The sequence below is a fragment of the Orussus abietinus genome, unplaced genomic scaffold (assembly GCF_000612105.2).
Source record: "Orussus abietinus isolate OABI.00-Male unplaced genomic scaffold, Oabi_2.0 scaffold274, whole genome shotgun sequence".
Taxonomy (NCBI): Eukaryota; Metazoa; Arthropoda; class Insecta; order Hymenoptera; family Orussidae; genus Orussus; species Orussus abietinus.
In genome coordinates this window covers 1-72,089 of record NW_019394421.1, presented here as the reverse complement: position 1 = coordinate 72,089, position 72,089 = coordinate 1, and the positions used below count along the sequence as shown (strand labels likewise).

At 42.8% G+C, this 72,089-nt stretch overlaps 2 protein-coding genes across 3 annotated transcripts; both read left to right on the top strand.

Annotated features, from left to right (window-relative positions):
• The first annotated feature begins 31,437 nt into the window (after positions 1 to 31,437).
• LOC105698802 (Down syndrome cell adhesion molecule-like protein Dscam2) lies at positions 31,438 to 64,772 on the top strand. Its single transcript, XM_023432254.1, has 32 exons — positions 31,438 to 31,447; positions 33,261 to 33,447; positions 37,134 to 37,276; positions 47,163 to 47,327; positions 54,125 to 54,271; positions 54,616 to 54,756; positions 54,984 to 55,174; positions 55,259 to 55,499; positions 55,817 to 55,970; positions 56,153 to 56,304; positions 56,402 to 56,671; positions 56,755 to 56,900; positions 56,984 to 57,419; positions 57,542 to 57,835; positions 57,912 to 58,142; positions 58,224 to 58,379; positions 58,455 to 58,525; positions 58,609 to 58,852; positions 58,933 to 59,079; positions 59,194 to 59,355; positions 59,409 to 59,625; positions 59,710 to 59,798; positions 59,880 to 60,059; positions 60,165 to 60,353; positions 60,742 to 60,927; positions 61,015 to 61,462; positions 61,644 to 61,867; positions 61,949 to 62,117; positions 62,311 to 62,474; positions 62,626 to 62,728; positions 63,459 to 63,629; positions 64,077 to 64,772. The coding sequence occupies exons 1-32, from the start codon at positions 31,438 to 31,440 to the stop codon at positions 64,126 to 64,128; spliced, it is 5,880 nt and encodes a 1,959-aa protein (XP_023288022.1). The 3' UTR covers positions 64,129 to 64,772.
• A 2,503-nt stretch (positions 64,773 to 67,275) lies between these two features.
• Positions 67,276 to 70,296, top strand: LOC105703720 (casein kinase II subunit beta). 2 transcript variants are annotated; one of them, XM_012432316.2, is made up of 5 exons: positions 67,276 to 67,423; positions 67,858 to 67,933; positions 68,178 to 68,280; positions 68,372 to 68,753; positions 68,891 to 70,296. In XM_012432316.2, the coding sequence occupies exons 2-5, from the start codon at positions 67,862 to 67,864 to the stop codon at positions 68,997 to 68,999; spliced, it is 666 nt and encodes a 221-aa protein (XP_012287739.1). In that variant the 5' UTR covers positions 67,276 to 67,423; positions 67,858 to 67,861; the 3' UTR covers positions 69,000 to 70,296. The 2 variants fall into 2 exon arrangements, with proteins under 2 accessions (XP_012287739.1, XP_012287730.1); XM_012432307.1 differs by lacking the exon at positions 67,276 to 67,423 and adding an exon at positions 67,430 to 67,570.
• The last annotated feature ends 1,793 nt before the right edge of the window (positions 70,297 to 72,089 follow it).

Sequence of the window (72,089 nt, the reverse complement as noted above, 5' to 3'; positions counted from 1 at the left end):
GTACACGAATTCCCGGCGCGAAATCATTCTTGAGCAAATTACATTTCTTTTTTCCAGTTCGATTTGGCGAGGCGCAAAAACCTGTCAGGCCATGTACCTATTCGCGGTACCGTACCTATGTTACATACATCCGTGGAGTACATAAGGGATTGGTGGAACTCGGCAGGGTGGACGATTCCCGTTCCGTCCACGTTAACGAGATCCTCCCTGTCCTCTGTATCCTCCTTCTACCCTTGTCACTCTTCTGCATCAGCTCTACCAGAACTCGTTCGTTTCTCTCGTATTCCCGCATTTTGGAGGTTCGAGAACACAGAATTCCATTCCGGCACCGTCGTGCGAAGTGGAGCGTTTTTCCCCGAAGTGCCAAAAGTATCGATTCCTTTTCTTTACCCCTTTGTAGAAGGCCCCTCACCCGCCCCGCTTCCGCCATTGGTGGACCCGGCCGTTCGGTTTCTTTCGATGGAGCAGCCTTCGTGGAAGGTTTTCGCCGAAACGTCGCCATAATCCTTTCTTTGGCTTCCTTTTGCGAGGGACGTAGATATCTTTTCCGAGCTGAGACGGGAAGCGATTTCGGTTTTGCTGAGGTTTGCGATTCTAGTATACGTCGCATGTAGCTGTGAGGTTTTGCAGCTTTTTAACGTTGTCTATATAATCCGTAACTATGTCGCTCATTAAAAGACGTCTTTTGTCTGTACGGTTAAAAATCGTTTTCTGACATTAAACGTGGTGTATGAGTACAAGCCAAATAATTTAATTCGCTTCAAGGGACGATCGTGGAGGTTTAGTAAACTTCATTTAATTTTCACTTCGCGTATAACCACATTGATTCTGCAACTTTATATTCTACAATTTTAAATAATTGCAGAAGCAGAATTATTATAGACGCTGAATTTTCAAACGTTTCCAGAGTGGTTAGAGAATTTAATTTGAGGGTTTTAATTTTGATGATCCGTGTACATATATATGTACATGTTTTACCAATTTTGGGAATTTTTTACTTGACTCCAATTTGACCACTCCGAATTATCGATACGACCTGCTGATACAAATCTTCGACTGAACCTCGCTTTGATGTTTTCGACATACTTTGGGTCAGATGTCTCTGCAGATTTTGGACCAAAACTGATTTGGGTTGCTGGATGGAGTTCCGGTCGAATTATTCTTGGACATTTCGTCTGCTGGAGGAGAAACTCGGTCGAAAGTAGATTGTTTGCATCGGTGGTAGTACACGCGCATAGATAAGAGATGGTGTTTTAATAAATAATACGGAATCCAAATGGGTTGCGAATTCACCGAGCACTTCGTTCAAATACGCTGGCGGAGCGCGTTTATTATTTAAACATAAACCTGTTTCTGCCATTCCCTAATCCCGTACTTTTCATTTACAATGACTTTTACTTACAGTAAAATATTTATCCCGCTTATTGCGAAATGACATAAAATCTCGTAAAATTTGTTTCAGGAATACGCATTTCTCCAAGATTTTGAGTGAAAAATTATTTGTAAACCTGGAATTAAAGTGATGTGCCATATGACATTTCATGCATTAATTAATATACGTTTATACACATACATACTGCTTTCAGAACTTTTATATTGCTCAGAGTGTAGCCAATAGAAATAAATTAGTACCATAAATTACACGTTCAATGTCTTCTAATAAATTGTGAAGTTTAATGCAAACCTAATTAATGATCAAATGCGATCCATTTATAATGTACCGTTGGCACCCTGAACTATTCGATAATTAAATTACGCAGTTAATACCGATCGCCTCCACGTGTGAATAAAATATTCATTCTTCAATCCAGCTGCGTTGAACGTACTAATTGATTTCCAGTGAAACCAGGACGACCAGAAAAATATTTTTGAAAATTGTTACAGAAAATAAAGTTTAGCTACCATTGCCCCTAATAAAACGCAGTGCCAAAGGTGCTTCATAACTAGTTTGAAACAGCGACCATCAACCTCGTCAGAGGTGAGTGATAAAAATGAAAAATCGTTATATAAAAATTATGACCCTGCTCATTGTGTGCGTAAAAAGCATCGCAAAGCATAGGAAAAATACACCAAAAAGCCAATTTATTATACGTTGCTCGGTAGAACGATGAGGAGGAAATGTCGCGATGAAACGAAGCCTTGACGTGAGCCAAGAAAAGAAGAACCGTGTTAAAACTTTCGGGAAAGAAGCGACGGTCGGCGAACGAGACAAAGCATGGTCTGGCCAGGTCACGACCGCCATGATGTCGTTATTCTTTTTTTGCACATATTTCCTGGACCATTTTTGTTTGTATTTCGCGGTGATCGCAGAACGGAAACGGATGTCCGCGCCGTGAAAAATGGCTGCCGTCGCGCTTCCGGAACGGAGTACCCCCGCCCCGCAACCTCTCTTTACCGTCCTCCCTCGCTCTCAATTTCGTCTCTTCCCTTCCCTCCCTATTTCGCTTCTTCCTCTCCGCCCTCAACCGTTTCTCGTCCGGTTTGCTAGCGATATCAAAATGCGCCCTCTCTGCCGACCAACCTCTAAAATTTGAAACACCTTCGGGCGATTTCCCAAGAAACCTCAACCTTCTCTCTTTGATCCCTTTAGTAGCGAAATATATAATTTTGCAATAAGTAATTTGTTATTCAAATGAGTTCATTACGATATTCATAATATTCGAGTTTTAGTAGGATCATTTGTGTAGTATTTGTGTCATGAAGGGGATGATGAAATTTCGTTTATGTTTCTGTAGAAGTTAGTATACGTTAAAATCTTGTTACTCAATAATTAGTGTTAAACGAATGTAAGCAAATTAAGCAAAGGGATTTCAGTTATTAAACCTTTTTAAACATTCCGTAATGTAATAACTAAGCTGTAGGTAGGAGGACTTTGGACCCTGATCATTGATACCACAATTGAAAGATCTAATATTATAACGATGTAAACAATGCAGTTTCATTATCTCATCAATTAGAATAATTAAAATATTGAATAACGGTGTGAACAGACGTGCGCTCTTGAAGGTATTCGGACGAAAAATATGATATACCTACCAATACCGCCAGCAGCAACTCCTTTTTGTGTGTAGTAATTCACATCCGATATTCGCACAATCAAAATACTGTCCAATATTTGATGGACTGTATATACGTACCCCATAATGTTATTTGAAATTTAAAGCAAATCGATAATCCACAAAAATTATTCGACCACATCATTATCCCGTCATCCTACCCCTGACATGCTCCAATCAACCCTACTTTACGATGCAAATTCGTTGCGTTAACTTTATTCCACATGTATTATCATAAGATTTTGCAAACTTCTTTCTCTCCTTCGAAAATTTCTCTCCAGGAAGGACGTTCCCCTCGAGTTCACGACTGGACGAGACGTCGGAAGGCGAAACAACGTGGCGTCGGAAATGAGTTCGCAATCTAAAATGCAGTGATAATGAGCACCGTACAAACACACTTAGCGACACTCGTGAGCAGCAACCCCAAAGACACGGGTCCAATCTACCGCTAGCACTTATTCCGTACCTTCTTCAACTCCGACTCGGCTCGTCGCATCTCTATCTCGAGCCCTTCGCATCCTCGAAAGCGTATTTCGGCAAGGGTGCGATACCCTTCCTCGAAATGACCCTACTCTCCCAAGCGAGAAAGGTAAATGGCCGCTTTCTGATGATCATGCACGATTCTGTTGCAGGAAAGCTTCGAGGATGCGCTGAGTCGAGCTACGATCCTGGATCTCGGGGATGGATCCAACCTCGTTGCTGATCCTCCTTACGGGTAAGTCAATGCAACGTGACCAACGTCATGCACCGTATCACGACCGGCATGCACTCGAGCGTAAACGGTATGGATAGCTAAACCTAGAATATATTCCGATTTAGAGATCGAGAGTTTACATCCTTCATTGACTTTTCGAGATACAGACCGAGATACGATCGAGACAGCTTAGTAAAAGAAATTGTAAGGCGTAATTTAGGGCTCGACCATTTACGCCTTTTTTCGCCCCTAAGGTGTAGATATCAAGGTGTCTAGTTAATCAATGGTATGACCGAGGAGTGATCAGGAAACTCCGTGAAAGAGACGTCAAAGTATACCTTTCCAATTCGAGTGCGGTCAACCAAATACGTCTGAAGGGGTAATTTGGCAAAAGAGGTTAGAAAGAAATCCGTTATATAAGGTGGAGGAAGGTTCCAAAGGATATAAAATTCGAAGATCCGGGGTGGGCTCGACCCAGCATAGAGCGTCTCCTCGTTTCACCGGCGTCAAATGAATTCGTTTCCGTCGACGTCGACGTCGCGCCCTTCGGGGCGGGGCTTGACGGGCAAGGCGGCCGCCGAAGCGAGGTGAGGCGAGAAAGGGGAGGCGGAATGGACAGTTGCCAACGACAATAGAGAATTGGCAGCGATCGAGGTGCGACTCGGCCGGGATTCAAGAGCTTCCCAGGACGTCGACTCACCTCTCCGGCACACCGGGCCGGAGTTACGCTGCGAAGCGCCCTCGACCGCCGAGTCCACCCCGTCATCGTATGTACTCTTATACCTCTACGTACGTCTAACCGTGTACATGCTGTACACGGATGTATGAGGGTTACGGGTGGAGGTGGCTGCGGCGAAGGAGGAGCGAGACGGAGAGGTACAAAAAAAAAGAAAGGCACGGTTTGGTTTGGCAGCGGGCGTCGAACTCGGCACATCGTCGAGCCGATGACGAGTAATCGATCACGAGCACTCTGCCAGCAATCGGTAGAAACTCGCATTCCCGAAATACAGATTCTCGAAGAAAATCTCGCGGCAACGTTCGTACCCCGCTGTTTGGTGTTAATTTAGATATCTCCAGTAATTTTAGCAATTTCTTCCTAAAGGCTAATGAAAGGAATTGACGTATCGCTATTATTTTATAAGATCTGGTATTGAAAGTAACTACTAAAACATGCAACTTATTGTTACGATGTATGATATATCTTTGCGTTCGATTTACACCTTTGACTGGATTTCCGTATTAATTATGATGGGGAAAGAATATGGGAGGTCATTCCTAGTTCATAACAGGTGGTAATGAATGCAGCACATTGAATCTAGTGCATTCATAATATAAAATCCTACGAGTTTTCATTACTTATAAACTTTCAAATTAAACGAACTTTTAGTCAAATCATCCGACGACAACACGTATATATGTCAATGCATTTCGCGAGATTAACGATTCTTAGTTGATCTCGACGGATCGAGAGCCTCATCCTCGCCATGGCCGCGCGCGTCAGCTGATCGTCAAATGGGTCTTCGACTTCGCTTTGATGGAGTAGAGGGAAGAATAGAGTATCGGAAGAAGTCACAAGTTGAGGGGCACTGTCGGGAGATATCAGCGGGAGCGTTCGTAATGCTTTCGTGAAAAATACAGACAGAGACCCTCCCCTGTCGCCCTCCTGTCCTCCCCCTGGCCGTCCCTGTATCGATTTCTGGCCGATGGAGTATCGCGATACTCTCTCTCCCTCTCTCGCTCTCTCCCTCCGTCCCGCTTTTCCTCTTTCTCTCTTGTCCTATCCGTCCATCTATCCGTCTCTTCCTCTCTTCCCCTCTCCCCTCCGGCTCGAAGTTCCCATACTCCTGGCTGTCGTTTCGACGGTACGTAAAACCAGTGCCCTCCGGACCGAGTGGACAGTCCTATCTCGAATGCTGATTTTTTTTTTTTCACGTCCTTTTGTATAATCTACAAAATCGTATCCTCCGCTCCTATTCCTCACCCTTTTACCTTACCCTGCAGCTAGTCAGAAGACCCAATTTCGACGAGGACGCTGCACGATTTGTCTCTTCCCGATGGCACATATATTCTCGATCAATCCTGCAATCAATTTCGGTGCAACAACAGGAAATCGTGCTGTATCGAAAAGTATTTTTGAATTTTAAAGCGTAATGGGGTGTTTTTTGTTTTTCCCTTGTTACCCTACGTCATTCTTCCTCATCTTACCTGGTACTCCATCATTTAAAAAGTTATCATACACCAACAATGTGAAGCGCAGATTCCCCCATTCCGAGCTCGGCACATAAAGGCACGCCGACTATGTAAACAGAACTCGGATTTAAACACGTTGAATGCAGAAGCAAGCTTTTGTACAATTTCCTCGGAGGTTTAGGGGCTCGTTTCTTCTTTGCATCCCTGTGAATCGATGTTACCGGTTGTACCCTGACAATCTCTCATATAAAAAGTTTCATAACTTTTCTCTATTATAACCGCACAAATGACAACTTCTTATTAAAGGTAACAACGCGATATTGTCTTGTCAGCATTATCTTGAATATTATTTTTGATTACTTTCCATAAGTAATCTCCATTTTCACAACTCTGTGACACGTAAGCCGATCGTAATAAAGTTCATAACTCGTTCTGCCAGAGTATTAAACATCTCGTCGGTAGAATAAATTATGGCAGCCACTGTTAAGCCAACTAATCAAATTAAACAACACCGCACGAATAACTTTGTTACGCGTTAATTTGCTTGCTGCACCGGTTCATCGCAATTAAAATGTTTATCAATATTAAAGGAGGATACAGCTGTAATTGCAACGAGGAATGTATTAGCCAAAGGGGATCAGTGTTGGAATATTAAACACTAAAATTGATAATACGAAGGACAAACGAGCAATTCCTGCATACGTTTCGTGTGAAGATGCACAACGAAGGTACATACGCAAGAATACAATGAAAATTGTAATACGACGTTCAATCGTCTGTATCCGAACATTTCCCGCTAACGAATCCGCTGACAGATTCGAAATACACATTAAATCTCGTTAAATCTGATCACTTTCCGATACTTCGCTCGGTTCGATCGACAACAATTTCTCTACTTACATTAACAATCAAGCGAACTAGCCCGATTCCATTTACATGAATTTATAATTAAAACGGTTTACATATTCTTCCGTAACGATTTAACATCCCTTTAATAAATCCTGGCTACGCCCTTCTGCCCATATTCCATCTGTACATCTCCGTCCTAAGCGAATTTGAAAAATCGTTTAAAAATGACAAATCTGGTCAAGCCTTCTTGGTTGTTTGGTACACGTGGAGGATGCTTTTTATCTGGAGAAATCACGGGACCTCTCGAAGTTTTATCGAGTACCCGTCAACCGTCCGCGGCACGTAGCAATTACGTCTGCGCTTATGTGCGAAGGGACAAGGGGGCTCGGGGCACCGGGGAATCCGGCTTGGCACGCCGGCGTTTCGATTCGCATTTTCATCGCGACTTATCCATCATACGTCGCTTCCCCGTCTAATCCATCACGGCGCGATTTCCCCGCAGCGTGTGTGGCCCGGTCGGAGGGCTGAGAGAGGCGCATGCGCACGGACGAACGTCATCCCCACCAGTAGGCACCACCACACGCCACCACCCGCCACACGCTCCAACACGCGTCACCACCCGCGCGTCCGCACGACCGGCCCGTCTCGCTTTCAGGAACAGAGCCGAACATTACGTCTTCGTGAACCTTTGTGCCGAGTCGATATCAATCTTTCCGCGCGGTTTTACAAGGGAAACGTATCTCGGCTCGAATGACTTTCGCGGATTCGCCCTCCGCCTCTCGCCATCCCTCTGATCACGGCCTTCTCGGGTTCCCTTTACACGCTTTCCCGCGCTAAAAAGATGAAATCCGAGTCGGCGGAATGGCGAAGGAGTGGGCAGGAAAGCTCGTGAAACTTTGGCAAACTATTTTCTTCCGTGGCTTTTGATTCCTCGCTCGGGTCTTTTCGAGGTAGGGGAAGGACGAATAAGGAAAGCACTGGAGCTTTCTTTTCCTCTGGAGAGCTTTGGGACGAAATGACATGAATTCCTCGTGGTCCTGCGTGGAACACGGATATTCGGCTTGAACGAATACCGTATCTTTCGACGCTGGTACTTCTTACTGTATTTTTTTCGGGCGATGTACAGGGTCTGGGAATTTCGCGGAGCGTGCGGGGGAGAAACGTAAGCTCGTAGCAGCGCTTTGACGTTTAGGGAACTACTTTTCCTCGTTCTAAGTTACAGATATTGCATTTTTCAAAGTTTCGGGAAACGAGGAAACGAGTGAAAGAGAGTGGGGGAGGGGGGAGGGGGGAGAAGGGGCTTTTATTTCTCTACAGAGCTTTGAGATGAGATGATACGAATTTTTCGTGGTTTTATGCGGAGTAAGTATTTTACTTTGAACTACTTCCGTAATTCTCTGTGCTCCCTTTCCTCCCCCGTCACGTTCCGGGAACTCATTTCAATTCAAACGTTAGAGGAGAAGGAAATTATAAACTGACGGAATCTCGAAAATATTGAAACTATGCTCGACTGCCTCGCTTAACCGGGTCGTGTTTGCTTCAAGACACTATTTTTATAGGTTCTGCTGCTATCTGCTTAAATGACTTTACTCATTCCTTAAAAGGGAATTATAAAATCCTAAAAACTTATGCAGATATTTACAATTTCAATTCGATTATGTCAGACGCTCAGAAATGCCCAAATTTTGTTCGCAGCATAGCGAATTATGTTATTACAAAAGTTATAAATCGTTTAAGTATTTATATTACATCTTTTATTATTTAATTAACCGTTCTTTTACCTGGTATGCATACACCGCGTAAATAATTAGAATTCCTCTGCACTGAACCCGAGCACCGTATCCGATAACGACGGATTCCCGGATTTGTATCTATCGAGATCGTTTAGCCAGGTCGAAACTCCTAAATGCAGCCTTAAATTTCACCGAGCCGTTCCAGAATTGTTCCGTATAAGCCAATTGTGATAAAACGAGATTTACTTGGGGCGACGACCGCAACTTTTGCGGGCATTCCCGAGGCGCGAATCAAACGCGACCGATGCACATTCGCCGAGTTACGAGCGTCGTCGTTCGCGAAACTCGGCGCGATAACGCAATAACGTTCGATTATTGGTAGTCACGGTGCAGAGCCGTGCAGTCGCTCGTATATCAAAGCTCGCGCATTCGAGCTTGACACCCCCTGCATCCCTCACGCCGCACCCCGAGCTTGCAGCTTCCGCGACTCGCGCGTCTCCAATGCGCGAACCCTGTAAAAGCCAGCGGTGACCGGCCGCGCCCCTCGCCGCTCTTCCACCCCTTTTGTCGGGAATCCATCTTCCCTCCATCCATCCGTCCTTCTAACCAGTGCCCGTAAGATCGCCAAACCGAGCTTCTCCGATTTCTACGACCTCCAAATTCGATATTTTATCCAGCCCGAGTGAACTTTTCGGAACAGCCTTTGCCGTGAAATTTCTCCAATCTTTCATATGGGGTACTTCTCGCACACTTTTCCCTGTGCTTTTAGAAAAATGTGCACCGTCAGCTCCACAAGCTTTTATGACTCCGGTTGCGGCGTAGGATTGATAGAAGCAACATCGCCTGGAAATTTAATATATGGGTTTGGAAAGGCATTTACATTTTATTGGTGGGCGAGTTTCGGGCAGTAATTCTGTGTGGGGTAGCCGAGGCTATAGGATTCGATGACGTGGTCGTACGTTTTCTGAGCGGACCGCACCCAGAATCGCGTGAAAGGATAGAAAAAGAATTTGTTAAAACAACGAAGTATGAAATAAATTTAAGATAAGTGAAAAAATTGGCAGAACCAAATGAGAAGAGGTATTTCAATCCCACGTTCCTCCTCGTATCCCACATTCTCTTGATTCGGATTTACATAAGGACGCTCAGCAATGTTTATAAAAACGCGTAATCCACATATCGGGGTAAGCCGGCTTTCATACAGATTACAACTCCCATGAAGAGTTATGTATCGCCGACGCAAGTGTCTCGAGTTTCGGACACGGCAACCGAAAACGGGGCTGGTGATTTATCACTCATAATTAATGGTCAGTTCGCGGAGAATGTCGCGCGTGGCTCTATCTCGCTCTCTCACCCTCTGTTTCGTGTTCTGGATGGGCGTGTACGGGGATTCATCCCGAACCTGTCCATCGAAACAAAGAAGCGCGTTAAAGCTCTCTTTCCAACTTACCACGACTTTCCTGCGGACGACTCTATCTTTCTCTTTCGCACCCACGTGTATTCTTTTTAATCACTTTCTTCCCTTCCTCTTCTCCAGGCAAACACGCAACGGGCTTCCACTGTGTATCCATTAATTCATTTCGTACCAATCCATTTAGACGAAGGAGAGCTCGTTAAAGCGTTTTTTAAAACTTGTTTGCAGTCCCCTCGTCCGACCTTCCCGTTTTCGTTGCTCCCTCAGGAGCGAAGTCAGCTCCATAATGAGACGACGTTCGATCCGAACTCATCGTTGGACGGCTCTATCGAGGATTGTCGATACAGCGCCAACGGGGAAACCTATCCACCAGTGTGTAATAAACTGTTATCAATTTCGCCCTCTCGCTCCCCCTTTAGCCGTATCTGCGTCTCTCGAAGCGATCATGGTGGAGAGGTGAAATGGGTCAGTCCTGTCCACTGGAGCCGCTTTGAAAGCTCTATTCCGTTGTTTGCCGGGTCGAGAGGTTCGTGTCCAGGAATTTCCCTGGAATTCATCGATAGCTTTCTCTCCCTCTCTTCGCCCGATTGTTTCTCCCCCTTTTCACCCGGAATTTCGCCCTCTGCGTGTCCCCTGCGGGGCCAATGTTGCCCTTGTAACGTATGATTCTTTAAGGTCACGTCCCTTTATTGACCTTATTTTGCCAATTATCGACGCATCACCCTCGACTCGTGCCTCCTCCCCTTGGGGTATAATAAAATCCTCTTTCCATAATCTCTTCAGCGCCACTCGAATTTTTTCCCCTCTCCCACGAGTTTTCCCGGAAAGTCGGTCCGAAATCCTCGTGCTTTCCGCGTTTCTCGGTTGTTACATCTTATACTTGAAATATAGTTTCCTCTCGCCAATTTTACCTGGGAACTTTATATTATGCTTCGTTCGGAGAAATTTCATGTTTTTTAACTTAGCCTTTATCGACTCGGGAGGTATTGATAAAAGAATGATGTATTAACTAATGTGATCCGTATCCGGTGAAAATAAAATAACGCTTCACTGAAATAAATGTGGGGCAAATAATTTAAAAATTAAATTACGCACGCCATTTAAATGTTAAATCTTTTACAAAACCTAACTTAATCCATGCCTTTTTTCGTTATAATATCGCAATACCAATTATCGATTTTAACGGCTTTAATATCCGGAGTTATAATACCCGAGCTCTTCCGCGTACACATTTCTGGACAGCGTTCAATTTCTTTTTCATATCGGCGAACCGGTATGTTCCCGACACAGTAGAAATGGGTAATACTACTATTTCTTTGTCATGGTTTATTGCCGACCAGCCTTCTCCCTTGAACAATTTTCTAAAAATACCGTTATGTCTTCGTATGGTCTTACCGTGCGAATTCAAGATCTAAACTAATTTAAACTCACGCAAATATAAGCAGAATTGTTCATGGAGGAACACCTTCTCATTGCGGAATTATTTCCGAATTTATCTAAATTCCTCAGTCTTCAGCCTGAGTACGCCTGTTTGGGTCGTTGCGACGTAAGGGCCGTTATGTCAAGACCACAATATAATCGGCTTACACCATCACAGCCTGACTAACCTATGGAACGGACTAGACAGGAATGATCCTCGAAAGCCCGAATATTCAGCCCAGGACCTATGGTCCTACGGCCTCCTACAAGTACCCTGCCAGCCATCGATGGTTATCTCGCGGACCTACTGCCCTCTCCGGCCGCGCGGCGTACTAGCTGCGGGAACTGCCCGGAATTTCAATCGCCCAAGGAGCAGAGCCCGCCGAGCCGAGTTGTGGCGTGCTATGACGTGCCGTAACGTGCCGTGAAATGCCGTGAAATGCCGTGAAATGCCGTGAAATGCCGTGAAATGCCGTGAAATGCCGTGAAATGCCGTGAAATGCCGTGAAATGCCGTGAAATGCCGTGAAATGCCGTGAAATGCCGTGAAATGCCGTAAAATGCCGTGAAATGCCGTGAAATGCCGTGGCGTGTCGTGACGTGTCGTGGCGTGCCGTGGCGGGCCGTAACGGGCCCCGAGGCGACGCCTCGGCAGGCCATGGCACGCCATGGCACGCCACGGCACGCCACGACATGCCTCAGCACGCCACGGCACGGCACGGCATGCCACGGCACGTTACGGCACGTCACGGCACGCCACAGCATGTCAGGGCACGTCACGGCACGTTAGGGCACGTTACGGCACGCCACGGCACGTTACGCCACGGCTCGGCCCGGCTGGCTCAGCTCCTTGGGTGATTCAAATTCCGCTCTGCTCCTGTCGCCAGTACGCGGTGCGGCCGTAGAGGGCAGTAGGTCCGTGGAGTAACCATCGAAGAATGGCAGTGCACCAGAAGGCATGCTGCCCAAAAGGGTTTGTCGCTAATTCCTCCACCAGTATTCCTACAAGCGATTACTTGCTCTATTGGTTTCCCTTAAATTTTAAACAAGAATCTGATCTTATTTAACAGTTCATAATCAATTAAGTAAATGATAAATGATTGTTCATTATCAATTCTATGAAATAAGGAATTTAAGTTAATCTAATATGCTTAATTTTCTTATGAAGATGCAATTATGTGGGAGAGGAGAAAAAGGATAAAATGAAAACTTTAATCAACCGTTTAAATTCGAGTAAACTCGGTTCCTAACATTTCGAATATTTTATGTACGGTTCATGGCTTTTAGCTATTTACTCTCTTTTTTTTTTCCCACCTCAGGAATGCATATTTGATGGGAAAAATACCTACCACTAAGGACGGCGCATTCTGGTCCACATCACGCATACCGATTTACCTCGATCCGAAGTCAGGGCTGTACCTATACGTTCGCCATCCGCGACATCATCCTCGTCGAAGCGTAAACTCGTTTAATCCAGCGTGATAGGAAGGAAAGGAAATCGTAAAAATCAATAAGTCGTCGACATAGCTGGATAGTTCACACGATTTTTTTAAATATCAACCCACAGAGCAAGGGACATTTTCTTCTCGCGGATATCACATATGACACGGTCATGTGTAATTATACGAAATGCAAACTGCGATTTTTCTGTAAAGAGTTATTTCTATAATGTTAAGACTTTTAAGAATGTGCGTATTAAGAAGTATACAAAATACAACCGCAAAGGTACCGTGCAGAGGTAAACATTAGGTTTAAATTATACGTAAACACGGTGATATGAGTAGGGACATTTTGATAAGAAACTTTCTCCGGAGCTGCCATCCATCTAACTTACCACGAGTTCATGAGCATTTTTCGCTCCGTCGAAGGTCGGACCTCGTGGACGCCGGATCCCTCGAGACACCCGCTATAAAAGGAGGAAGGGTTACGCGCACGACGCGAAGCAGGAGACACTCGGTCGACGGGCGCCCCGGGGCCGACACCCGGAAGAATGGAACGACGACGAGAGGAGTGCCAAGGCGAGAGAGGGTTTTTATTTAATTAGCGAGATGTAGCTTGGGCTCAAAGCCCCCCAAGAGTTCTGGCCGGGGGCTTAAAAGAAATGGCATCCGTACCGCGGCCGTTTTCGAGAGGCCGCGTCACGCGCTTCCCTCCTTGTCGGCTCGCTCGGTATGAAGTACGGGATAGGAGATGCCGAGTGTGAAACATACGGAGTACGAAGTATGAAGGACGAAGCACAGTGTACCCAGAAGTAGAAGCGAGACTACGACCAATTTTCCCATTCTTTTCTGACTCCTAGCTGAACTTCGATCACTCTATGTATTGTTTTCTTCTTAATAATTTCATTACCGTTGTACTTTCTTCGGACGTGTATTTCTTCGTTCGTACATTTACGATTAACCCATATTGACCATTCAAAGCCGAGAGGAGCCGTTTCTGGATATGATATACAGATGTCACTTGTGGATTTGGAAACCGTTTCCTCTACGTCGACTCGAGAAGATACCACACATAGAAAAAGAATTCCTAGTCATAACAAGGCATTTTACTTACAGCAACAAATGCGAGCTCTCGAAAATGGGCCAACAAAAGTTCCGTCCTGGAAACCTTTTTGTTATATGGAAAACGAAAAACCGATTGCTTCCTTGGGACAACACAAATTTTATTCGTAATTGCAATACTTTTTTCTAGCAACAACAAATTGTATATTATATATATAACTTTTTATACATTGGACTGGATCGTTTCCTACTATGAAACTGGGAAACTTTCATGATGATTATATATTTCATGTACTAGATATCGACGCTGTCGAAAACGTACGGCTTTGGCACGCGTGTCTGAAAAGACGCGTAAAGTGCTTCCCTCCTTTTTGCCGTCAGACCATGAAATATGGAATAACCGTGCGCGTCGCCACCGCGACCGATTTCACCACATCCTCTCAACCGTCTGTATCCATTTTCGTCTATTCATCTATCTTAAGGAGCCTCGCCTCCTTGTCTACTGCTCTTTATACTTTTTCCCTAGTTTTCGTTCTCGTCAGTCATGGCACGGCTTTCTTTTCTCTCTCCAACGCACGAGAATAGTAAATGATTATCATACTGATATGCCACAAGATTATCCCTTTCCCTTCGGTTGTAAAAATCAATTCTTTCGGGTAAAACGTCGCACTTATGCTCGGAAAGTGACACGAGGAAATAGGCATTCAAAGCGAGGTGGTGCCATATTTTTTCCATAATTTTCTTGCTTCCTGCTATATCAATTTCGTGAAATCACAGACAGAATTACCCTCACATGAGAAGTGGTTCGAGTGCAATTAACTATCATAGAGCTGTAAGCAGAGATCAACGTTTCCCTTTGAAGTCCCATCATTAGAGATTAGTGCAACCAAATGAAAAGTTGGTAATTATATGTTCATTCGCAGAAAAAATCGCCACCTCGTCAAAGGGAGGGATCATCGTGCTTCTTTGAATTTCTGTCAGCTGGAATCAATGCCATTAAATGAAATATGATATCGCGGCCGGTTTGAAAGACTACACAAAGTTCTTCCTTTTTACCCTTGGACCACGCACGCAGAGTATCCGTAGACGGTAGACACGACCGATTTCACCACATCCTCTCATCCGGCCATATCCATTTCCAACCATCCGTCTATCCTGTGGCACTTCATCTCCCTATCTGTCGGTACTACCTCTCCCCTTTCTCTCATTTCTCTCTTTTCTAGTCGCGGCGCAGCTCGGTACTTTGTCGGCATACCGCGTAGGGAATGGGGACCTACCACGGGTGGACACAGAAAGGGTTGTCTCTTTCACCTGACTCCCTTTACTAGAAATCAATTTCATTAAATAAAATGCAGTAGCCTTAGACGACTAGCAACGCGGGGTGGATTTCAAGTGAAGTATCACGGGAGTACGGAACAAAATTATCTCTCTTCGGTGACTTTACCAGAATATAGTGTTGGATGAAAAGTTATCTACGCGAATCGTGGTACTGCAACATAATCTTATAAATTTGTTAAGCACTGGCTCATAAGATATAGAAGCTATTCGCTGGTAATGCGTTAAGTGGAATATTCACGATGACTTGGTAAGCTCCATTCTGCGATTAAATATCAAGTACTTATAGATTAAACGATGTGAATAATGTACCTAACACTAATTTACATTACTATTTTCATTTCTTTTGCGATGTCGAAGCAATTATCTTTAAAATGTGGTCTCACGATGCCCTAATATATGGTTTATAGTCGTATTTTTTGTTTCATCTTGAGTGCCTTGTCGGGTTTGATAACCCTTTTAAGGGACGTGGGGTTTATTATTTAGCGCGTCACCCTCTTCGGGGTCGAGGTACTCGGCTTGTTTACCTTCACGTGGCTAACGAAGCGACAAGGTTCGGTACGGTTTATAGCCCTTTTCAACAAATCTAACAAGTGTTATTTCAAGTGCGCTTAATTGCCACTTAATACTCCTAATCGAGGAAATGAGCAGGCGAGAAGGGTATACCGTTGTAATAACTATTATGTGCCAATTACCTACAGAAAGTGCCGCAATCGTTTCGCCTCACTCTCCCTTAAAGATCCATATGTTCATGTTTATGTTTACATTTCTCTATCTAAATCGCATAAAACAGTTCAAATGATCGTTTTAATGGATCTTATCATTTTCTCACGTCCGTGTCGATAGAAAAAGGTAAATAATTAAAATAATCTCCACATTCCGTTCATTTGTTTATATTAATTTCGAATTTTGTTATACTTTACTCGTTCTCTGATCTTTAAGGCCAGCATTATCTTGGCCCGATTCGTATTTTTTGTGATTGAACCAAAAACTAGTAGGATGCACGATTTCCGTGTAACCTCTAACTTCTTTGTTCACAGTTTCAAATCCAAAAACCGATCCGCTCTCAAGTTATGAGATGAACGGACAGACAAACAAACAAACAAACAATTACACATTAGTAGTTGCATACGTACCTGTTCTTATAATTCAAGGAACATTCACCTCAGAAATTCGTCTACTTCCTCTTATGTTTTAGAATACAGACGACAATCTCTCCTTTCACAACCAATCATGAAAAAATAATAATCTCGATAACCGAATGTATCCGGTTATTGAAATACTCGCGAAGCCTTCCTTCCCCGTCTTTATCCTTGCCTCTCCACTCTTCAAATCTCATTTTGACTCCTAAAGAGATTTCGGGATTATTCTTTGAAGCTAAGCTGGAACACGGAGATTGTCCCTTATCCTGTGGATTCTGCGGTCCGATGCTCTGGATAATGCTTCGAGTAAGGACGGCCGAACCCGATGCCAAGGACTATGGAACAACGTTTTCAAAGACACCTCGACATCCCGCATGTCCCATTATAGAAATACCCGCCATAAATGCGAAAGAATGACAACCCGAGTATTCCGGTATCAGATCGGGCACGACGTACCTACGCTCCAAGGCGTAATTCTCAATAAAACTGACAAAGGCAATAAACGTTTACCGGCATTATTGCCGTAACAATAGCAGATTTGCGTTGCAAGCCAGTGGGCGACCGGTGGCGGCTGATATTACCCATAACAAACCGAGTTATTTCTCTTCGGGCCGTTCATGAGACATCCGCGAGAGCAATCAGCCATTCCCATTCAACCGTCCCGCGAGTCGGCGAAGTGCCCCGCGCGTTATTAAAATAACCGCCTCGCCTTCTTTCTGCGGCCTTATCTAAAACCCTCGATCGGTTAGATGGGATTCACCTCCGAGAAGCTTCCCGAGCGGGGAGGCGTCTTTGGCACGGTCCAGCTCTGGCGACCCTCGCGTGGGGTGTCCACCGAGGGTTGGGCAGCGGCACGGCAAAGACGTCTAACGACTTGTATACATACTCGGGGGAGAGGCGAAGATAGGGGCAGCGTAGAGCAGCGCGATCGAGCATAAATGCTCCAGCCGCGGCGCCGAGTAAATACGAGATACCGCGGGTCGGAGGTCGGAGGCGGAAACGAGCGAAGTAAGCGCGGGGGTGGGTTTAGCGGTGCCGCGCGGCCAGGCCCGCGCGGCGGGGAGAAAGAACAAAGAGGAACTGCAATAAAAAACTTATTAAAGGGTCTTGGCCGCGAGTCCCGGCAAATATTTGACCGGTCTCTAGAGTCCGGTCCTCCGGACCGTTATGAGAGAACTAACCTCCCACCCTTGGCACTCCCTCCCTTTTACGACTTTATACCATCCGATTTGTCCTCTTCCTCCTTCTCCGTGGGGGGAGGAAGACGGACCGCGGTCCTCTCTTTCCTTCGCTTTTCACCTTTCCCCTGTGTCTACGGGGTCGTTTAAACGATTCGCGGACGATTCTCAAACCCCGCCGACCGATTCAACTCCCGGCCCGAGGACGCGAGGTTCAGTCGCCGAGGACGCGCCGCCCCGCGAAAGGCGTCGCGGCGACTCCGGCATCCAATCGGATGGGCCCGCCGCACACCTTTCACGTCGATTCGGCCACTCGCCCCTGATTGGACTAGTTTTGCCCCCGGGAGATTGCCTCGTTCCCGACCGGACGATCGAGTTCTCGCCTCTTCGCGCCTTTCCAGCACTCCGGACACAGTTTCTCTGCCTTTAGGAACTCGTACGTTTGGTTCCAGCTTTTATTTCCTTCCTGCCCTGTGTGCGCGTATTTCTGCGCCTCTCCATATGTCGCAGTTATACGCGTCTTCGATTCTATAATGGTTCTTCGTCTTGTTTTCTCCCGGATCGTCTGTGACGGTATCAATTTGCCCCGTTCTATTACGACGCGTACGCATTATTGTCTCTTTTGTTTCTCGCGTTCATTTTCTCCTTTTTTATTCGGGTGATATATTTCAGTGGGATACAGGCGAAAGATCATTTGGACTCACGTGATCGTCATCCTCTCTTTACTCGGACGGCAACTTCCCCCTCGTAAAAATGATCTTCTTTCCGCCCTCGATTCACCATATACTATTCTAATTTCTGGAAGAGATATATGATCTTCAAATGGATTTCGTCGGATCTTTTCATTCTACCATCTACGTCATTCACCCGATACCTATGCATTGTGCACTATGAACATGCATGACAAATGGAGTCGATCATTCTTCGTCGAACGTTCGGTGTGAATCTCTTCCCTTAAAGAAAGGAACGCTGACAGAAAGTTATAAACATTCTCACAGAGTAACTTCTCATAGCTATAAATCAGATATCGTGCTTTACTTCGGAAATATACAAATACCTATAGGATTAAGTTGCTGTAACTTGCCGAATAGCTCTGGTCCAGGACCAGTGCTTATCACCAGGGACTTCCCCTAAGCAGTTAGACCGTTAATATCGATCTTGCACAGGATCAATTGATATCATTATAGGTTGACGTGACCGACTAAAGGCCAGGTATCGCAGTTTCTCTCGGTGATGCCCCACCATCGATCTCACCGTCCCTGGAGTTTAAACAATTCCAACGTACATAAGCGTTATATTTGTTTTACGATTCGTAAAAATGCGCCCGGTTAAAACGGATGCGCCGAAGTTCGTTTCATCCCCGCTATTACATTTTTCTGTCCGGTTCGCAACGTGGAAGGCCGTGACGGGTGGCACCACTCGTTCGTTTCTCGTCGATCGTACCGACCGATATCCTCTTCGAGGGCAGAGCCAACAATTGCGTTTTCCATTGGCGATTCCGGATCCTCAATCGCGCGGAGTAAGGATATCGGTATTGTTTTGGGACGCATTGTTTCGCGCTACCCGCCACGGCGTGCTCATTGTTTCGAGTGGCATTGTTTAATAAATGCGCACTATTGTCCGCGGTTTATCGGCGGAGTAGTGGAGCGGAGAGAGTCCTTCGTTTCCTCCCTCGATTCCTTCGTTACCCTCGCCCGTCCTCCGGTCAATCCGACATGTGGAACGTTCCGGAGGACGCGATAGGAATTTCAATCTACCTCTCGATTCTTCCCCGCAACGTATCCGGCTCCACTAATCGAAAAAGGCACTAGAAACTGTCGCGAGTGATATGAAGCGTCTCCCCACCGGAAACTCCACGGACTGCAAATCATCGAAATAAAGCGCGTACTGTACGCGAATCGATAAGCTTTAGATACGTATGGCAAATCGATTGACGTATATTATACGTGAACGGTAACCTATGTCGCATGGAACACCTTAGCTGCGGTCGATCGATCAGTTAATTAATACGTACAAAGTGTACCGTACACGTGTATTTTGTCACGGAGTATATCTTTTGAAAAGAAAATGGATTTTCACCCTGTCCTGCCATTAGTATAAGTTCGAATGGTGTAAAAATCTAGTTTGAAGTGAAAAGTCCGCAATAGAAATAAGTCTATGATTGCAAAGTAGCGAGTATGGCATGCGGTTCGTTATTCATTATTATTTACTGCTGTAGCAACAGCAAGAGGCTGACAAAAGATTCCTTTATGGATTTAATTTGCACCCGCATACCAGCCATTCAATTTTTTTCAAATACTTAATTTTCTAGTCAAAGAGGGAATCGCTTGCGAACATCGCGGCACTTGTAAAAGAATATAAAACGATAATGCCGATTCGAACGTTCCTCCTTTCTCTTTTCTTCCCTAACGTTGAAGGTTCATTCAACGAAATTCATTTCGTTTCACCTTCATTCCTTCTTAGCGTCTTTCAAGATGCTTTAGCCTGGGGCGCTGCTTAAGATTCCAAGAAACGAGATTTATCGAATTCGATGCGATTCGAGAAATACGATGCTGAAATACGGGAAAAGGAAACCGAGACGACGGAAACAGGAAAATAATTTTCACAGGTATCGTCGAAATTTCCTGCTTTATTTAAATTATTAAATTGGATACTGCATCTAAAGAAAAAAAAACAAATATCACAATTAATTTTTAGTTCCACAATGAAGGACCTTCCGTAAAAATTGCGTTCGTGCCTAAGAAAGAACAATACTATCAATATATGATATATAATATCGGTAGTAAATCCTTATTGATATTGCTTACATCTTCGTTCCTTCACACTTGTTTCCTCGAGAAATTCATTCCTAATGCGAGACACATCCTAGTTCCTTCCCCAAGTCCACGGCACTCGCCACAAAAAGACGAAAAGGATAAAAACAACTCATAAAAAGTGAAAAAGAACGTAAAGCGTTAATGCCGCTGGCATTTCCTCCCCTGTACCTTACCCTCTACTTGGGAGAAGCCAAGATCTCATCGAACGAATTTCATTTCATCCCAACCAGATCTCGGTGCGCGCTTTCCGTAGCGCTAAGCGACCCTACTCCCAAACCTCTGGAACGAAATTTCTCGACTTTCCCCAACGACTCTCCCAGCAAAAAAAATCGGTGAAAACAGAAATTGAAAAAGAACGAAGCACCCAGAAACTGCAGAGAAAACGAGAAAGACCCAAAGAATCCGCGGAAAGAACTTCCGCGTCCTGTGCCGCGATCCTTGGCGAACCGTCTTTATGGACGAGAGTTTCTTGCGCCTTTAGCGGGTTTCTCTAATTCATCGAAGAGGTCCGATCTTCTCCCTAACCGTTCGTTCCGGTCCGAGGACTTCGCTCGGAAGCGGAAAAGGGACAAAGTTGCCGTTTCCACGAGAAGGATCTCGGAGACGGCCCCTTTGCCCGGACCCTCCGACGACCTCTGCCTCTCTTCTGGATTTCTCTTTCGGGTTCACCATTCGTCCTTCCTCTTCCCTCCTCGGCAACTGCGATAATTTTATTTTCGGCCCTCCGCCTCATCGCGAACTCGCCGGGGCACCCGCGGGCCTCCCTCCGCGAGGGCGAAAACGATGGAAGGAAGGCTCGTGGGTGGACGAGTGCGAGGGTGAGGCCGACGTCGAGGCCGAGGACCCGGCAGGCGGTCTCGAGTGTCTTGTCAATATGTATAGTGTCATCGATGTCTCTCCACCGGACGACTATCCTTCCCGCATCGGCGCATATATATGCGGGAGTTCGCCGGCGCACATTATGTACCGCTCGCGTCTGGTGCACATAAGAGCAAGAGCGCTGCATCCCCGAGCTCGCGGGGCTTTGAGATTATCGCTCTTCGTCTCGCCCCTCAGGACCCTCTTCCCGCAACTCGGTTACCGCTAAATAATTAACGCGATATTCCACCACGAAGCTAGGATTGACCTTCTCTCGCCTCCCGCAATCGATGGACCGCGAAACTTCATCGGATAGCCACCCGTAAGATCGACGATCCCGCCAAGTACTTTGGACTTTGCGGAAGTTTGCCCTCTCGCGAATTCGAATTCTTTTGCATTGCCTGCACGTCTCTAAGGGTGCACGTTTGTAGGGAACGAGCCATGCCGATGTACGCCGTTTGTATGCACGATTCCTGATCGAGGAAGAGCCATACGGAGGGAAGACTCTTTCGTCCGCGTCACGTGGAAATGCGTTGTAAATGTTACTCGTGCTCTTAGCATTGTCTATGTACATGAAGAAGTATGGAAGGGCCTAGGTATTTTTCTCTGTAAGTGGATTTCGCTGTTGGTGAGGTCGACGGTAAGGGTAGATAATACCTACTTCTCGGTACTGCGTATGTGGGCAGAACGTTTATCCGGCTATTTTAAGTTTTACGTATAATTTCTGCGTTTGCACGCTTTAATGTTGTCTCGTCCATTTAATCGTAAGAAATTAATTTACATAGTTCAGTAAATATAGATATTTTTGTCTATCCGTTAATGTCGATGTTTTAAATAGCGAAGATTCTGGACATGAACCGAGTAAGCGTTATGTCGAGAATTGTACCACCCATAATGATGAATAATTTGTTATACGTGCGTCATTACGTCCCTCGTAGATAATTTTCAAACGGTATTTATTCGTCCCGTGAGGTGGATCCCTTAAACTGAAATTCCCTTGCATAATCTTGCCGACGTAAGTTTCGCTTTAAGATATTCAGAAGTTTCGTCAACTATAATCTTCGATATAAGTAAACAGAGGTTGAACAAAAGTTCCTATCTCGCATTCTAAACCGTTATTACAGCGAATCCATGAAATTCGCGATGAATTTGCATTGTTACTTTGAACAACTCCCCACCCACGTTTGCTTTCTTTATAGTCTGTCTGGGAATAAGTACCGTAGTATGTATAATTAAAAACAACACGCTTCAATGGAGGCATAAAGTACCTCCTTTTAAGTCACTCGTAAACTGTAATGTCCATTAGCGGTTCCGTTCTTTGATCGGGTTTAATGAACGGATGAAAGACTCGTGCCGAGCCGAATGGACCACAGCAGGTAATAATCGCCACACTTCGTGGCATGTTTGATAATTACAACTGCCAAGCTAATTGTAAATTATTTCCCTTAGAACTAGATACTTTATATATCTACATTCCTGTTTGACGAGTACCTTTTTCACATTTAATTCGAAACTTGTTCGAAGCTAACCCCGACCACCATACGATTGCTAATACTTTGTAGAGGGAGGAGCTATCAATACCTAATCGCAGCCGTGAACGTGACTAATGTTTTATTGAAACTGTCGAAATTGCGACACATAATCCATCCAGTACAAATTAACGTGATTAATAAATCTCGATCTAATAACGGATTCTGGATTAGTCTACTATTTTTGCGTTTCATGGGCGTCATTAATTTCTAATGAAACGTCACTCCGTTCCCAACCACAAGCACTGGATTTCTATAATATCATGCTATGTACATATTACAATTTACAAAACCGAGAAAAATAATTTAAATTACAGTTTCAATGTCGGTCGAATCCCTAGACACTTCGTGTTCGCACTTAACCAAAGGAACATTCTTGATCTATAATTGAAGTCATTGGAGAGTGACTTTAGATCGTGGGGGTGATTAAGGAAATTTTCAGCTGTAGGTATTTATTCATAATTTTCTAGGACACTCCCTCCGTCTCGTCATCTTTCCTGTACTCATAGTGTACCAAGTTGCAAAAAACATACGAAAAAGGTGGCACAAGGTCGCTGAAAGGGTGCAGGAACCCCCGAAGACTCGCACTCGTCGTGCCCGCTGAGAACCTCTGCCCTGTCGGTTTCCCCGACGCATTCACGACAGAAATAAATGCGGAGTGAAAAGGACTTGGGTTCTTTTCATGGAAGAATATAATTGCCCGAAAAATAAAGGATTGCAAAGTCTGTTTGCTCGCGCCTCTTTTTCCGTTTCTCCCTGTCCATCTCTATCGTGGAGTTTCTCTCCCTCGCCAGGGCCACGACTCGTGGAAAGGTCACTCGAAACACGGGTCAACGAATTCGCAATTACGATCTTTTACGTTGGCTTGGCTGCCTACTCTTTCGCGACTTAGAAGCCAAGCGCGGTTTTCCTCCGCAACGTAATCGTTTCCTTTCCGCCGCGTCTTACGTACCGAGTGTCGGTTGCGAGACTTGGGTTAGACTTAACGATTAAACCAGAGAATCAAAGAAATGACTCTTCTTGGGGTAGTCGGTCGAACCAGTACAAGAGGTTCACTAAACTGATAAAGAATTCATTGATAAGGAGATTAACGAAATGCGACTCTCACATACCTTTAAGCCATAAATCGGCATGCACTCGTAGGGTGAAAAAAGGGAAAAATCGATAAGCGCAGTTTTAAAAGGTGGAATTATTTTTATCGAATATTAAAATGATATCAAATTATGATGCAATGCGGGGATGTATGTAAACTAATTTACATGAGCCTCTCTAAAACTCCGACGGTGGCAACAGTTTCCGAAGTATGCCTACCAATCACTCAAGACATTTAGTAACCAATCAAGGAATCTGATTATTTTCCTTCGTAGTTAGTCATATCCAAGATAGGAAAGTTTAAACTATCGATAAACTGGCACTTATCGATGTATATACGACTTGGCGGAGTTCGTTGTCACGAATTGCCGAAACGCGTAATGCTGAATTTCCGAAACTATCGAACTTCACGATCTGCCCCTAATTCGATTGCTATCAAGTTCTGTAGTCAGATACTAATTTAGTAGAGATACTAATTTTGTGAATAAATTTTGACGAGTACGGAATTTGAATTACTGTAGAAGTTGTATTTGATGACATCTACCAAATATGGATTCCCTATTACTCGAAACCCCAATAAGTATCGGGTTTCGATATTTATCGAAGCATCGATAATTACCGAGCCAACTTAATAATTACTGGACGTCGAGCGCTTCAATATTTCTCGAAATATCAGCAGACACAAATTTTCCATAATTATCGGCAATTACTGCAGTAAATCGTGGAGAAAAAAATGATTATTAATTTATTAACTAAAAAACGTGTAAAAATGTTCAGTAAAGAGTTGACGGAGGCAAGAAGAGATTAAAAAATTGTTCCATGACCTAACATTATCACGACAGTGTCAAAATGCAGACTGATACGTTGAGCAACGTTTTTTAATCCATAATACATAGTTCAATATTAATTAATTATTCATACTATTTTATTATTTGCAATGGATTTATTTAAGTAACACTAATCAAGGAATTACGTTCTCTCACGTTGACGTTACTACACCTTTTTTTGAGAACTCGAAAGTTAAGCGCGACTCTCCTCTGGGACGCAAGCATTTCCTCTTCCCTAGGCACGAGACGTGTCCGAGACTCGAGAGCAAGACAAGAACCTAGAAAACCACTTGTCTGAAGTTCTCACTCTAAGCCGATACCGAGGAACTACACTTTTTCAATTTTGCGCAAAACTGAACACTTCTTAAGAACCTTTATCTTACGGACGGGGCAAATGTTTCAAAGAATAATATTTATTTTTAATTATTATACGTGCGCGACGTATCACCTTCGGGATTTACAAGCCATGTATTATGAACTTTCACTTTTTTGGGCATATTTGCATCGGATTAATGACAAGGGTGTGTACCTTGAAGCAATAACCTTAATTTTCATAAATTTCTACATTCGTTCCAAGGGCGAAAAGGGATCGTTTTACTGGAACCAGTCAATTTCGCTAAACCAGACCGATTGCATATAGATAAATTCCCCATGTTTGGAATTTGTTGACTGTAGACTTATAAACAAAAATCCTATTCATCGCCCTGTCGCATTGCGCGGGTAGCAACGTTCACGTTGTATACGTATCGACATTGTACGTATATTGTTGTGTGCGTTGAAGCGCGGGCGAGATAGTAAACAAACAAAAGGAAACTCGACTGGTTGGAAAAATGTCGGCACCCACATTTAAAATTCTCTAGGCATAAGACTGTCAAGTGAATAGAACACAAATTTGAAATTGGTATGTTCAAATACAACATAGTCAGGCTCATTTCCTATTAGATATCTTGAATAATCATTTGGTAACTAATTTATGTAGTAAATAAAAGTCCCTTTGGCAAAGTGAAAAATCCTCTCTATACTCTTTTCCGGTATCTAGACATAAAATGGCCACATTGCATGTTTAGGATTGAAATGTGAACCAAACGATGCAAAAGGGAGACGAGGGTATACTCTCGTTTCAGTAACGCAAATGTCACGAGCCATGGCAATGTTTCAAACGAACCTGACATGGTATATGTACGATGCAAATGTCGAGCAAATACGAGACGAATTCTAGGTGAATGCGATTGGAGGATTACTGAATTTGTCACCCTTGAAATGGATTCACATCTACTCTAAGGTCTTCTACATAATTGTCATATCCGTAACAGATTGTAGGATTTACAGGCTCGATCAGCCTCCAGCATTCGACAAAAACCTGATTTTCAACATTTATATTTCTCCTCGTAGTAAGAAATTCTTGCGCACTCTATAAAATATATCGTAACAAGGATTGCGCGCAAAAATAAATAATTATTCTCTTCGTCAGTCGACGGCCAGCTTCATCGATCCTTTGCTGATTCTATGAATTTCCAAAGATCTCCAAAATGAACACATTAAGGAGTTCCGTCTCCATCCATGTGTCACGGTACATTTGCCATTTTTATCTCGCGTGCACAGAGTCGAAGTATTCAACCATGGAAGAGACGAAAAAAGGATGCGTTCTCGTTTAATAACTCAAATGTCACGAGCCATGGCAATGCTTCAAACGATTCCCGACACGGCACATATAAAGCGAACCAGGCGGGTGTACTCGAAACGAGTTCGAGACGAATGTGAGAGGAAAGCTCGTGAATTACTTGCCGTTATACCGGCGCCTACGTCCGTGCGAAGCGCTTCCGCATTAAAGCCCTAATTAATCCGTTGCGTTGTCCGCACGCGTTCGCGTTTACGCCTGTAATGTCAGCTGTCGCAACATTTCGAAGCGTGTTTCAACGTGCGCTACGGTTTGTTCGGAAATTCAATTGTTTACAAGGTACCGAGCGTGTATACGCACATACAGCGTATCGCGATGTTAGAAACGTATGAGTTAGTTGTGTTACATTAATCGAGGACAATGGAGTACCTCATGAGTTACTTGCGTGTAGTTAATTGCGAACAATGGTGTCTCATGAGTTTTAAAAAACATTGGCCTCTTCGTAAAAGAGACAAGAATCGTATCTATTTTACCAGTCTACTACTTTTGTAGACACTATTGTACAGTGTTTATGTATTTTTACATGAAAGTTAAGGGTCCCTAAATTGATAATGTAAGGATACGGCATCATTCTAAAAAGGAGCGAGATGCATAATTTCTGTTGAAAAATTGCACGAAGTGTAGAAAAAATTGCTTCAGGGCTCGTTATCCGTACATGTACCGTAGTGACTTTTTCATTACACTTGAGACATGTTTATGGTTGAGACAAGAGTTTCCATTAACCTTCAGAGACGTGTTCGAAAACGTTACATTCTTGTATAATGAATTACGAACGTATGAGTAGGTATGTTTAAAATTAAAAGAGGTAGATTGATATTGGAACAATGACAAATATCGACAATTTCCAAAATCATTGCAGTAAGTGCATATTTTTAGTTGTATTTTAATAAATATTTTGTCACTGTGTTGAATTTGCAGAGAATAAATACATATACAGACATTTCAACTTCATTTATTTTCAATACAAAATAAATTACACGCTGTTTTTGAACATTTTAATGATTAAAAAACATTACAGATATAACTGCACGCCATACAATGAAAAAGTTATGAGCTTCTTATGAAAATATATCAAAGGGGTAATAAGTGATCGAAAATTTCATGAATTTGACCTGTATTGATACTTTCCACGACTCAGCTTGCAGGTGCATTACCATTAAATCTTTTTCCTCGCACGTCATTCTATCGCTTCTTATTTCTTAGCTCACGATAACGTACTTCCAGGCAGCAATAGAAATCCCCATGAATCTATAATAAAGTACCTACATACGATCGAGTGCGCGAGGGATCTCGCGGAATACGAAATCGCTACTTTAAGTATGCGGAGATATATATTTTCGGGGTGGAAATTCCAGCCGATCGCGAAGCTGCCCCAGAACCCTCTTCAGGAGTTCGTTAACATTCAATACTCGTCGTCGCATTTGCTGCGATCGTCATTCAGACATCGCCACGTTGCATCATAAATATAATCAAAATGAGGATCCCCGGCTTCTTTCAAAAGCAAGTTCACAGCATTTCATTCGCAAAGTAACCTGACGCATCACGAAATCGCAATCTAATGCATGTCTCGCAAATATAAATTCAGTACTAGATGTCTGTTTCCCTCGAATTAACAGAAACGTTGGAGAAAGATCCACGATATTGATTCTCAACTACCTCTTTTTGCACTGGATCGAATTGGCCCTTCAAATACTTTGTTCGACTGCTGTTACAGTATTCGATACAGTTACTGCGATACAATTTTTATGGCCCTCCAGGCTTGCAACGTTTTGTTCGTAAAGGATTACGCGGATTATTGAATCGCGATTCCGCGTAAGTGGCATGTAATGCGCACATTCGTAGGTACATTCGTAGGAACGTATACCCCGTGTCGGATCACGAAATTCTATGCGCACGTAGATACGTACATGCATGTAGGTGTAGGTAGAAGAAGAGGAAACGGTCTCGCCGTTCGTACTCTGTACGTATTTATACGTACTTCTATGTACCGAGATTCTCCCACACATGCACGGATGTGCTTCTATCCTCGAACTTACACACGAAAGCTCTACCTACCTACCTATCTACCTACCTACCACATACATGCTATCGTCATTCCGTCGTGGTGCACGACAGCTTGCCCGACAAAGCGTTTGAAGGGCCGCGGCATTGTTTTTACGTTGCATTGTCACCGTCGTATTTCAAAGCGCATCAAAGGAGCGTAAATGTACGAGGTGGGAGTCGGAACGTGTATCGGAAGCACATACGCGGGGTAGCAATCGCTTTTTTCCTTCCTTCAAATTTCGATATACTGTCGGCCCTCCTACCTAGCGTCATTAGTAGCGCCCGACTGCGTACGCAAGTCCCTAATTAATTTGGCCAGCGGGGTGCGATATCGATTCTGGAAAAATCCTCGCTCGCGATCACCTCTCCACGTTTATGGAATTACGGCTCGTGACGGAAAATTCGTGGGCCGTTAGGGATCTTCGGGGCATCGAAAGGAATCCCGGAAACGCGCGTCGATGCCGACTTAAAGAGGACCTGCCGGAATTGCTTCCGAATTCTTTGAAAATGTACAATTTGCTCGTAAATAATAGCATTTCGATTTTAAAGATTATCCGTGCGTGTATCGTGAAAGGAAACCAGTTTTGTTAAAGTTCGTAATCGGTGAAGGTACTACTTATCGTACTTGAAGTTGTTCGTTAATACAATTAAAAAGAAATGTCCTTATGATCACAACCTATTTACCCTAGCAGATTGTTGGCCGTAAAGTTCAAAGTCTATTAACTATTTTTTCTGTGAATGTAAACGAAACAATGGTAGAATCGCGTTCGAACTTTTGGTGATCGCCGCCCGGTCCCCCAAGCTCGAGGCAGCTTTGCTGGAGTTTCTCTTCGTGCTTCTTGGTGGCCCACGTGAACACTCTCCTGGCGCTAAAAAAAATTAAGCTCTATTCACTGCCGGTGCTCCGGGCTCTAAGAAATTAAATTGACAAATGAGAGAACCCGAGGGAAAAATTTTTATGGTAGACCGGAGGAAACGGAAGCTGTTTTTGCGCGCTAACGCCGCCTTACTTTTGTGAATTTCGGCACGCCTATATTTATGAGAATTTCGAAATTTCCGACGACGTTTTCAGCCTTCATACGTGAATCTAGGACGACCGGCATTAATAACAAATTATATTTGTCGGTATTATTTTAATCAAATGTTTACGAGTAACTCATTCTGACGAGGACATGAAACCACAATAGCATGGAATCCACGGCAAAATTTAAATTAAATCGAAATAAAGCATTTCCGTTAAATCCATGTATAAATTACTTAATCAAATTAATTTATCAGTGAGCTCAGCTTGTGCAAATAAGTCACCGGCTTTGGGGCTAATTTTAATTATACTTATCTGCGATTACTCATCCCAAAGTATAAACTGACTTCTTTTTAATGTCATCTACTTTCATCAATGCATTAGACTCCCTGCCTTACCTAGATGCACAAACGTGTGATTTTAGAAAAGAGAAGTTACGCGAATACGTTTCTATGATCAAACCGATTTAACTTTCCTGTCCCACCAGAATAAACATCTGCTTTAAGGGCGCTCAAAGCATAACACTCACCTTCGCGTTGTTTGGGCATCGAATTAGTTTACCAGGACCCTCTTTCCCGGAGTATACATTACCGTGAGCCTCCTTCCCATTGCTACATAAAGCTATGTGCTCTCCAACGTTCGGAGTCGTCGGTGTTTCCCGGTTCCGAACCGGAGAGATTCCATCCGGCAAAGACCAAAGATGACGACGCCGCGCTCTCTCGTAACCTCTTCGTCACTCTTGACAACACGACTGTATTTACGAGAACTTCGGAATTCTCGGGCTCTCTTCCCGCGTAGAGTAGATGCCTACCCGGTCGCGAACCTGCTCCCAGCGAGTTTTATCGAGCGAGGAATCTTCGTTACCGATGGAGCGCGAGACGACGTGGCCACGAACTGCACGTACACATTCGAGCGTATTTCGAATCTCGATAAATTACGCAATTTCTAATTTCCGCTCGTTGGTCGGAATCAGCGACTGGCTGGGCTTAGAGAGGTGTAGGTAGGGGCGAACGAGGAGTGAAATTGCAGCGGACAGATCGAGCCGCGCGTACGTGTGTATCACCTGAACGTGTGCACGCGTGCGAAGCGAAGCGCGATCGATCGACGGATTTCGCTGGCTGACGCGTGACGTCACTGCTCGACACCGGTCCACCGGACTCTCTGCAATAGCTTCCGGCCCTGTCTCGCCTCTGCGGCACATCCGGGCAAGGCGACGCGATGCAACGACGGCCACTCTCGGCCATTTTTCTTCCGATTTACGTGCCTCTTCCTCGATTCTTCCTCTCTCGGATAGAGCAGCCGCATTGCCTGATCAAATAGTTGCCATTCTGTATAAGTGAGCGTTATATGACGGCTTTATCCTTAATTATTCTCCTAGGAAGGAAAATATTTAACGGGTGCATCGAAGTTTCCCTCTTGTCCGATAACGAATAACGTAATCGGCAATAAATATCATACGATACATCCAGGATACTTGTATGTACCTGCCAGCACTTTTATTTTATTATTGTAAGCTCTCGCTTAAATAAGGGTGTTATCACAAAAGCAACGATTGCCGATACGTGTAATGTTTAAAGGTTAAAAATTGATGGATTTAAATGTAGAATTGGGCAGGTTTACAAATAACAGATCGAACATTCGGACATTACGGGACCTCGTTGTAGACGTCGACGTGAAAAATATTGGGCAAAATGGTCGAGTCCTTAAGAAAGACACTTTTATAATTAAAGCCGTGGCAGGGGTAACCGATCTCGCGGGTGACCCAATTCGGCGAAATTGAATCGTTGATAGCGCCAGTTATCTAAATTGAAGCTCTTGTGAATTAGTTTTTACGCGCGGACCAATTTTCTGTTAACGCTGCACGATCCATGAATCGTGCATTTCCCGCCGGTTATTGCCCTTATCGTCGGGCACACACGATCCGCGAGCGGCGTTGCCGTCGCGATGTCCCGAATGTCGGAAACGTCGTTTCTAAAGAGAGGGAAACGGAAGAATCGCGGAATCGCTGAAGCGTTTTTTTTTCCATTCCTGGCATCAACTTCCGGATACTCTCAAAGGATACAATGGGGCGACGTAAGTACGCTTCCGGATGCGAAAGCGCTTTCCCGAGAAAGTCGCGTCTTGCTTTGCAGGACTTTGAGCGACCGAATAAAACAGGGGTCGAGAGAGAGAGGGAGAGAGAGAAACAGAAATAGAGAAAGCAAGAAAAGTTGACGGGTTAACCTTTGACGGAAGTCGTCGGTACGCCTGCTAAACTTGAGCGGAATTCCCGGGGGTACAGCTTTTCAAAAGTATAAAGTAAATTCGAAGAGCTCCGAGGGAAAAGTTTATGACTGTACAGTAATTTAATAGGTGAAATAGACATATCAGTCGGACTTTCAGAGAATATCTGAAGTGTCTCTGGAATGGATACAGGGCAATTCTCGCGATTGCTCCTTCAGTGTTATTATTGTATCACGTATTGAATCAAATGCACGGAGTCATGCCCCTAGGTACAATAACGAGACATTTTTGTAGGTATAATTCACATTTAAAACTGCACTTCTCGTGAAATAATGACCCAGCATATGACCACGTTACTAATAATTTAGTCATGTATCAAATACGGCAACCCCTCCTGATACAGGGAGTCGACATTATCGCAGCGTTAATGTACTGCTTTCAGACTAAATTGTTAATAATTCACGCAGGCTGACCATAGCCTAAATAATACCGGGCGCTCCGCATATAAACGACTACAATTAACAATTTTCAACGATCTCTCGTTAGCGATTTACTGCAGCGAAACAAGCCAATTTAAAGACTGCTACACTTATTACAATTCATTTTACATGTAGCAATCTTTGGTTTTCCGATATCGCGCATATAACTTCGAGTAATTAGTTTGATCGAAAAATTAACTTGTTATATATTATGGGAAAATTCACATCTTTGCAACTTATCTATATTAAGGTAACTGTTCAGCTTTAAATTATTCGATAAAATAAACCACAATTATGAATAGTTACTTGAAAAATTACCTCGAGAGAATTCAACGGAAACCACCAAAACTCAACGACGACATATCTGAGGACCTATCAAAATATTGATCGAGGACGGTGATGCTTAACTTCAGAAACTGCCAGAACCCGAGGGATTAGTGAGGAGTGGAGGAGATCCCTAAAATACCGAGATGTGCCATTTTTTACCAGTTATATCTAACGATATTAAATAATATATTTTTCAATGCGCTGATTTCAAATCTTAGACTTCACCATCAAACAATTCGTTGTTAATTCCATGCTGTAAAAGTAGATGCTACCCAGTTGCTCATGACCTGGACCAGTCAAATCCGATTTCCAGAGAGCACCGGGTCGTGCCAGGAGGGAGGGCAAGAGACAGGATATGTCAACTAAATAATTCAAACGATGAATTATTTCTGATACTCTCTGCCGCCGTAACGAGAATCGATCTGCACGATCGTGAAACCGTCTCTTCGCAAACTCCGTCCACGTAAGCGAGGTCGTTTGCTACCTTGGCAACGTACTATCTCTAATTGAGTACCTATATCTCTGTTATCTCGTCTTCCTTCAAAGTGCAGAACAATTTCATCTGAGTTAAGGTATTAAATAATACCTATAGTTAATTCCTGACATTGGGGACGCACGGTCAAACTGCACCCGCTTTTTTTATAATTGTATAAAGGGTGGGATATTTTAAAGGTTTGGCATTTTCGTATGAAACTCATGTGACTTTGTACCCTAGTAGTAGAATATTCGTAAGGAAGGCGTTTATGTACGCCGGGGCACATGACTTTAATAAACTATATAATTAGGCGACTTCAATGCTCATCTTTTAGATATAATATTTGCGTCTTTTAATAAATACGAATTTCTGTTAATTTCAGCATGCAGCTGCGTGCAGGTGCTGGGCCAGCAAGGACCGGTGTTCATTCTGGAGCCGCCGAGCACCCTGGTCTTCTCGAACACGACGGGCTCGCAGCTGAGCTGCTCCGCTCACGGTAGTCCGACACCTCACGTGGCCTGGATCACCAGTCCGGATCAGAGATCGGTGACCGCGGTGCCGGGACTACGGTTGGTACTCTCGAGATCTCGAATCTCCTTCCTTTTTAGACCCGAGCAAATGGAGTGACTTCCTCTCCTTCCGCACGGTAATCTTATGCGGCCATCAGAGGGGTCGCCGGTGCTTAGCCTTCAACGACTTTTGCAGATCTCGTTTAACATATTTTTGCGAGAGGAGAAAAGCTCCTTCCCCAGCCGAGGCTGGCTCGGAGTCCCGTAATTACGGTCGAAAAAGACCAGAGTGGAGGCAGATTGTAAGAAAATATTTACCCGACTACGGCGTTGTTCCTTACAGGATAGCGAGTCGTCTCTTAAACGCCCGGAGGCGGCTAACCGGACGGCCAGTTCTTGCAGCTTCTTCAACTATAATTTTTTAAGTAAATATTTTGCGAGATATAACTTCTATCGTTGCCCTCTTGGCAAACACTTCAAACGATTCTCGGTACATCGATCGGAGCGTGTTCAACAAATTAATTACATGCAGGAAAAGTGAATAAAGCAAATGGCACGATGAGGTAAACTACCCGCGCTCCGAAAGTTCGGTGAAACTGGTGGAACTTGCATGGAGGAACTTCACAGTCGAAATTCTGTGCAGTACATAAAGAGATGTTACGTTAGCGTTATAGCGGAGTTAGATGTTCGGGGGAAGAAATATTACATATGTATGAAGCGTAATGTACTTCTTCGAGACGAATTAACGTAACTACAGAGCAGTAGTCGAAACACGGTCTCTTATTATTTTCGATTAAAAGAATCAATCTTCGTGGACCGACATTTCCATCAAAACTAATCCAAACTAATTCACTATCTACCATTAATGAAATGTGTCTATTATTCCGAAAAATAAGAATTAAAATGAAAAGGGACTAGAAGGCCTATACATGTACACCTTTACAGCTTTATTTTTGTCTACCTTCCCGAAAATATTACACATACCCGCATTGTCAATATTGTTCCAATCGTTCCCTACGTAGACGTTCTAATTTTCTTCTGATCAGGGTTCCGGATAAAAAATATCCTTAATGGCTTTCAGACCCAATCTCAATAACCATACTTCCCTCGGGAATAGGGGGATCGGCAATAAGCGAGAGCGTCACCAGAGATGTTTCCTCGGGGTCTAAAATCTTCAGAGCCGATAAGGTCGCACGTCGACCGACAATCCGACCACCACACCTGCGGAAACCATTTCCTCCTGTTAATCGAAACGTGCCTTAGCCCTCGGCCGCCCCTTTTCCGCCCGACGGCGGACGTTTAACGTCAGCCACGTCGCCATCTTCTATCCTTGGAAAGACGTAGCCCCCTTTCGCCCTACCACCCGGCCCGATGGATTCGAGCTGGCCGGAATGGGGAAGTACGAATCCCGAATGTGGGATATGCGGGGTCGAGTCGGGGGAGGGTTTGGCACGACCTTAGCAGCTACAATCCGCACCCTCCGGTCGCATTTGCCTTTACCTACGAAAATTGACTCCCGGCCACTCGACACGTCTTCCGGAGTAGATAGAGGAACTATTGGACCGTCGCATGCATCACCCCCTGCAGACGACGGAAAACGGTGGACGTAAACCTTCGAAACTTTCTCGGTCGTTCTCCGGGTCCAGACGTGACCATGCCAGCTGCGACCAGCACCGCGCGCGTCTGGATTTGCCTTTAATCTTAAAAAATCGACAGGATAAGTCGACCCTTGTACCGAAATAGGATGCAAAGACGTCATACCAGAAAGTCGGATATTTGCCGAATAGATGCATAAATCGTATATTACGATTTTGAACGACAATTTGTTAACATTAACCGATAGAACATGACAGTCGTTATCAACCGTAATTTGAAGTTTCCAAGAGAGACTGATTGGTCGCAGACAAGATGCTAGTTGTAATCCATCGAAACCGTTCCCTTCCGGTTACGAGTTACGCGAGATTTTAGTAATACGGATCCTTGGGTCGCCAGGAAATTTGCGTTTAACCTTCGAAAATTCACTTTGGTGAACGCTTCGAGTCTTCCACGTAGTGGATAGAGAGACTATCCTTTGGAACGTTCCCTACCGAAGGGTCGACCGATGTCGTCCGTTCAAACTTTTCCATTTAGACCTCTCTTTACGGGTGGAACGCGAGATGAGGTCGGGGGAGAAAAAGATGGCAATGCGTGGGTTAAGGAAGAGGCGTCCCTCTCTTTTCTCCATCTATCGACAGGGTTTACTGTACTTCCGGTTCCCTTCGGACTTGGCTTATCCAACGGATTCGCGTAATTTCACTTAGTTCCGCCGCCAAAGTCCACCGAGGACCTCTTCCGTTTTCTCGTCCAACCGCGCGCCCCAATCGGATCCGATCGTCCGTAATCGCGCGTAATTTCCGGCGGAAGGAGCCCGCCCGTTTTTCCTGGTCTCTTTTGTCAGCCAAGATGCGGTCATCCCGAGCCCCATCTCGCTTCTTCCTGGTTCTTTCAATTCCGCAAACGACCTCGCAAACATCGGCTTCATATGCAGGCGGAAGCTATCTCGTCCTGTAGGAGAGAGATTTGTGCGTTCCAGGATGTTACGTTTAATTTCCTGCCGCGCCGGACGTGTCCGTTCCGTTTTAATGAAAGAAGCGTGCAACTCACGGGATCGAACGGACGGCTCCGCTGCACAGCCACAAATTTACTGGGCGTGGCTGTTAAATCGTTTGCAAGCGCTTTTTTTCGTACCGATCTCTTTTGCCGATTTTTTTTCCGTCCGAAACATTGCGATAGTTTGTCACATACTGTTGTCACGGATTTGCATGTTCGATCTAACACGGTGCTCCTCTTCGTAGGGCACGTTTGTTGTCATGATTCACCAAAAGTGGCACCATTTTCTTCCGATGTCTTGTAAAAAATTCTATCCCGGCACTTGTTTAGTGGTTCGATTAAAACTATGATCAAACTTTTCATTGTGCCAGGATTGCTGAATTGCAGTTTTAACACTCTCCCTGAGCCATGATTAAATTGCCTGATAAAATTGATTGCACCTTAATTGATTAAATCAAAATTTGCACATTGTCTGGTCTTTTCTTTGAACCTATAGAGACTTCATCTACCACTCAACGGGTTACCATTTTATAATAAATCTACTATCAATAAAATTTTGCACTTATCGATGTTTTTGTGGTTTTCTGTTGATCCACGGTCCAGACGTTACAATATTCAATCTATCCGACTGGATGGTGAATACCCATCGAGTGACGTCAAATACTAAGCCCCTTTCCCTGTCTATAGGTTTGAACACATAGAATTGTGAACGAAGCGAACGAGAGACTGTAAAATAATCGCGCTACGTGGGGTGAAGTACAGAGATGTTTGACGCGACAGAGCTTTACGTGCGGTGTTGCGTTCACGCGTACTATCGAAAACGTTTCCGCAGAATACGCACCCACACTGCTGACGGATATCTTTTTTAACGAGAAACGCTGGATATCCGGAATACGTGAGCGTCCAGTTTCGAATGCCGACGTGTATTGTTTTCGAGGTTAACATAGACTAAAGGGATGGGGTTTTTATTTCACGGTTTGGTTCGTCTCTGTCTCAAAGCGCTTTGATAGGTTTTCACATCAATATACTGTTCTTCACAGGCTCTCTCTTTGACATCATGATTCGCAAGACCTTTGGTCGTCATACTTTTGACCGTCTTCGACTACGAAGTCGTGGCAGAATTTCCCGTCTAATATTTCTTCGGTTGCGTGTTTCAGGCAACTTCTGGGTAATGGCACTCTCTACTTTCCGCCATTCCTGGCTCAGGATTTCCGGGCAGAAGTGCATAATGCACGGTACAGATGTCGAGCCACTAGTTCCGTTGGGACGGTTCTATCCAGGGAGGTCACTTTACGAGCAGGTGAGTTTTTCGTGGATGACTTTTCACCTTTTTTTAACAGATAGGATGATGTACAGTTTTTAAGGTGTAAATATCTGAACTCGATCCTACCATGACATTTTGCCACGTAGGAAAACCTTCATTTAACCACGATATATTTCCATGAATTTTATATGTACCCTGGCGGACATAAATGCCTTTATTGCGGATATGATGTCACCAATGTATGTTCGGAAGGCATTCGTGCCCGCTTCTCTACATAATATACCGCACTTGGAATGCGATATATACGTAAGAAACGGAGAAAATTAAAATAATCAACTCCCTACGTCACTTTAAAAGTGTCGACATTGAGCCAACTGTTCTGAAGATTTAATAGTTGTTATGTTCAGAACGACTGCCGAGAAAATAGCTTCACGATATTGAAAACGTAAGACATATTGATTTCTACTTTGCTTCTTTATTAGCTGTAGCGATAAAAATGCTATGAAGTGATATTACGGTGAATAAAGGACGAATGAATGTTCAAAATGAATTACTTCATAGATAATTATAATAATGCGAAATGCAATATTAATTTAATTTTGGAGCACTTTAAGGAGCACTATTAGCTCGCGACAGAAAAATGAACAATAGAGTTTCTTTATCGAATGAATTCCGTTTGTTTTCGCCAATCGACAGGAATATCGTCGAACAATATATAGACCGACAATGCTGCCTGGACTAAACTTATCCAGGCGGTACGACGTGAGCCACCATTTAAATGGCTCATTTTAAGCCCTCCGTGAATGCTATATACTCTGCCTTCTCTTAATCCTTCGCTTTACTGTCACCGGGTAAGCCTTTACGGCAAATAACTAGATCGGAGCTGAAGCTCGAGGTGGAGGGTTTTAGTAAAAACGTTTTATATTTCCCAAATCCGCGGTTTTTTCCCTTTCCATCCCTTGGAGCCTAAATCCACCCCAAAAGAAGTACGTCAACGAGTCTCTCGAACATGGAAACGTGAATGTCTAATTTCTCACGTCCGCGAACAATCCAGTGAATACATTAATAACATCGAATAGTCCGCAGTTTCAATGTTCATTTTATTCCGGATTTCGGCGTAAAATCCATTTTATTCGCAAAAAATTTAGTACAACAAAAGGGCCAGAAAAATATATCCTTAATTAATTATAATTATTTCGCGCTTCGGTCAATTTCCCGACTAACTAATTGGAATAGCAGCGTCTCCGCATTCCCCCGATCTTCACATCGACCGCAGCTTGTTAAATAGCTCGTTCAATCTTCCTCGGGTCAATGAAACTCCTGTTTCGAAGTAAGGACACAGAAATAAGCCGGAGCAGGACACGAAGTCCTTTCATAACTCGCTCGGAGGAGCGGTTATAATTAGTCGTCGTTCCAAGAACGAAGTAAATACCCTTTTAGCGTTAATACCACGGGGTTATTTATTCGGGGTACTTTTCACCCCGAGTTACTTTCCTGCGGTTGGTTTTATGCGGCTCTCATCTGGGCGAGCATCCCTCTGCGTGGTGAATCAATCCTCGTCTCTCCCCCGTACGCGTCGATCTAGAAAAGGTCTTATCAATTTCTTGTGAGTTCTTCCGGGGGCACTTATCGATCCCCCCAACGGTATTCGAATTTCCAGATGGACCGTCTCCGTCTCGGGGTCAAACTTTCTCGGGGGTGCCTCTTGCGGGAGTTCCTCGCGTGGTCTTCGTGAAAGAAGGATGCTCACCGGCGAAATTCGAACCGCAAGCCGGCAACTTTGCCGCGACGGAAGCCGCAAAGTGTAGCGACTGCGTCCTGTCGACTATGAAGCCCCGAAACTTCCTCTTCGTCTCGCTCTCTTTTCCACCTCCGAGTCCCCGCCCCCGTACTTCGCTGCCGCTGCCTTCCGAAAGAAGTTGCGTCGTTTCTAAAGTCTCGAGCCCCAGCCACGGTACCGGGAGCAACGACACCCTATAACCAGCCCCGAGGCGCTTCCAGGAGAGTTGGCCGTTCATTAAAATATGGCCTGGCAGCGAGTAATTACGCGTTTCATTATATAAACGAGTGACCCGGCATTCATCAGGATTTCATCTCTTGCGAGCGAGCCACGCCCCTTTTCCCTCGCGACTTGATATATTTCCATATCTGTCACTTTTTTATCGAGTAAACGCTGTTACGCGAGAGCTCTGCAAAGGGACATCTTTCTCGTGCCTATGCGCACGTAAGTATGAAGCATTATAAATTCTTAGCATGCGTTACTAAATACACGAGCATATACGAGAAGATTGAATTCTCTAAAATGGACATCGTTAGAATTTATCCGAATTAGTTTGATGAGGGTTAGCAAATTATTTTGAGGTAACCCGAAGAACCAAGAGGAGGTCGTCAACAAATTTTTGTTTACGTGAGAGGAGTTTCGATTTCATTTTGTTGTAGTCACTTTTTTTCTATTAAAACGGTTTAAATACTTTATCCTCTGTGCATTAAGGGTTCTTATATTTCTCTTCAAACTTCGGCGATGTAGTCTGATAACAAATTACCGTAACTACAGATTCGTGTAGATAACCGGAACATTTTGTTAAAGAAGACGAAAAAAGTGTAGCTACAGGCATTGCCCGATTTCAGTGTTTACAAATCAGCTTGCAAACGTTTTAACCTTTTAACCAGGAATTACGAGTTAATTCGTTGTTACAGTACGCGTTTGCAAAAGCCCCGGTTAACAAGTTAAATTGAGTTAAAGAACCCTTGCGAATATGTTCAATTACTCCATGCGAAAGCCGGAATACCGCAGCTGTCCTTACGGTTGAATACTTCGTTTCTAATGTACTTCTCTTTCGTGGGTACTTAGGTAACGCGACGACTCTTAAAAGACACACGTAATTAAGCAAACCCAAACCAGGACTTCCCTCGTTTGCTTCGAAGTGGAGACTCCATCAAGGTGAAGCTCGGAGCCCAGCTGACCTCTACTTGAAAGCGGACGAAAAGTTATCTGAAATTACATCGGTGGCTCCTCCTCGACCCGCCAAAGAACTATTTCCGAAGGGAGTGTCATTGTCGCCCTTCTTTACAGAGTCTAACCCCTTCGAGGTGACCCTCTCGCTAGAGCTGGGTGCACCCACTTCTTCTACCAGAATACCGCCTGCCACTTCATCCACGGCCTCCACGAAGTCCTCTCGAGTGCGTGGCGCACCGCTCGAGAGCACCCAGGGAGGGATCGGGATGATACCAACCCTCGGACTTTCGTATCAGCTCGTGAGAAACTCTCCCTTCCATCCAACCTTCCCCGCGCGTGTACATTTTTTCTCCCTCGTCTCGGATATTTCTGAGATATTACATTTTTTATAGTGCCAGGTACTTCGATTGCTGCATTCTGAATACTGTTTAGCCCCGACTTCCCGTCTCTGTAAAAAAACAATACGACGCAAAGTGAGTCCCCAGACGCCTGGAGAAATACGATAGAGCCCGGCAGAATTGCCGCAATATTTATAGAACGTATTTCCCTCTACCCAGCGCCTCCAGGGTCTTCTCGAGAAAGAAAATTGATTTTCCCGAAAAAGTCGTCATATTGGAACTATTCACCGCGCTCGTCTGGGAACGAGGTGCGATACCGAGCGGCTCCGTTTGCGCATTCTTATGGTAGCGCCCTTCTCGCCTACCAACCCGAGGAGGGTGCAATTTACCGGCGATAAAATCCCAGAATGAATCACCAACCACGCTTCTCCTCTTCTCATTCGTTCCCTGAAAAGGACCTACCCGACGAAGGGCCAATCGAATTTCGCAAGAGGACGCGATTCGGCATTGCGTTCGTGAAGTGCAGATCAGCACTTCCCGAAGATGAGTTCGATCAAAAGTTTACGACTTCTTCGGGTGCCGAAGGACTTACCTAAACGATCGGCGAAAAGAGTTCGCCGAGTCGATTGGGTCATTGAGGGGTTCCTCTTTTATCGTAATCTTTTTTGTTTTTAATGGACGATAAAGCGGGACTGACTATTTCAAATCTAACGGTTAAAACATCACGGTCAAAAGAAGTATGATTGAAAGTTGGAATAAGCCATGCGTCTTTCTAAACTTTAAATCATTTTTCGTGGGTTAACACCAAAACCTCATGAAATCTCTAAAACGATATATTTTTAAGATGACTTTCGAACGGTTATTTGTTACAGGTTATACGTAGACCGATTCATAGTATTCCATAAAAAAACTAATTTTATGGGGATTGCTAGCAGATATTATAAACTAGAAATTGATCCACCCTATGTCAACATCATCCATTTATCTACCTTTAAAAATAGACATCAAACACATATGCAGCTTTGAAAACGGTACGATAATCAATTTATGATCTGCAAGTCAATACATTATGAGAGGGAAGGCGAACAAAAATTAAAGAGACCACTAGAACATTCAAATTAGAATATAACAGCTCGATACTTTGTCAACAAACTAGCATATACAAGCTAACGATACGATATGTTGTATAACGAGGTTGTTTTTAGTTAGATACGCATGCCGAGAACAATCCTCGTTTTTACTGAAAGGCAATACTCCGTTGGCTACTTTAAGCGTAGTTATTGAAGAGATGTGCTCGTTATAGTGCTATTTAATTACCTTGCCATTGTATTTTCTGGGAAATACATAATGCTGAATTGAAGCTGAGGCCCATCACTCGAATCGATATGAAAACTCACGTCGAGCAGGATTAATGATAGTGTTTCTTCTCTCCGTGAAATTTTACGCATAGATATCTGCCGAATAAAGTAAAATCGTTTGCTCTGTGAATCATGAGATGTGACTATAAAGCCAGATCATAACCCCGACAGGAACGTCCGTGATAACAAGTCAGACTTTTTAATTAGCAGCTTTGACAGACTGCAAACGCAAAGCGTAATGCCACATTTTAATTGGCACCATCGGATATTTTGTTCGCTACACAATATCCAAGGGCGTTAGTTACCGCTGTTAAAATGGTACAATACGTATCTTTTCCCGATTAAACTTTTCATCACGTGTAATATAGATAAATATTTGCAGCATTTAACAATACGGAGTGTTTAACTTGAGAGGTTCTTGTAAAAAAAAAGTCGATGAGCTTCTGCATTGAGCTTTATAAAACTATTGAAGCCACGTTAAGAAGCAACGCTTAAGCCAATCGTCCCTGTCCGTCAGTCGAAACCCTCTATTATCTGCACAGGATAATTGCTTTATGTAAGACTCGAGGGTAGCTTCTATTCGTCTCGGGATAACGATCGGAATATTACCGACCAGAATTGAATCCCATTGAATCGTACCGCGGATGCGAAAAGAGAAAAAAGGCAATTTTATCGGCGTAGCCGTGCGACCATAAAAGCATTTAGCGTTTCTGACGTTGGCAAGCCCATTAAAGAGGAAAGAAAAGTGAGACGGGGAAGGAATATCCCGAGGGGAACGCCAACCGAACAAACCGAGTACTAAACAGTCGGTAACGTTTTCCCCGATCCGCTTCTCGACGCTTTCTTGCATAACTTAGGGCAAAGAGAAGACAATCTTATTATGTATTAAGTACACTGTGAATTGTCAAGTACGAAACGGAACGCATATTACCACATTCAATGGCACTTGGCCGTCAAGTTATTCACGTTTTAATGCAATTACATGTTACTTCTTGCAATTATGGAGTCATCCTTAACGAGGCTTTCAAGGTACAAAACGTACTTTTCTCCGTAGTTATGAATTAATACCCTAATCTAAGACGTTCCCTTTTCCATTCATTACTCTCGAATAAATCCGATCAAAGGGCCGAATGTTTTTTTCTTCCACGATTCAATTAATAATGTACATTCCTTACTTAGACCATTCCAAAGCGGACCATCGGAAATGATTATTAAACCATCTTCCTTAACTTTTTTAACCTCCGTTATTTTTCTACAGCACCCTCAAAGAGCGCCGCATTTAAGAAATTTTCGGATCTCACTTTGTGCTTACTACATTGAGAGAAATTTTCACTGAACCAAAGAAATATTCCGTTCATTCAAAGAATAACTATTTCACTCAAGTAAACTTGAATAAATCGGATGCAACATTTCTTCGGAAGTGTGACAATTACTTTGAGTTTATTTGAGTGAAATAATTACTTTTTGAATTAACAAGATATTTCTTTGGTACAATGAATTATTTTTTTCTCGGGGTAAGAACTCCCTCATGACGACGCATCGTATTCCCGGTACGTCGAAACTGACGTTTGAAAGCACAAGGAATCGATTCGATATATCTATCAGTATGTAATAGCAGGTGTATTGAAACGTCACCTATGCAGAAAACGTGAGGAGTCCTCTTGATAAGAATAGCCCATTCAGACGAGAATTCGATACGATTTTCTCGTTTTGACACGATTACGTCTTACGACTCGCTCCGGTAACGGAGTCAGAAATAGCCTTCAAAACTCGTGCCAAAACGGGCTCCGCTTTCACGTAATGGTAATGGCCGCGAGGTTTCCGCTTCTATTTATCAGACCCGACGCGCTGTAAGACGGGAAGTTTTATTCCTCCCCGGCCGCCAAAGTCCCGGCTCGCGGACCTTGGTTCCCGCTCATTCCCTAAAACCACGAAGCGTGAAGATTTATGTTTTTCCAGAAAAGGGGACTTCGACATTGAAACGCTTTTAAAGACTCGAGTCTCGCAAGCGCGGCTGGGCGCAAAATTGGGCGAGGAGGAGAGAGTGAAATATTCAATTCCAGGAGTACACCGTCCGCTCCTCGTCCGGCCATCCCTCGGCCCCGCTTTCTCTCTTTTCGGTCCCCGTGTCCCCCTGGATTCTCCGCTCCTTCTCCGAGCGAAAGCGCAGAGTTAAGTGTACGTGCTCGAAGTGGAATCTTGATTATGCCACTATCTTCTACTGAGCGGGCCACGAGAGGCGGTACAGGATTTAATTAAAACTGCGGGATCCTTAAAAAGAATGTACTCGTTGCAAGATCAATGCGCGCCGTCGCGTCCCTCGGTGATCGCTGACCCTCCATTCGTATTTCGATACTATTTATCCTGGAGGATGCAATGGCACGATACTTAACAATCATTATGACTTGTGGTATTTTGTACAATTTATTCGTTGACAATTTCTATAAACTTTTATTGGTGCATTATTTTGTTAACGTTGAATTATGAGTGTACGTATAATCCTGTAGTAGGTAATCTTACCAGAAATACAATCAGACACTAGAAGGGAGGAGAAGCCGTGAACGCGACTGGGTGTTATGTGGGATTAACGTCTGGGAGAGGGTGAATTTGTGGGACGTCGGTCTTTCAAGAAACGGATTAAACTGATTGAAAATTGACACGATTATGTCTTACGACGTGAAGATCAGCGGTATCGAGAACTCTCGTGTTCCAACTACTTCCTCGGCATGCTTTGATAACATTCTGATATTGATGGGCCTCTATAAAATCCCAGACGAGTCCGATCCGAAAACTAATGACATTTCTTAAACCTACAACCCCAAATTAGGGGGAACGTTCTTTTCCATTTCTGATATCTCCATTAAGTGCTTCAAATCCCGTTACGAAAGTTTCATTACATAGGCAGAAACGAACTAATAAACGACCATCAGCTTTAAACTAAAACGTGATCAGCATAATTTATGTCAGCAAGTACGTTTACTTGAATTCTAAATTCCAATATCTAATATAAAAATTCGATCAGCTACGTGGTCCGGGATATTGGCTTGGAAAGGAAAACCCGAATAAATTCGTCAAGGAAAATCTCCGAGCTTCCATCGCATCGCATTTCCAACTACGCATAGACGTGAAATCGTCCAAACGTGTGACGTTCCGTTAAAAGGCTAGAAGAAGAAGAAGCGACGTGGCCGGATCAACCGATGACGGAAGCTGAGCGGGAAAAATGGGCGTCAAAGCGGAGTGGGATAAATCTCTGGGCGTGTCAAACGAGCGATCGAGGATGAAAAGGGTCGCAGGGGCGGCTCACCCCGAAGGGGATGGGCAAACGTTAATTCAAAAGATTCCTAAGAATCCCGAGGGCGAACCCGCAAGAGGTGCAGCACAGACCCGAGAAATATCGTTGCCAGTGGGTGACTGGCGTGGATTCGCGAATATTGGCCTCATTTGCACATTTCGTTGAGTTCACGGTCCGTCTATTCCCAATTTCATCATCACGAGCGCGCGCGCATCCATATCCGACGCTCGGCGCGCCGATAGTTCCAATTTTCGACGTTCCGTCCGAGTGGCGGAACGATGCAATTCCCGAGAAGAGGGCCCCCACATCGCGCGATCGTCTTCCTCTTCACGGTTCCGTTGCAACCTGGGTGCACCCCGATGCAACCCCAGCGCTCCACCCCTCCTGTGCCCGCCACCGCCACCGGGGTATCTACTTTCTCGGGTACTTTGCGATGAACGTCTGCTTCGCCTCCTCGTCTCGGAAGGAGCCGTTCGACTTATCGAGAAAGCCATTTCTCGCCTCCGAGCGCCAACTTTTATTACGTTTACCGGTTGAACCTTTGGCGGGGGAAGAAGACGTCCTCGCAGGGTCGGCAGAACCGAATCCGCGACCGAACTTTCGAATATATCGCCGAAAATAAAAGCAAGTGTGCGTGTATTTCAAGTCGGAAGAAAAATGTTATTTCTGTGTGGCTGCTAAATTATTTGGCTGACTTGAGCGAACGTTTCTGTCGCGGCAAATATTTGGGTTCGGGTGGCGAACGGAAATTTTACGACTAGATATTTCGTTGCTGGATCGTTGCAGCCGTGCTTGGCAAATAATTCCACAGCATCAAAGGATGACCAACGTGATTACGTCGCGGTTGTATTTATTGCGTTTTCTTTTTACTGTATCGATATTTATGAATATACGATGTTGGATTAAATACAGACATTTTTTCAGCCAAATTCTAGAATGTGGGGATCCTTTTATTTTTAAGATTAAAATGAACTGCGCCTATCTCAAAAGGCTGGTCAAAGACGGTTTTGAACGGTTATCGATTTGCCAAAGAAAAACAATGTTTTACTTGAAGGGCTTGGTAATAAGTGAGCAGAAGAAAAGCAGGGTCAAGAGTTCGACGGAAAACGACCGGTTAATATTCGAGAATAGTCCTTTAGTCTGGTTGTTATGGTCGCGTCTGTATATCGCTCGCCGACACATGACGGACTCCGAAATTTGGGAGTTCAACAAGTATATTATCGTTGTGTACTTTTTGTATAGGGAGTTGGTTACAAGGTTCCAGAACGTTCCAAATCGATTACTATATGCTCAAGGTCGACGAGACGCTCCTGGAATATTTCGAATCGGATACATACTGTAATTTTCTGATTACGTGATCAATTTTAATGCAACAGCATCAACGTTAATAAATTTTTCTTTTTCATTTTGGTCCAAATTTAATCCCTTACGCGAATCAACGGGTACATTTAAAGACTCCGAACGAACCGAACGGTCGAAAGAGAGTTACGTTTCCCGTCGCCATCTCTCTTCCACCTTTAATTCAATCCTGGTGACACACCTGCCACCCTCGATATTAACAAATCCACCAAGATTTCTTTTCCGACATCTTTTCATAATTCCTGGAATCTCATCTCATCCCTGAATTAAATTTCGATATTAAACCATCTAGAAATGAAAAACGATCACCGAACGATTTATACCCTTTAACAAATGGAAAGTATTAATTATTAAATCTACTACACTAAGTTGTGGCAATGTCATTTATCCATCCACGTTAAAATTTGTTAATTATATTCCTACTGTATAGTTTTGAAATCCAATACGTGCACAGATATTTTCTATTACATAACAAAAGACAAATTTTATTTTCCATATTCTCCATCTCCATTTACGTTTTATCGTGTATTCGAGTAAAGGTCACTCTAAAATTTTATACCGGAGCTTGTGTGCTTATAAACTATTTCGAGTCTACTTTATTATTGATTTCTCATTTCAGTACTTACTGTCCCCGGCTACGAGGTCAGAGTAAATCGGGTACCGGTTGTGGCGGGCTGCAACGCGGTGCTCTCCTGTACAGCACGCGAGGATGTCAAGGAGCATCTTACTGTCACTTCCTGGTTCAGAGACGACGCGATTCTCCTGCCGGGGAATACGGATACTGGTAAGTATTTCAAGTACTCACCTTCTACAATTAGCGTTTCCTCCGTAGGCCATGAAACATCGTGTTTTTGACATATCTTGTCACGGATAGGTAGCAAATACCAATTTTAATTGTAGCTTCTTAGAATAATACCGTAAATTGCATTGAACCCCAATCGTTTGCACACGCTTTAGATTTCATCGCGTGATATTCATATTAATAGATTTCTTCTAGTGTCATGCTTATCGGACATCTACAGCTCCCTTTTGTAAACCCTAGGAACTTCTGACGGCGTTCAAACTTCTATGTTACTCTTCCAACTCATCCTTTATTTATTACAATATCTCCGAAGAAAGTGGCGGAATTAGTAAAAAATTTAAAAAAGTCAGAATCGTATGAGTCGAGTATTAAAGCGGTACAACTTTAAGATTCGTTTATTGTGCAAATTTATGCAGACAGGAAACCCCGCAGAGCTCCTTTTAATTTCTGTCGGGCTGAATACTTCTATGCGAGAGCATGAAAATCTGAGAGCTGTGCGCGTTGTCATCTCGGTGATATTACTAGGTTAATACGCGAATGGCCTCGGTGTGACCATTACAGTAATTATTGATGCGCTCTGTACATCAGGGCGCTACCTACGGTACAATTCTATGAAGCATTCACCAGGTTTAAAATGGGACACGAGATGAAGATCACCCTGTGCTGCGTAGTAATCCTATGGGAATCTCTCTGTTGGAATATTAATTTCCCGAGATTGACAGTGACGGTAACTCCAACAAAACCATCAGAATAACCAGCGAATTCTCGGAAGCCATCCCTTTTCCTGTGTTACGATCTAGTTACAATTATCATTAAAAATTCTCTGCGGAATGGATTCTCATTCGAACGATACTTAAGACAATGATAAAGGTTGATCGAACAGGATCATCTATGACATCGTCAGTTGATCGAATCAATTAACCGAATAGATTGAATCGATTTTTAATCGATTTTTATTAATGCAGTGAAGAAAATATAAATAGTACCAGCGATAAATAAGTAATTGGATACAAATGTGCTGTTCATTTTCGAAATGCATTGCCACCGACATTTAATATTATACATCTTAATCATTAAACTTTTTGCTCGTATAAATCGATAGATATGTATAAGAACGAAAAACTTTCGATGCAAGGTCTGCAAATCGAATCGATTACGAAATCGCATTTACGCAATATCCTGGGAATCTAGAATTTTTCCCGTTGAAAGCACCCCGAGATTGGACCGAGCAAAACGAACCTAATCTCAACGGGCCAATCTCTCCTCCACGCGTTCACGTGGGTGCACCACGCCAGGTACGGGGCGATAAAGGATGCGAATGCATGTATGCATCGCACATTGAACTTTACGGCAGTATATTAAAGCTCTCTCTGTACGTCGCACACACTGACGCATTACTGCACTTGATACCTAACATTTTATTTCTCCACCGGTGTTACCCGTCCTTATTGGACAACAAATAAATAAAAATTTCAGATTCAAATCGGTAGAAAAAAGACGGGCTTGTCATACGCTGAAAAGAAACTAACATTTTTTTGATGGAATGCAATGTATGGACAATTTTCTTGCGGTTTTCTCAAAAAATCGTAAATTTTCATATCAATGATTCTAAAAACTTAACGTCATCTTATGCGGCTATTGATTCAAAGAAACATGAATACTTTCGAATTGACACTTAAAATTATTCCGAGTACTTGCTGCAAGAAATGCCGCACTACGCTATTTTCAAAATGCAGCGATAAGTGTAATAAGTTATACTACATTAAATAACATTTGTATATACCGACTGCCAAATTATTTTCGGCGGCGCTCACGATGAATGAAAGAGTGCTCGATGGGAACACAGGAAGAGACGATGCAAAGGGGTGCGGCTCGGAGGGTTGAAGAGTCAGTCGCGTACGAGAGAGGTACAGATGAATTGGCAGGAAAAAAGAAAGGGGAGAAATGAGCACAAGTTCCGGCATACACATGCCGCAGACGCGTGACACACGACACGCGCTACGCACACGTATGAGCCACACCCCTCGTACGTAGTATATTGGGAAGAGATGCGAGTACGTGACCCAAAAGACACCCCTCATTTTTCGTACGCGGAAGTCAGTCTGCCATTTAATCTACCACCCGAGCAGAAGTGGCTTTGTGCTTACAATAATACCCCAGGCTATTGGGAAGAAAGGTGCTCAACTCTTTCAGATTTTCCTAAGTATACACACGTATCTACGCACACTCAGTTACAAGTACGCTTATCTCTTACGCTGGATGAGACCTTAAGGGCACGTGAATCGCTTGTGAGGATTGTATAACGAAGGGAAATGAGACGATGAATTCATTCCGGTTCACCTGGACGCAAATGAGAATTGGGGTTTGGATAACCTTCTTAATCGTTAATTGAGTACGATGTAGATAATGGCCGTGCCATGCCCTTGAGAATGAGGGGTGAGGAAAATCCTTTAATCCCTTTATACAAGATGCAGTGCACAACTTGAAGAACCGTACAGTACGGTGTAAATAATTCCAAGAACCACGTTGTAAAAAACGTATATTCAGAAAACTGTTTTTGAACAATATTGCAACATCTTAAAACGCTTGCAAGTTTACGTAGAGGAAACGAGAAATCATATCCAAGTTACGCAGATTGGAAAAGATGGCGTACTAACAAGCGTTTACAACTTACGTTAAACCGTAACTTGATATACGGGACTAAGTTCCTGTGCAATGAAATATTCTATCCCACTGAACGCGAATTGATTTTATGATATTTTCTTCGTTTTGCTCCTGAACATACATCACGTCCCATTTTTTCCACCTTTGCTCTCTATTTCCTTTTCAATCGTTTATGACGTTCAAATATTACGTGTGCAGGCTCAAACTCTTATTGGAAACATTTCCTTCGGGTTATTATACATATTTCCTAGAGGAGCGGCAGCCATGTATAGAGGAAAAATTGGCAATATTCCTGGAAATGTTTTCGCGGCCACTCTTTGCGGTTTTATTGCCATCGCAGCAATGATATACTGCCGATTCCTTTTCTGCTGATCTTTCCCGACCGCGTTTTCCCATCCACTTTTCACTGGGCGTTCTCGCCCAGCGTTTTCCTTCATGGCGGGTGTACGGTCCTTGTGCGGGCAGATCATCGTATACGGGCGCGTTTTAATATCGAGAAATTGCACGGAGGAGGGCAGGGGAGAACAAATATATGGTATATGGAAATTCGGTTCCATACGGGAATATTCAGACGGGCGGGACGCCCGAATGGATGCGGCGCGATAGTAATGTACGCCTGCTGCTGCAAGGTGCGGGCCACCCGCACCGTGAAAACAATGGCCACTGGGATACATCGGCGAATCGTCCCCGTATCAGACATGTAAATTCGTTGGCAAGCAAGATCCGTTCGAAAGGAAACGCGAGAAACGCGGAAAGTTGGGACATCCGACTTTGCGGAACGAGTATCTGCCTCCTTTCCTGCAACCACACTGCGCGGCGGTAACTTTGAAACATTCATCCACCTCCTTGGAATCAAATTATAAAGAACTTTTCTGGCATATCCCTGAAAAATGTTTTCATAAATTCTAGGATTACTTCCACGTTTTCCGACAGAAACTAGCTGGATTTTGAGAGTAATGTACAATTCATCGTGTTCGTTTCCACAAAAAAGCTCTATTATTACTTGATACCCGTTCGAAGATTCGATTCGCAGATTGACGCTCTCTAGTTCCAGGTATAAATCGACTGGAAACTATCATACCGGTCCGGTTCGTCGGGAAGGCGCAATCGATTTTCAAAATCTGGCAACGGAACGGCCTTAAGGGGAAGTATTTCCGGGAGATCGGTTACGGCGTTGTCTGCAGGCCGGAAGCGGTAACGGTTTTTTTTACCGGAAGCGGACGCAGGCGAGCTGCATCGGGAGATCGTGCGACATTCGGGGATTTGGAGAGCGCAGGGGCGGATATCTGCAAGCGGGTTGGATCACGCGGGGTGGTAGATGCTCGGGCATTCATGTCCCATACATATTTACGTCGCTCGGTTGCACGTAACAGGTATGCGCCTAGGTACGTATGTAAGGCAGCGCATACGTTGCAACGTATACGCGGTTACATGGTAACGTGCGCTCCTGGTACCAGGATATTGTATAGCAGTGGGTGTCGTGTTGGAGCGTGATACGTTTGTCCCTGGTAACTAGGTAGGTAACTAGTGACGCCTCGCGCATGATTCACGCGTGGGTCCCTTCGGGTACCGATCTACGACGCTTGTACTTACCTCGGACCTTAATAGAGGAAGCTGGTGCGCGTATTGTCATCCGTCACGTGAATATCTACCGATTTATTTCTATTGATATCGCACTTAAACTCACACCAAAGGTTGTCATAAAGATCGTCCTTAAACCTTATCCTTTCCCGTTTAAACTCTGTGCCTATCAATGGAAGGCTTTGAAGGAATTTATTACTTATACTCGTTAGTTTGAGTATACATTTATTAAACGCCTTTTGAACCTTCGAAAACGTTATACTTTTACAGGACTCTAATACATTTTTGGTCAACGTTAACGATCGTCTATAATGAAGTCCTGAATTCCATGCCCGCAACCGACAGAACATTTTTTTTAAAAAAGATACGACAACCTGTTTGCAAAGATTTGCTGCCGCGGATGATTACACGGTGAATTTATTATGCAATCCAGTCCGTAGAAACGAGATGTACTCTCTCATACAACCTGGGTACGCTACATAAATATAAGGGCATGCGCCACAGCCGCAAGCGCAACCACATAGCAATTATGTGGTGGCACGCGAAACCCAACCAAGACGTCGTATCATGATGAGCGACACGTCGGAGCGTGTAATACATTTATCTCCGGGACTTAAATCAGTAATACCTCGCCATATAGCTCCCACATGAACGTCTCTGCGTATCGGGTCTGCAATTTTGTTTATTATATTAAATGTACTTTTGGATGTCAAAAAAGGAAATGGAAAATCATCACATTCTCACCCCGTGGCATCTTACTACATGATTATCAGCCGATACTGTCGTGGTATCAAGATTAGAGTATCTCCATATTTAATATCATTCCCAAGATTGTCGTAAACGTCGTTTATAAATAATTCCATACCGCCTTCTATGGGCCATACCTACTTCTGGCGTGCCACTTATCCGTAAGGGTTTCAAAATGGCTCCAATTACTTTCGTTCGTTAGTCTCGAGGGTGAAATAAAAATCAACATATGAATATACATTAAATATAGGGGCTTAAATGCGTAGTGCTCCAATAGCTACTTCGTATAGCACTCAAATTAACTATCTAAACATCGCATTGAATTTCTCACGACTGATGGATCAAGAAACATACACCTCTCAGTCGAATGCGCCAGAATTCGGTTTCACAACAAAATGTCGAATTCAGGCCAGTCCCCTGAAACTATTCGTATTACCGGAAGTCCGCACATTGACAAACGGCTCCTAAAACCGGTCGGCATTACATCCGCACAATTCCGCAGAAAAATTGTGCCTGGTACACGGTCCCGACGCGTGGAATGCTAGGCAGAGGACCGTGATGGAGTGGGGGTGCGAGGTCGAGGGGGGCGAGATGCTGCGAGGGAATATGGGGCTATTTATTTCGGCATTTTTATTCCGGCCGCGAAGACGATATTAAATTGCTTCTTGTACTCTGGCCGCCCGGGTGGTTGCTCGCTCGAACCCGTGCGCACCTCATCGGCCACCTTCGCGGTTTATTTCTTCGGCGGTGGTTCCAGGGTGCGCTCGTGGTGAGCGTCCACACCGAGTGTTGACACGCGCGACCAGGTGGCGGCGGTGGCCAACCCCCTAGGCGCGACTCCGCGTGATATCGGAAGGGGATTGTTTCTTGCAAAGGTGGCATGTATGTGCATCTGGCCGAGATCTTGCCCGCGGTCCGCCACCCACGGTATTACCACTCACCAGACTCGCGTTCGCAGGATTAGATGGCTCCGGTGGGCGGATGTACGTACGTCGTTACCGTCGCTTCTTCCGAGAAGGCGTCACGTACGACGCTCGCCGTCCCCCCGCAAGGGTCCCTGATTCCCGGATCGTGATGGGAAAGAATTTCCCGTGGTACGGTACGGCTGGGAAGAGTAACGGAGAGGAGTGATGCGGGATAGAGGGTAGAAGTGCAGAAAAATTCTGGCCTCGACGTCTCAACCTGTTAAATTGAAAATTTCACGCTCGACCTCCAAGATCGGCTGTCCCCGCCCCGTGCCTCTCCGCCAAACTGTAAAGGGAAACATCTTTAGTGAGCCTTGGCGGAATTCTGCTTTCGTTTGCCTAGCTGCATTGCGATGCTCTCTAGGGAGACCATTCATTGAATTTGTTCTTTGTTCGGTTCGAATAAAATATGGTTGTCTCGCCCTGGATAAGGAGAGCGCATGGGGTATGATTATAGGTAACGAATAAATCATCTCGTGAAAGGGTATTCAATTTTTGTACAGATAGTAACGATACAAAACTTTACGTCTTATCGCCTATTGTTCCATTGCATTTTTTAGTGACTTTTGGAGTAACATAACTAATTAGACGGCGAATAATTTTTCCATATTCGAATAAATTTATTTTTCGTATAAATTGCGATTCATCGCGCTTACTGGGTGACGTGAAATATAATATTTACCGTTCTTGACCGACAGGGTCAAATATGAAATGTGATCGATACCTCTATATTGACATGGTCGTCCCTCTTTGCTCATTTTATTCGAATTAATATTTTCAATGCAACCATTATCAACGTCGTCTCTCAACTTCCCATTGTAGGTGGTAGATTTGTCGTGACGTCACAGGGGGAACTTCATATCAGGGCTACCAGAGCCGAGGATGGACGAGCCACTTATTCGTGCTTAACCCTGCACACCCTCACAGGGGAGAGAAGGAGAAGCGAACCGGCAACTCTCACCGTAACCGGTAGGTTCAAGAAGGCTCTCCGCCGCGAACAGAAAAGTTCAGAAAGGTTAGACCTCGCTCTCGAGTGATGCGATATAGGTTTTCAAAGGGAGCCGAGATTAAAGATTCTCTCCCTTTCTGACTTTTCTTCGAGACGACTCAAAGACTTATTCTTCAGATCTTGAACGGATAAATTACCATGCACTTTAAATTATTTCGTACCTGTACCTCGGCACTTTGTATTCATTGAAGGTAAGATGGAGAATATAAATCGAGGCAAATGCTTTTTCCGCAAGATTTCCCTTTGTAGGCGCGGTGAGGTTTAAACGACCGCAAGTTAAGGTACCTAAATGTATACGTTCCAGAGCAAAGTGACTCGATGCCGCCACGATTGATGCAACGCTCACAGATTGCAATTTCGGCCGAACGTGGATCCGACGTGCATCTCACGTGCTCGGCTCAAGGAAATCCACCGCCGCAGTTCACCTGGTACCGTGACGTTAATGGTTAGTCGATTCTATCGATTACCTTCTTAAGCTCTATAACCGACGCGTCTACCGGCGTTATACTTGAACCTTTGATCCGGATTCTTCCGCCAGAATACTTTGCAAGTTCTACCCCGAATAAATTGCGGTCGTAAATACGCTGAATAGGTATATTTATTGATCGAATTACTGTAAACCAAAGTTAGATTCTGAGTAAATGAACCAAAAGTTTCTCCTTGACTGTTTAGGTCACACGATCCCAGTCGAGTCTTTCAATCGGATCCAACTTTGGGGGGATCTAATGCAAATTCGTCGGGTGGATGCACAAGACGCTGGCAGGTACATCTGCAGAGCAAGTAATCAATTCGGCGAGCAACGAGCCGAGACTCACCTCTCCGTCACGTCGAAGTTAAACGCCCGAATCCAGCCGCGTTTACAAGTAAGAGAGTGCCACGTTTAACGATATCGGTGGGATCCTGCAAATAGTTCTTAATGAGACCAAGCGTTAATTTGATGGGACTAGGTCGTTAATTCGGGAGAGACGGCCACCTTGAATTGCACCGTCGAAGGCTACCCTGTGGAGAGCGTCGAGTGGCTACACGATGGAATACCGGTATTGACCGCCCAAGAGACCAGGATCAGATTGCTGGCACCCCTGGTCCTGGTAGTGGGCTCGGTCGGTCGGCGAGACAAGGGGATGTACCAATGTTTGGTGAGGAGCGACAAGGAGAACGCTCAGGCTACTGCGGAACTGAAGCTAGGAGGTGAGTGACCCTTGGTGGACTTTCGGCGACTGGAACCCGCCGAAAATTGCGCTAATTTTTTCTGCCTGAAATGATATAAACTTGCCGAAAATAAATCTAAATGCAGATTCGTCAGTCAGATTATAGATTAAATTAACGAGCAACACCGCGCGTCGAAAGGATCGTTGTTTACGTTGGATTTCTTTTGTTCCTTCTTCCTTGACCAATATACCACTGAGTATACTCTTTTTAGAAGCAAAAAAGTTATCAATTACGAGCTCGGCCTTCGTGGTCGGAAATTATCTGAAAGTGATCATGATGTAGACCTCAAATTTCAGATACCGTTCCGGAACTGCAGTATACATTCATAGAGCAGGCCTTGCGACCTGGACCTCCGGTATCTCTGAGATGTTCAGCTACCGGGTCGCCCCCGCCATCTTTCACGTGGCTCCTCGATGGAGAACCTCTCAGCGAAATTGCCGCGGGTCACAGGTAACCATATTACATGATTTTGTTTGGTCTGTCGACCAAAACATCGACTGTCGAAAAAACATGGCTTGAGTAAATGTTTCAAAACACTAACATCTGTATTAAGTTTCGTTTGTTTTTATTCTATTATACGTGTAATACTTTATTTGGAAGTATATCAGACACAACTATTTAATTAATTATAGATATGCGATTGGTCAATACGTGGATCAATCCGGTGATGTTATCAGTCATCTTAACATAACTTCTGCTGGAGCTGAAGATGGCGGCCTTTATGCTTGCGTAGCCGCCAACACTCTTGCAACAGTTGCTCACAAAGCTAGACTGAATATCTACGGTACGCAAAATTTAACTCGTAACATTTCATATTTCGATTCTATCCAGTGAAGATCCAAGAAACATGCGTATGTTGTACTTTTATGTAACATCTTTAGGACCACCTTATATTCGATCCATTGGACCAGTCAAAGCTATAGCGGGTGTAGACACAGTCATTGCTTGTCCGTATTCTGGTTATCCGATAACATCTGTAGAATGGTCCAGAGGGAATGTTGAATTGCCTCTAGATATGAGGCACAAACTCGATAAAGAAGGTTTCTTGACGATTACTAACGTTGACCCGAGCGATGCAGGAACGTACACGTGCACGGTTCGTGCAAGATCGGACGAGACTGCCAGCAGAGACATACAACTTACCGTCAGCAGTATGTTCATCCATTACAAAATATATGCGTTCATTGAATAATGTATGTTATCAGATTATACTAAGAGACATATTTGTTTTCAGGTCCGCCCGTTATGGGTCCGTTTGGTTTCCCACCAAACCTACAAGAAGGTAGTCGTGCTCAGGTAACTTGTAGCGTGACATCCGGAGATCTACCGATTAATTTTTCCTGGCTGAAGGACGGAGAACCTCTTCCATCTTCTTTGCTTGTAAGTGACTTATACCATTATGTTATATTCGGCGAGAACCTCTGTAAACGAGTCGGTAAGACTGATGTGCATTGGTATCTTAGATAGAGGAACGAGGCGCCGAATTCTTTAGTGTTCTGGTATTTAAAGAAGTCTCCTCGCGTCACAGTGGAAAATACACCTGTGTAGCTACCAACAGTGCCGCCAGAGTCAATCATACTGCAGAACTTTTGGTCAAAGTGACTCCGCAATGGATTTTCGAACCGCAGGATGTTTCAACGTTATTAGGCAATCCTTTAAATGTTCACTGTGAAGCCAAAGGTTTCCCACCACCAACAGTTACGTGGCTTCGTGGCCGTGGCAGAGCAGCTAATGACTATCAGCCACTAGTTGATGGACACAACGGTAGAATCACAATCCTTCCAAATGGTTCATTATGGACAGCTTCTGCTGGCCCACAAGACGAGGGTCATTATCTTTGCAGAGCTAACAACGGCATAGGATCCGGACTAAGCAAAATGATTTACGTTTCTGTAAACGGTATAAATTCATACGTATTTGCTCTGTTAATATTCCATTTACTATTATAAACATTGGTTAATACTAATTAAACGGTCTATTAATTTACTTATTCTCAAATCATCTCGATTCATCCTTCGTAGAGCCAGCAAGATTCGAATTTCAAAGCAAGAATGTAACGATTCGTAGAGGAGAATCGGTCACCTTAGACTGCACCGTAATCGGTGATAACCCAATAGAGGTGCTATGGATGCACAATAACGATCGGTTGGATGTAAATGGACGTAGATCCAGCATTAGTCAAGTCAAAATGGATAACGGTCTAAAGTCACAGCTGTCGATCACTAGTAGTGATCGTCAAGATTCTGGTATCTACAGATGTACAGCTGATAATGCTTATGGAAGAAGTGAACATTTGATCTATCTGGCAGTGCAAGGTAAATCCAGAACAGTTAATTCCAAGACCATATTTTCTTATTAAACCGATCAATATTTATTTTATAATAATCACAGAAAGACCAGACCCCCCTACATCGTTGGAAGTAATTGAGATTGGATCTAGGTCCATCCGACTTTCGTGGAAGAAATCTTTTGACGGAAATAGTCCAATTCGTAATTACGTTATCCAATATCGTTCTTTGAGTAATTCTATAACCGAAGACTGGGATCCCGCCAAAACTCATAACGTAACATTCACACCAGGTAGTTTGAATGCAGCAGCAATCGCCAGTCCAACACAAACTGGTTAGTGATGGATGATCTGCGTTTAATTTTTATTTAACTCATGATTTAGTAGTATTTATACATTTTTTCCAATCATCTCAGGAATGTCTCGTTTTGAAGTTGCCAGTGACGAGCATGAAGTTGCTCTAGTAGGAGGTCTTCATCCAGCGGTGACGTATACTTTTCGAATATTCGCTATAAACTCAATTGATGCTAGCCCTCCTACGGATCCCGTAGTAGCAAAGACTCAGGAAGAAGGTATGGGGATTATTAAATATGTCTATTATTAAGAAATAGAAAACATGATCTAATATAAATGTTCAATTGATGTAGCGCCTACCGAAGCTCCTCAGAATGTTAAAGTGGAATCAGCTGGACCGGGCGAATTAATCGTTCACTGGCAAGTAAGTAAGACCTGGAAAAAATATTGAAGAATACAGTGTAATTATTTATTTACAGTAATACGAACCAAGTTCTTCATTCGTAGATGCCCCCAAAAGAATCGTGCAATGGTGACCTCTTAGGATACATAGTTACGTGGTCGGAGCATTCTTCTTCCACGTCAGGTGTGAATCAAAGTAAAAGTCTAACAGTAAATGGCTGGGCTACTACTAAAGTTCAACTAGCCGGTTTGAGAAAATTTACCAAATATGACATTTCCATCAGAGCCTTTAATAGTATCGCTAGTGGACCAGCTAGTGTACCTGTCGTCGGTACAACTCAAGAAGGAGGTAACGTCATTAGTTTTAATTAAACACTAGACTGTATGTTCTTTATACAACATAACAATTTTTTTCTCTTTTAATCGCAGTACCGGAAGCGCCACCAATTCAAGTGTCGTGCAGTCCTCTTTCATCGCAAATTGTGAAAGTTTCGTGGGGGGCTCCACCTGCTCATCAGCATGGTGGAGTCATTCAAGGATATAAAGTATATTACAGACCTGTTCCAACGGATAACAGTAAGTGGGAATAGTAATTCGGAAACCAAACATATCGCACTTTGAAGCCAATACATAGTTCATAATCCTTATTGTCCTTTCTTTAATTTGTTCGACTATGATCTTCTTTTGTAGTGGATATATCGACTATAGGAGAAATTAAGAGGACGTCAAGCGAAGAAACGTTTCTGCATACATTGTACAAGTACACAAATTACTCGATTAGTGTCCTAGCATATACCGGAGCTGGAGATGGAGTTCTAAGTGCACCAATCTTCTGCACAACAGAAGAAGATGGTAAGGAATTTTGGTTACCTGGCAAACTGTCAGTAATTCATTTGCTATATCAGTTCCAGGTCCACCAGCGGGTATTAAAGCTTTGGCATTAACTGCAGAGAGCATTTTAGTATCCTGGTTGCCTCCGTTGCAACCTAATGGACACGTCTCTCAATACACGATTTACAGTAAAGAGGTTGGTGCGGGAAGACATAATACGCATACAATGCACGAACCACCATTATCTCCGACCGATACTTTGACAATGGAACTACGGGGTTTGGTTGAAAGGTATAATAATTAATATAATTAATTTAATTTTCTACATATTAAAATCTAATTCCTATCGTCACATGATATATATGCATTTCTCAGGCAGCTGTATGAGTTTTGGGTATCCGCCACGACTGGAGTCGGAGAAGGTGAATCAACTACAATCGTAACGCAAACAACAAATACACGAGGTACAATACGTTTGCACTGATCAACTTTCTTTAATACTTACACTATGCTTCTATTCTGTAACTTATTTTTCTTCTTTTCAGCACCAGCTAGGGTAGCGTCATTTTCACAAATGCTACGAAGAGCTGTAAAATCATCAGTCACGTTGTCGTGTTTGGTCGTGGGCAATCCTACTCCACGTCCCATTTGGACTTATCGAAGTAGTCAAGTATCCACAGGTCGACATTATGAGCTGACCTCTGAAGGCCATTTAAATATTCATGGTAAAATATTTTATCTCTTAACCCGCAAACGATGCTAATATATATTATGAATATTTATTTTATCCCATTTCATATCATTTGATGTTGTCAACTTAAATATTGCAGACTTGGAGCAGTCGGTGGCTGGAAATTACACATGCTCAGCCAGTAACCTATTTGGAGATGACTCCATTACTTATACTTTAATTGTTGTAATGCCTCCGAGAGCTCCAATTTTGGAACTGCAATATACAACGGCCCATAGTATTAGACTCCGTTGGATTCATCCGGATAATGGCGGTGCTACTATTCAAGGTAAGTTCGATACTCGGCTTTACAGTTACTGCAAAATGAGCAGAACCTTTATCAAGTTAAAAGTATTTACTCATTTTCCCTTGGCCACATAATTGTGTTTAATCTAGGTGTAAATCTAATAAGGAAACGTTTCCTTATAAGTTAACATCTACAGTCAGAATTTTTGATGCTGTAAGCATAAATCTTTTAAAGCCCTAGCTATCAGAGACTTATAAATGTATATGTCGACGTCATATACTGTAATTCATAATTTCGAACAAAACCTAATGATCACGTAACCCCGCAAAATATTGTAATATGCCATTAGTTACAATCTGGCGAATACGGTTTCTCTAAAACGACGAATTACAGTCTACAATTCCGGTATATATGTTCACTGACATTTTAGGATATGTTCTGAGTTATAAAAGAGATCAAGGCGGTTGGGAGGAAATCGCACTATCGCCGGAACAAACAGAATTTACCCTTAGTGGTTTAAAATGTGGATCATCCTACCTTGCCCATTTAACAGCACATAATAGAGTAGGAACTGGGGATCCTAGTTCCCTGATCAGTGCCACAACCAAAGGAACTGGTAACGATGAATTCGTTTTTATACCTTGTTTTTAAATTAATACTCATCCGTTTCTAAATTGTGTTCAATTATATATTTTCCACGCAGCACCATTATTGCCCAAGGACAGAGATGTTATCTCCGCAAATGCAACATCTCTTCGTTTAAATTTATTGTCATGGCCTAGTGGAGGTTGTCCAATTCTTTACTACACCGTGGAGTACCGAAGACGTATCGGTACAGAGCCTTGGATTTTGGTAGCTAGTCGCGCAACCGAAAACGTAATAATCCGGGATTTGAAGCCAGCCTCGTGGTACAGTGTTCGTCTTACGGCACATAATGACGCTGGCTCTACTCAAACGCAAATGGAATTTGCTACAACAACATTAAGCGGTGTCAGCATTGGACCACCAAATGATCTTATTATGGATGACGATATGGTCAAAGCTGTACCGAATCAAAAAGTTCTATACGTTGTGGTACCTCTTGTTTGTGCCATTGTGCTCATTATATCAGCCATCATCCTCGGTTACGTTATGCTGAAACGTAGCGGTCGGTAAGGAACATATATTGATACTTTTATGTTTCATTTCCTTCTTACATATCTACAAACTTCTAACTTATCCTCATAGCAAGAATAACAAAAATATTATCACAAAACATATACTTTGAAATTGTAACAAGCATGGATGATTATTTATACCTTCTTCTTGTTTGCAATTCCTACATACTTTTAGAGCAAGTTATTTAGGCGAGATATTACCTAGTCAACAGCAACAGCAGCAGCAACTGGGTCTGGGTATAAGTCAACAACAACAACACCAGCATCACCACCTATCGAGTTACATGTCAACAGTTCAACTTAAGTCAACAGCTGAACGCGATAACAGACGTAACCATCAAGTTTATACCAGCTCACCGGTGAAGCAGGACAATCATAAATCCAACGATCACGGTTCGGGTATCTTATTGATGTGACCTAAAATCATTAACTCTCAATCTTATCATATCCGGATTTAATGACAATTTTATATACTCACAGAAATGTACGAGATAAGTCCCTATGCCACCTTCAGCGTTCCCGGGAGAGAAAATCGTTCCGTGACGACAGCAACTTTGGATTACACCATGCAATTCAAAACATTTGGCCACTTAGATAATGAAGGCATCAATACTATTGATTACGAAAGATCCAGTGTGGATTTTGAAAGGTATTGATACTAAATGAGAAATTTACGATATAACCTCCTGGACTGCAGAACAAAAATAGATTCCTTTCCTATACGATTCACTTAAATAAGAAAGTTTATGAAGTATCTTTTCTGAAACAAGTAGACATAATGCTTAGCGATAAATATATCACAATCACTTTTTTTAATTCCATGTATATTATTTTATTCATAGATCAAAAACGCCTAGGTGGCACAAGCAGCGATACTTTCCTAGTATAGCTGAAGCCGAAAGCAAGCTGCGTTCCAGCCGTCGCGGTTCCGGAAGCGATACTTCGGGTAGCCCCAGTGGCGAATGTGCAGGACCGAGTTACAGAGTTCCAGTGAAGCCTTGTAGAGGTCAGTTTTTTTTTGTTTTCAATGAAACTGCTACTAAACTTTCATTAAACTTAAGTCTCTTATATAATTAATATGAAAATGGTCAGTCTACTCAGAATTAATTTTTTTTATATTGCGTACTGCTTAATGAATGAAATTGGGCATTTTTCAGACGTTTTCTCACGTGCAGTCGAATCGAGTACAGAATCAAACAACGAGGGTTCACCATCCCTTGGGAGGCGTCGTAGCAGACAACCAAGCCGGTCCACTCGCAGGTAGCCAAGGTTTGTTTGTTTCCACATAGCACTCAGTCTCAATCTTACTTGTAGAATATTAAATCTGGAAAAGATCTTCATCTAAAATCCATCCCAGTTTTGACACTCTATTCGTAGCTTGTATTTAAATCCATTTGGTTATCATCTTCCTCCATTGTTTAACAGTGGCTTACATCAATATTTCTGATGAAGCTACTGCTTATCCATCGTGCTCATCCTGTTCTATCGTATCAATTTTTTTATAAGAAAAGCTCCAACATCAAAATATTTCAATTATAAACAAATAATTATCCATTAAAGTCAATGAAATAAATACGAATTTAAAAACGCTACAGTTAACCCTTTTTTTCCCATTTCTCCATATCTGTGTAATTCACACGTAATTTGTCATTTTTCATTCACAAGGACTGTAGTCCACAAATGGTTATATATTGCAAACATAGTTTGTATGAATGTTTGTAAGATATGATACTCCAGTGGTTCGTGGCTCCGAGCAACATTTTTATAATCACGATATGAATATAAAAAGTAAAGGGTTAACGTATCTCGTGAATCTCTTGTCACAATAAAGTTCCATCAGTCGTAATGACAAGTATTACAAGTCAAGGGCGAAGGTTCGAAACACCGTATCCTATGCCAGCAGGCATTGTCGATTACGTTAGATCTCGCCGATTACTCGAGACGTTTAGTCATCCCCAAACGCATTAAGTCTGTGACCTACTGTGCATAGTTCGGTGGAGGACATGACGCTGCTGCCACCAAGCGGGTTCAGCGACAGCCGCGAATTGAGCGAAGCAGAATGCGATCGTGACCGTGAATGGCAAGGACTGCCCATCGGGACCCGCCATGGGGGCAGTCTGGGTAGACTTCCCATAGAGGCCGTCGAGACCATGCTCGCGAGGTACTACATCCCGCTCCATAAAGGTCTTTGTGGCATTCACTTAAAACGAGGCACTAGCTTGAATAAAAGGAGAGTCAAAATTAACAGCAGCTTGGTCAATCGGAAACAGAAAGGAAAACAGAAACACAGCTGACAGAAAACCATGCAGGAAGATAATAGAGAGAAATAATAATTATACATATCCAGGTGACAAATCACCTTTATCGAAAGTTTAAAATCACAGTTCCTCTTTTCATTCGTTTCCATGGAGTTGGTTGTCTGTCAGTCTTGTTCATTTGCATCAGTCTTTTTTATGTACTCATTTTGCCTAACTTTACATTGATCCTTAGTTTCTGTTGACTCCGAATATATCCTATTTGTTACTTACATATTGATACTACCTATTACTGAGACATGTATTTCGATGGGGTGTATGCATTAACGCTTATTTGCGCTTTTGTGTTTTAGGTATCAGCAAAGAAAGGAACAAGAACGGCAGGAGTTTACTATACACGTATGATGGGCATCTCCAGAATTTGTGAAAAACGTTGAACTGCAGTGTCGATTGAAAATCAACGCTCTTTGGATTCCATCGCTCTGTGAGACCGATGGTTAAATTATTGGAGGAAATTCCTAACAACGTCGAATTTTACATTTACTCCGGAGTTGCGCCTCTAATTGACGAGCATGCTCCATTAACTTCGAGTTATGACACCATGAGTCTGTCACTTGCCGAAGGACGTCGACAGTGTTGCGATAATTTTAACTACATCCCCTGTTTATGTTTGTAAATATTTACATTGTTCTACATTATCAAGATACTGTCGCCGTAATGGCAAAATTAGTGTTCCATTTGCACTTGAGAGTTTGTAGCGCTCCAAGATTTGGAACGAGGCCAAATAATAACGTTAAACGTGATTTGAGAGCTACATTTCACGTTTGACTTCTAGTGTACTTTATTATGTAGCCCATAGGTGTTATCGATCGATCGATAGTTGATCTTCGAATATCATTACTGTATGTACACTTATGTATGTACACGTATGCTGCCAAGAAGACACCGAAAATCGCGTGCTATTAATTACTCCCCAAGTTTTCTTGTAACGCACTCTCGACATTTTTTAAATCTTTAAAAAACACAAGAAAATAAATGCATGGAAAAAGCCAAGAAAGAAAACTACAACACCAGTGTCCAAGAATGAAACAAGGAGTGACTTTTCTCTATCAATATGCTATCATTATGTCGATCGTCAAAAAACAATAGTTTGTAGATACATTACGGCATTTTTATTGTTTAAGTATTTCGGTACGATGTCTGTAAACGACGTATCATTGTACAAAATCATTTGCTATGAATTCTTCGAAAGTTTAAATACTGCCAATGTACGCTTAATCTATTTAACTGATGTACATCTAATGATTACTGTAAGATATCCCCAAGCAACCAGACAGACTCGATCGACTTTAAAGACTGTCAAATATTCATACGGAAGTTTCAACAGAATACAAGATTTAAAGCATTTTGGCGAATCCTTTTTTCTACAAAAACTCAGCAAGACTGTAAAGATTTTTTACTTTTTAAGACAGGCTCGAAGAATGGGGGCGATTTGTAGCGTACTGAGTAAGTTCATTGTGACGTTATTGACAGGCAGTGTTATCTATTCAGAAGACTGTGTATGTATGTAAATGAATGTGCGAATGATCGAAAGAGAGCATGATTAAAAAAGAGCAGTATATATGTGAGAATGCATAGATGAATAAAGATAATTAAATCACTGTTCCTAGATATACCAAATGAATAAATTAAACGTGTCATAAACCAGGCAATTTATACTTTTATTATTTTAAACCCACAACATAAATCGTATGATTGTGGTAAAACAATCATTGCATGATTTATAACATCTTACCGACATGTAGTTACACGTTACCGACAGCCTACTGACTTCCTATTAGTTCTCTGACTTATCAGCAACGGTTCTCTGGTTTCAAATTCTATATTACCTTTCATCTAAACAGCCAACATAATCGTTACTGATTTTGTGAAAAATCTGCGGATCATAAACAAATTTCAATTTTAAATTTGTTGCCTTTTATCAAAATATTCAGAACTTCAGAACATTCCTCGTATCATAATGAATGAAATATACAAGCTGTTATTCACGGATAATAGATGGCACCACACGTTTACTCAATCATTTTAATTCCCTAATGAGGCATCATGCATTGAAATATACTAACCACTGAAATATATAGTAAACTGGAACACTCGCCAGCATGATCGGCTCGAGCTGACCTTGAAATCATCTCCGCTACTAGGTATACAGTTCTATTAGACATTTTTTTTTCTTCATAGAAAACTAACCTTATATATTTAACGAATACAATAATTAAANCCTTATATATTTAACGAATACAATAATTAAAGATAAATAATGTAAAAAGTATTGAATGCTTTTACTATACAAAAATATACCATTCTGTCAAATTATTGTACTACCGATATGTTTTGGATTATCACTTCACTCCATTTCATTGAAGTTTGGTTTCGAACTGTACAAACGATGCACACGCATCGCTTAAACAAGAGCAGGAATATTTTCTCTAAAGGTGAAACAATGATAGAGAGCCGGGCATACTTTATCTCTCTCGCACAAATGCGTACTGAAGTTCGTGCGACAAGGATGAAGACCATCCAAATATCTTTTCCTCTGGAAGAAGCTTGCCGTGTACGCTTAAGCCTGGGGAGCGTTCCAGTTTACTATACGTATACAAGTGTATATTTGGCGCGAAACTCTATCGAATTTCCTGACATTTCAGTGATACTACTCTGAAACGCTTACCATAGCTGTCCGTCCATAGCCGACTCGTAGCAGAGGTAAAAAGTAACTACACTCTGTCCTATTGAACCGTGAACGAAGGATATATGGACGTTCGTATACTGATCTTATTATGAAAATAGCAGAACGAAACGAGAGAGAACAAAGGGGTCGATATCTCACTCTTTTTTCCTTTACATGAAAGTTACGCAACGCAATATGGCAACCTCCGATATAATAATAATAAAAAGAGAAAGAATAGTCCCTCTGTTCTCATAATCAAAAGAAAGATCTTTTTTTTTGGCTTTTATGAAAAAAGTGGAAAGTATTATGAAACCATTTTATTCTTTCACTGGGATAATTACAATGATTTGAAACAAATGTTTTCTGTTACAAAATTAATGAGAAATCCGGATATACCTACATGTCTTTGTGCAATGAAAATGAATAACGTGACAGAATCATTATGCACCCGCATTTAGTATAAAATAAAGCATCTTTTGAAATTTCGCGCTATTTGTAAAATTTAGTCGCGTAGTCATATCAAGGACCTACTCTTAAAATCGAATCGTTCAAAATGAAGTACTCAACATTGATTTTTACCTTTAATTACCCAGTATTGGTTTTGAATATAAAAAGAAAACGTCGCAGAGTACGTTTTATATGAACAATATTTATTTTTTGAATGTACGGACATATTTGAACAATTGCACAATCGTCGGTAACTTATGTGAATCGCTTCTTTATCCAGTTCACACGGCGAGGCGTAAAAAATCAATCCATTCATCATGTGATGTTCACTCTTAAAGAGAGTCATAACTCGAAAGATCATACATATCGTTCATAAGCTGTGATCAGATAGAGTTGAATTTTCGTGAAAAGCCGTTTAAAGGCGGTTGATAACATATTGCCGAAAGGTGGCGGAGCGTCAAGAGCGACGCCAGTGACATCTATCCCCTTCGGGCGAGCAAGCGTGGCTAATCAAGGCACCAAAAGGTAAGCCGTAAGGGCTGTTTATTTTTGGGTTTTCGGTGGACCGCGTGGTCTTTCGTAGGTTTTTCCTGAGTAATGTGTTTCCCGGCCCGGCCCGCTCGCTCCTCGTGCTTGAAAATCATTTGACGAAGCAGCAATGACCACAGAAATGTAGGTGAAACACAGGACAGGCTATAACGTCGGGCATCTTGCCTAGTAAAGCTAAAACTCCATTGTCCCCAAATATCTCTTTCTTACGTTTTCTAGACGCTTACTGTTCGAATTATTATACAGAATAATTACTGAATAGGTACTGCGCCACCGATTGCCACAAATAATTTTCACATACTTAAATAAGCGAGCTCGCGCGTCACCGCGCACCGATTGCGCGCCTCTCTGACCCATCCCATACACCAGTATTTCAAAGCATTAAGGAGCTTTTATTTGCCTCTTGCCAGAAAAATGAGCAGTTCCGAGGAGGTGTCATGGATTTCATGGTTTTGCGGTCTGAGGGGCAACGAATTCTTTTGCGAGGTAAGTTTGCTCTACTGCTGCTGCATTCATGCAGTCAATCGTAATACGTGTTGCTAAAGTCTTTCGACTGATCTATTGATAAAAGCATCACTACACCATAAGAATGAAAATTCAAGTTATTTCTCAGCACCGATTGATTAATTCATGTTTAAGATTTTAAGGCTATGTTTGAGAAATATTTCAAGTACACTACGGTATATTAAAGAATTAAAAAAAAGGTATACTAATCCGTTTGCTTCTTTAGGTCGACGAAGATTACATTCAAGACAAGTTTAATTTAACCGGCTTGAATGAGCAGGTACCACATTATCGTCAGGCCTTGGACATGATTCTTGACCTTGAGCCTGGTAAATAATTATATAAACTTCAGAATACTATTCTATAAAAATGCACGTCCTTGGTATTAAATTACATATGCTTTATATTCTTTTTCATTAGATGACGATATCGAAGATAATCCAAACCAGTCTGATTTAATAGAGCAAGCAGCAGAAATGCTATATGGTCTTATTCATGCCCGTTATATTCTTACCAACCGAGGTATCGCCCAAATGATTGAGAAGTATCAAGCAGGTGACTTTGGTCATTGTCCACGAGTTTATTGTGAATCTCAACCAATGTTGCCGCTGGGATTGAGTGATGTTCCTGGTGAAGCAATGGTAAAAAGTTACTGTCCAAAATGTATGGATGTATATACACCCAAAAGCTCACGACACCACCACACCGACGGTGCCTACTTTGGAACAGGATTTCCACATATGCTATTCATGGTCCATCCTGAATATCGACCAAAACGTGCCACAAATCAATTTGTACCTAGGTGAGATCTTTTTCTCTTCCTAAAATTTTTATTTATTTTATAGAAAAGTAATATTTAACTGTAATTTCAGACAAAATATTTGATCGTATAAGACTATATCTAATATTTACAAAAATCATTATTTTGATGAATTGCAGGTTATATGGGTTCAAAATTCACCCACTGGCCTATCAAATTCAGCAACAGTCTGCATCGACGTTTAAAGCGCCATTGCGAACTGTCAACTACAATAATGGGAAACGCTAAAGCTATTTCGAGCATAGCTTAGAAAAACAAACTTCTTTTCATTACTCAAGCAACAAATCCTAATTTCGTCCCTAAGATTTAAATAAAACATTATTTTTTATATCTCTCTTCTTACGTTTGCGCAGGCAGTGACATGTGTTTTTTCTTTGCGTAAAATTTTGTAATTGCATACTGTTTCCGGATTTGTTTGCAATAGTTAACTAATTGAAGGGAAATGAGAGTGGTATATTACAGTTTTCTAGAACATTGAGGTGGCCCACTCAACTTAATTTCAATGTTAGAATTAACTTCCTTTTGACTCGAGATCATATTTAAATGCGCGATACTGAACCTTGTCCACTTGAATAAATATAAACCATGTTTAGATTAATTACTAGGATATAAGGGGCAAAGACGAGAACTACAGGTAGAACGAATTTATACGAGTCTTTCTCAACATCGCGACTGCTGCCAAGTAGTTCCTAAATGCAAAAACACTCTTGTACACATTGGTCGTTAATTAAGGAGCGCAAATAGCGTCAGATCCTGATTGATTTTCCAAGTTGAGAGAAGATGTATAAAAGCATTGTTTGTTGAACATTATTTAATTCAATCATCGAATAAAATGAATGTGAACTGTGACCGAAGGGAACTGAATAGGCAATTTTTAATAATTTTGTATAGTTTCTGCAATTGGGTATATATTTAAAAAGTGTTATCGCGGTTCGATAAATTTTAACTATAATTTTAGAAAAAAAAGTGATTCACTGTTTGCTTTGTATAGGAATGAAGCAGAAATTTGTACCATATTATTATCTTGATCATTACAAAATGTTTTCAACGTAACGTTCATAAGAGCAAATACTCATAATAACATGTATTAATAGTTTCTTCTAGGAAGATATTTGACAGTATATATCAAAGAGTTTTGCTCCAATGATCAAAGATCAATAATCATATATGTAAAACTAATTTTTCTGAAAAATAGATGGGTAACTTTGTATGTATTACTTAATGAAATATTCGGTTTAAGGATTCAGTAAGTCTATTAATTTACAATTAAAGTTAAACTTTTTAAACGTTTTATTATTTTAACTACCATTGTATGAAACGAGATTTTAGTCATTTACGCGTTTCTCTGCTTTAAATGCACAAAGACGAATTGAGTTTATAAAGCATCTTATTAAATTTATCTTGTAATATATCCCATTGAGAAATCAAAACTTACACTGATCGAACACAGTTAAAACAGTGCATCTAATATCATTCTGTTAAAGATTTCTGAACTGGTAAAAAAATAAATAACCTCTGCGATCTATCGTTATAATAGTGTGATTTCATTTACTGCTAAAATTTGCCAAAATTCCAAAAACCGAAATAACAGCAATAATTAGGGTACAGCGATAATTGATACAGTTGACATTGCATATAGAATTACTTCCTATCTCTTTTACTCTTTACGCAACTCTGAAACTAATCAGAAAATCTTGATCTATATGATCCCGCATGTACATAGATTTTTCAACATTGTATCTTTTTGCGTTTCTCTTCTGAGAAAATATTATCTAATTTTTATCCTTTTAAAGAATTCATTAATTTAATTAGCCCGCGGTTCAACAGGCCGATATTTCATTCTTCCAGCCACTTTCGGCGGTGTCACGCGCATGTGCGCGCACGGATGCGCATGACGTAGGAAGATCGCGCAGCGAAACGAATGAGAAATTGTCATGAACGTAAGAATATATAGACAGAGTCCAAATGTCTCATCTCAGACCAGAGAAAGAAGCCGGCACAACAGAAAGGGAGGGGTAGGATAGCCATATTGTTATGCTAATTTTTCAGCCGTTTGATTCGTAGATCACCTACTTCATATTTACTGTTTGCTCAAACTTATTTCTTTTGGCCACTCTTGTACGTAAGACATAATGTTTAACCTTCTTTATGCTACAAGTGGCATATTAAACTTCATTCACTGTTTATCTGTTCACAGCCCGCACAGTTCTTTACTCCATAGACGAGTTGGGAGATTGCTTATGGGCAGAGTCGCATGATCGAATCCTGTGCTGCCCTCTGGTTTTGAATGCTAACTTTCATCGTTTTTTTGCCTCAAGGGCGGCGCAACGAATTTCTGGTATGGGCTCGCGCATTTGTGGGGATTGCCAAATATATTTCACCACTTTATTTATAGTTATTGCTTTATTATCACAGAAAAAGGAGCGAATTTCCACGGGCGCTCTAGAATTGGTCACAGTCTTCATTTTTATTTTCAACCGTTTTTAAAACATTTTACGACGTAGTCGTCTTTTGGCTCGAGGTAAGTACAGTAATGTGCGCGGGGTGACGCAGTTTGTTCCGACCTGAACGCAACGCGCTCGACGCGTGCTACGCCCCTGGTGGTCGATGGTCGAACTTCGTCCCGGATCCGCCACACATTCGTGATGACGGTGCCATCTACCAGTCGCCGTTGGCGGCTCACGTACTCATGATAGTGACAGAGATGCGTTGAGACAGAGATGAGCAGAGATGAGTTGGGAGATTGCTCACGGAAGGGATCGTGCGATCGCATCCTGTGCTGCCCTCTGGTTTCGTGCGTTAGCTTTCACCGTTTTTTGCCCTCAAAGGCGGCGCAACGAATTTCTGATATTGAGCTCGCGCACTCGCGATAGCGGTACCATCTACCAGTGACCGTTGGCGGCTCACGTACTCGTGACGGTAATACCATGCGGCAGTTGACGGTGGTGCCTTAACTACGCTTACCGACACTGCCCGCTTTTGATGGTAAAGGAAGAACACTCGTGACGCTCCATATGACTTCATCTACTTATCTACTACTATTAAGTACATTGTTGCCACGAAGTCGACGTGATGCGGAGCTTTGGAGCACGCGTCGGCGTCGCGTACGGAACTCTTATAGCAGCGAATCTGTGTGAGTGCGATCGCTCCTAGAAATCTTCGCGCGTCCCAACCAGCCAAGCGCCAAGCTACGGGTCGAGACGTTGAGTATGTGTGCGTTCGGCGCTACACTCGACAAGTATGCGTGAGACTCGAAAACTGCGAAAAATCCTCCAGAGGCTTACCTAACTGCAGATATAAGCCGAGTCATTTCGCGCA

What these genes read in the sequence shown, in the direction of transcription:
- LOC105698802 (XM_023432254.1), top strand. An exon ending in GCCGGGGAATACGGATACTG is followed by an intron (nt 47,328 to 54,124) that starts GTAAGTATTTCA and finishes TTCCCATTGTAG; the next exon opens with GTGGTAGATTTGTCGTGACG. An exon ending in GTCGAGACCATGCTCGCGAG is followed by an intron (nt 63,630 to 64,076) that starts GTACTACATCCC and finishes TTTGTGTTTTAG; the next exon opens with GTATCAGCAAAGAAAGGAAC.
- LOC105703720 (XM_012432307.1), top strand. An exon ending in GCAACGAATTCTTTTGCGAG is followed by an intron (nt 67,934 to 68,177) that starts GTAAGTTTGCTC and finishes TTGCTTCTTTAG; the next exon opens with GTCGACGAAGATTACATTCA. An exon ending in GATTCTTGACCTTGAGCCTG is followed by an intron (nt 68,281 to 68,371) that starts GTAAATAATTAT and finishes CTTTTTCATTAG; the next exon opens with ATGACGATATCGAAGATAAT.